This window comes from Camellia sinensis, chromosome 12, assembly GCF_055761805.1.
Source record: "Camellia sinensis isolate YWXY chromosome 12, ASM5576180v1, whole genome shotgun sequence".
NCBI lineage: Eukaryota > Viridiplantae > Streptophyta > Magnoliopsida > Ericales > Theaceae > Camellia > Camellia sinensis.
In genome coordinates, this window is record NC_138972.1 from 151,229,591 (window position 1) to 151,301,679 (window position 72,089).

Consider the following 72,089-nt stretch of genomic DNA (forward strand, 5'->3'; position numbering starts at 1 on the left):
TTTATAGCATTTTGAGAAATGCCACTAAGTCAAAAACTTTCCAAGCTTATAATGGCATTTTTGAAAAAACAAAAAATGCCAATATATTTTTAAAAGTTTTAGAATGCAGTAAATGATTAAAAATAAATAAATTAAACTCAATATACACTACAGGAAAAAGCATATTCGGCGACTAAATTTCCTGACCAAAAAAAATTTGGTCGCTGAAAGTATAGTTTTCAGCAACCAAAACAGTATTAGTAGCCAAAACTAAAGCTTTTTGGCGACTAAACAATTTTAGTAGCCAAAGGTCTACAATTGGCGCCAAAACTAAGTTTGGTCGCTGATTATATGGGTTTTAGTGACAAAAAAATTTTTAGTAGCCTAAAGTAAAGCTTTTTGGTGACTAAAAAAATTTAGTAGCCAAAAGTCTACAATTGGCAACTAAAAATAAGTTTGGTCATTGATTATATGGATTTTACTGACTAAAAAAATTTTAGTAGCCAAAAGTAAAGCTTTTTGGTGACTAAAAAAATTTTAGTAGCCAAAAGTCTACAATTGGCGACTAAAAAATAGGTTTAGTCGCCAAAAGTGGTTATTTTTAGCGCGGGAGAACTAAAATCCTAAGGCGGGAATTAAATTTTTTGGCGACCAAAATTTTGGTAGTTGAAAGTGCATCTTCGGTGACCAAATCCGATTTTGGTCGGCAAAAGTTAAGTTTTTTAGCAACTAAAAAACAATTAGTAGCCAAAAGTATAGAATAGGCGACTAAAAAATATTTTTAGTCGCCAAAAGTGGTCCTTTTTTATTGTACTAGTAAATAGTTTATTTTACATAAATTATGTTCAATAAAATAATTATGTTTATACATATACTTTTATATTAATATAGATGTATGTACTATATAAATAATATATGTTGCATATATAATCATATGGTGCTATAGAGGTGTAGTGGGAACAGTGTGGTGTATAAGGTTTATGGTGCGGGAGGTTGGCGGTTCGAGTCTCTGCATGAGCGGATCAAAGTGTTCTACAATGAATTATCGTCACGAATGGCACTTGATAGCGTCACGAATAGTGCCTACCATGACATTAAAGTGTCACTGAAAGGTTTTAGTCTTGATGGTGTAATGACACTTATAAGTGTCACTAACTTTTTTTTTAATGGCGCTTGACAGTGCCACAAATAATATCTACCATGACATTAAAATGTCATTGAAAGTTTTTAGCCATGATGGTGCAGTGGCACCTGCAAGTATCTACCGTGGCACTTGTTCAAAATGCCACAAGACCAAAAAATGTTATTAGAAGAATAGTTTTGCGGCACTTTCAAATGTCACTAAACTAAGAAATGTTGTAGTGAGGTACCTTGGAAAGCTAAGTTTTTGATGAATTTCGGACTGCTGAAAACAGAGCATGCGAAGCATGCGACCGCACGTACGGGGCCCATGGCTGCACGTGTAGAAGGCACAGCCTCATGTGCGGGGATCACAGTCGCACGTTCAGAAAACAGGAGGGACCAAGATTGCATTCTGAAATAAATGCACGTGCGGAGCCGCACGTGCGACCCACCTTTCCGCACTTGCGGCCAAAGATGGAAAATCCTGTTACTTTCTTTTGCTCTTTTCAACCCTCTGAACGTGTTAATATGCCTATTTGATGTTTCTGTAATGCGTTTAATTGCATGGGATTTAGCGAATCGGACATAGAAGAAAAAGGAGAAAACTAAAGAAAAGTGATGTACTTACGAGTTGTGTGTTCTGTATAGGGCACGTGCAGGAGGGGACCATCGTTCAACCGTATCACTGTGAGTAATAATAGTGTAACGATATATGTATACATTTATTCTTATATTTTTTGTTTATGAATTACGCACCTTGGCTGTACTTAGCATGTTCAAGATTATGGTTTATACATTATGATGGTGAACGACATATGTGGAATAAATGGTGTTGTAATCCATGTATTCCTACTGGTGAGTGTAGCATTGTACATATATGTTCATTTATATTTATTTGGATACATAACTATTGTGATGACCTGGAAATTACGTTATATGTGAATGAATGGGTTGCAAGATCTGTAATATGGAATATAGATATGAAATGTGAGATGTTTATAATATGATATGGTGGGCATAAGGCCGTTCCGTTTATACTATGACGTGATATGAACCGTTCGGTCTTTAAGACTCATGAGTTTTGGGTATGGAACAAAGTGTTGTACGAAACTAAGTGCTACAATGGGAGTTACCTCTAGGGTCCGTACGAGTCACCTCTTGGGTCCATACATACATGCATTGGGCCTAAGGAGAGGCGAAGACATGTCGATGTTCTGTCTGCCCCATGATAAGATACAGTGACACGATAAGATAAGGTTAGGCCCGAGGCCGTTTTGTATTATGTTGGGCCCGTGGCCGTTTTGTAGTATGACGAAGGAGACCGTAAATGTTAAATAAACATTCTCCAAGACACATGCCTAACTACTCGATTCGCTTTACATTATTATTATTCATTGAGCCTTGCTCACTTTGTTTTTATATCGAGGAGCCTTCTTGACCCTGTTATATCGAGCCTCCCCAAGTGGAAGCCTTTTGCCTTTTGTGGAATTTCTCTGATATCACACATTGTTGGGTCATCGGTTTGGTTGATTATTTGTTTAATATGTATAACTTTCAAATTATTAACTTTTGTACATAACTGAACTAGTAAATTGTGGACTGTATATGACGTATATATCTATACATGATGTCATATGTTTTGAATCCTGGCATTTACGCACTACTCAGTGGATGTGTTGTTATCATTAGCTTCTGCTTTAGGCCCCATTTTTGTACAAATATTTTGTCAGACTTTTGTTTTGAGGCCAAGTATTGGCCGGTCATGACCTAAACTTTTAGGGGCGGGTTCGGGTCGTGACATGACCCGCCAAAATTCACGCGATTTCGAGTTGGCTCATTTTTGGCTTTTGCATTATCTATCCATTTGATCCAAGAATCATATGGTCATGCATGCTACATCAACATGGATCTTTCCTAGAATCACATTTTCTATTGACTTGCCAAATTTCACGCGATTCTGAGCCCGACCCATGCAACATCATCACAAATCCTTCTTAAAATAAAGTTTTCCACTGGCCAGCTAAATTTCATGCGATTTCGAGCCGAGCCCATTTTTGGCTTTTGCATTGCCTGTCCATTTGATCCAAGAATCTTATGGTCGTGCATGCTACATCATCATGGATCTTTACCTAAATCACATTTTCTACTAACTTGCCAAATTTCACACGATTATGAGCCCGACCCGTTTTTGGCTTTCGCATTGTCTGTCCATTTGATCTAAGAATCGCATGGCCATGCATGCTACATTATCATGGATCTTTCCTAAAATCACGTTTTCTACTTACCCGCCAAATTTCCTGCGATTCCAACATCACTAAGTGATCGGCCATGCTCCTGGAGATTCCCATGGTGGAGCAAAAGCTATCTGGTGCTTTGTACAGTGTTCTGAGAACAATTGAAAATAGAGGCAAGTTGGGGCATCGCAATGGATTTCCGAACGAGGCGACCGAGCATGCATACACTCTTCTCCCTCCAAGGACATCTCTTTACTGCTTTACTTAGCTTCTTAGCTTAGCTAGCTATTTGGTTTTGTACTTAAATCAGTTAATGCGCTTAGCTATTCAATTTGTCTTGTAATAACTAGTTAGTTAACTTGTTAGTTAATTAGCTTGTCTTGTAATAATTAGTTAACTAGGATTAGTTAATTAGTTGGCTTGTAATAATTAGTTTAATTAGCTTAGATTAGCTAGTTAGCTTATTATTCAGACCCTCCGTCGAGAGGGCAAAACTGTTGTAATAAGCATGCGTGTGTGTGATGCATGTCTTCCAACACCCATTTCTTTCTCCCTTTTACTTACCTGCTTTCGATGGTTAGTTTTAGGGCACATTTCAATTAGCATCCTTATGCTTCGCATGCGTGCATCCATTCATCTGTTTTGCATGCACCGGGCTCGGCGCATCATACTAACTGCATTGTATTTCAATACATTTACTTGAATACGTGTTCAACAGCATGTTATCAAGTTGCATTCACATGACATTTTAGAATAAGCCGAGCCTATCTTAGTTACATGTGTTGCATTAGCCATCCTAACCTGAACTAGGATCTTGCATGATTTCTAACTAGTTCTCTGTTTTGACTCGGAGTACACTGTGAGTGTTTATACTTTAGCATACTGCATGAGATGTGTATGCTGCCATGTTAGCATGCTTGCCATGAGGCTAATTGCTTAAGTGATTAACTGCTTGAATGCCTGTGGGTGAAGGTTGGATTACTTGAATTGGAACAATTCATCGAAATGTGAGTTTTAAGCCCATTTGAGAGTGGCAAATCCACGACTTAGCCTACTTGCGAGTAGCACCTCTAAATCGTTTTCAAACAAATGAACATGAAATGTTTTGTTCCAACTTAGGCGATCTAGTCTATATTTGTATGTTGTGCGCATCACATAGTAATTCTAGGTTAATAACCAGGATAAGAACACATGTGTTTTCAAAAACAACATATCATGTTAGTAAAGGCTGATCTTTGATCGGGCGAACGGGAGTGCTCATTGCATGATCTTCCCTTCTCGTACCCAAGTTCCTGAGCCGAGGCAACTTTGGTGATGACGGACACGTGGCCTTAGGCACGAGTCAGGGTTTCCTAAATTTCTCAAAATAAAACATTTAGGTGGCGACTCTGTATCTGGCAAAAAAGTCCATGTTTGGCACTTCTTTATTAAAATCAATTTTCCAAAATGATTTGCCGGACTTGGACTCTTTGGTGATTTGTCAGTCTTACATTGCACTTTGTGAGATTAGATTCAGAACCGTGACAGGAGTCCGAACTGCAGTAGCTAGAACCACAATTCGTGCCCTTACGCACGGAGCCGGGAGTTCTCGGGCGGTCTACACATAACCCCCTAACTTAATCGCAATATCCCTTCTTTGTCCATTAATGGTTGTATTTCCTTCTGCTATTAATCTTCAAATTTCCTTTTGTATTGCTTACTGATCTAGTGCTGGGCTCTTTATCATGGGCTTCAGACATGCTTGAATTTCTAATACCAAGCCCTACTGCCCCATTCCTTACAGTTGTGTTAGTAACTTGTACTGTAGGCCCATTTTGAACATGTTATAGCCCATGTACTTGACCTGATAATTGATTGTGGCCCAATACCACTTCAATATTCACTCCAGGTCTAAACAGACTTGACCCACTCAAACTTCTAATATAACCAGGCATGAGTAGTTGGCCAGCAATTCTCTGACACCCACCCACTTTATCTATAGAGCCGTTTATTTGGTTTCTCGCCTCCATCATTGTGTTACAACCCTTTGTATTGGCCACTTTTCCCACGCCACTTCTTGACTCTGCAATTTCAGTCTCACTCTTCCATCTCACCTCCTTCTCTATCTTCTCACTCCTACTCTACCCACCTGGCTCATGATCTTGTGCCACATTAGACATATGTTCCAGTTCATGGGCTAACTCATCCTCCATGTCATCATCACCTTCCTCTTCACTGCTACCTCCATCCATGACATCATCATCTTCCTCTTCATTGTTCTCTTCCATAACTTGAGGCTTATTACACCCACACTTCCTTTTCACTATTTTCACCATTACCAGTTGCTCCTCACATACTCTCACTGGATGCAGTGCACTTCTGCTTTTCAGATAAACAACCTTATTAATTGGCTCCATAAAGCTGGTTGAGATCTTCTTCTTAGCACACAGAAATGCCTCTGGCTAGTTTATATCACTATCGAAGTGTATAACTTGTCCCCACAATCCACCAATCCTTTGTAGGTTAGTACTGTTCCATAGATTTAGTGGAATGCCATAGCAACTAATCCAGACATTTCTCTCTTGCTCCAGCACTAATCCTGGTTTCCCTTCATAAATATGATCACACCAGTCCAATATTAACTCCTTTATTGGCTTTAGTTTTAGTTCCATATCTTCCTTTGATTTGAATGTTATAACTACATCTCGTCCTCTACTTTTTCTTACCAGAATATCCTCAATACCAACTGATTCAAGCTCCTTTTTCAAGCTAATATTAGCATATTTAGCCTTCAGACACACAGCTATACTTTCATACAGTCACCTATTTCCAAATTCCTCTGCCTTTAAAGTAATGTTTCCACCATCAACACTCTTCTTGCCTGTTATAACCTCTGCATATGATCTCTGATCTGTGAAGGGTGTTACTTCACTTCTTCCTATCCCACCTTGGACCTTTTGATTCTTAGTTTGGGTACATACTGGACCTCTTACAACTTTATCATTTACTTTTTCCTTGCCAAAATTTGCAAACTCTACCTCTAAAGCTTTATCATCCACCCAAAGACCGTTTGCCTTTTGAACTGCTAGCCACAATGCAATCAAACCTCACAAATCCGAATCTTGTATTCGTAGCCCTTCTTCGCTTATGTGGAATAAAAACATCCTTTACACCCAAAACTTTGTAAAAAGATTGGAGAGACCCTTTGAATTCACTGAATTTGGTAAGTTGACCACGAACACAGTGAAGATATCTGTGCTGCCTTTCTGTTTCTATGTTCATTGTCTTCCACTTTGCCTCACCACAGGTATCCATTCTCCTTGTTGGGTGCCTTGTGACCTCTATCCTTCTTGTTGGGCGCCAGACGACCTCCATCCTCCTTGTTTAGTCATTCCAATGTATATGAAGAAACTTAACTGGGAATTGTGTTGAAGCAATTCTTACCACATAACTGAAAAAAATTACCATTATCTAAAAATTAAATGTCATATCAATAATTTGAAAATTTTTAAATGAATTAATACAAATATTGAAGATTGTAATTTTTTTTTAACACTATTGAAGGAGGAATCAGTGTGTTTGGTTTCAGTTTTCTAAAAACTGAGTTTTTTGTTTTTCGTGTTTTTTTTGTTTTTAGTGAATATTTTTAAAATTTTAAGTAATTTTTTTTTTACTTTTTTAGATGCACCTTACTTAGATGTATCTAAAATAGTAAAATACTTGTGAAAAAATATTTTAAAAAATTAATAAATATACAAAAATATGAAAATGTATTGAATTTTTGTATTTTTTTTTAAATATTTTTTGGTATTTAGTGTATTTTTTAAAGATTTTTTTCATAAATATTATAATTTTTAAGTGTATTTATGTTAGGTGTGTCTAACAATTAAAACAAAATGCTTAAAATATTAAAAAAATTCATTGAAAACATCAAAATACGAAAAATAAAAAAGTAAATTTTTTTGAAAACTAGAACCAAACAAGCTGAATGATTCTGTATTTCAAGAATTCTAATTAAATTATGTATCCACATGATAATAGTGATTACTTTTTGTAATATACAGAAAAAAAAAGTAACGGATATATAACTAATAAAATTGTAATAACATATATGACTCAGAATATGAGTGGACACAAGGGCGGAGGCAGCATAGGCCGAGGGGGTCACGTCCCCCCCTCAGTTTTGTATTTTTTTTTTTTTGTTATTGTCATGAATAAAATGTATTTTTTTTCTTAACATGTTCTTTGCCTAATGATTTATTATATTGTTCAGAACAAGTAGTTATTTGATACTTTGAAAACACTATGTGGTATTATTTGTGTAGTAGTTTAAATCAATAGTGTAGTAAAAAATATTATAGATTAGATATAATGAACTCATTATTTTCAAGTAGTTGACATACTACTTAGTATGATTTGTGATTTTCTATGCTTTGTGCATCACGTTGGTAACGTCATATGGAACTCTAAGACTGTTTAATAATTTTCATTCAAAACACATCATTTATAAGCAATGTCATCTCTTTAGTATTTGTCTGTCAAATAAAAATTAAATAGATTCTATAATAATTTGTGCAATAAATGATGTGTTTTTATTTTTTAAAATTAAGAATTTTGATCCATAATTTTTTGTGGTAAAATTGCAAACTTACATCATCATGTCACACTGAGCTATTCCACACTATTATAGAATTTTGATTTATTCTTATAAATAATGAATATGTAATATTTTATGTTTAAATTTATCTCATAAAATGATTATTATTTTAATGGTGCTTATGAATTTTTTTTAAATAAAAAATTATAATTAATAAGTGCTTCTCTAACTTAAATTTCTGACTCCGTTACTGAGTGGACGGACGGGTGATAATTTTTCTTATGACTTGTGTGAAAAAATTTGTATATAATTTTTGTGAAGGGAGAGTGGAGCAACAAAAGATGATGGGAAAGCAAGTGGGAGTGGTTGAGAGGTGGCATGGGATTTGATTGATGACGATCATCATCACTACTACCTTTCAGACGTGACAACACAACACATGTTCCTATCATCCACAAGACAAGAGAACTTATAGATATATGGTGGCCCAGCCCAGGCCATAGTCTCTATCCAATTTTTTTCCCTTTTCAGATCCTATGGGGAACTTTAAATCTCAACCGTTCCTCCACTGTAAAATAGAGGCAATCCAGCGGCGGACAAGCAGCCACGTCCGCACGAGAAATAGTTTCGTAAAGATGCCATTTAAAATCAACGAACCAAACAAAACAGAAATTAATCCCTCTTCTCCTCCGTCGGTATCTCTTTCTTTCTTTCTTTACTGTCTTTCTTTCTTTCTTCTGGGTTTGAGAAAGCAATATATTATAATTGACATGGGTAAATCCATAAAGGATATGACTCACCACCTAAGGTCCAATCCATGATTCAAATACTAAAGCCCAACACTCGTGAAACCCAGCGTTGCACCAAACACTAATGACATCTAAACACTTGGAAAGTAGAGAACAACCCACATCAGCTGACAAAGATCCTGCAAAGTTATTGCACCACACATCAGCCATTAATGAGTTTTCCTGCAGCATTTATTGCGATAACCCTTCCCCGTCGGGACAGAACAGCCTCACCATGAACAAGGTAAGCTAGAGCATAGACTTTCGGCCAAGGCGACAGGTCGGAAGGGACAACGAAATGATTAGCAGAGGATATAAGCAGGCATCGAAGAAAAGGAAAGGCTTAAGCTTTTCTATCACTAATCTATCTCTACATTCCATCTCTTTTTCTAATTTGCTCGTCGAAGGGTTCGTTGGGGGACTCCCCGTTCCCCGTTGAACTCTTGTGCAGGTCTCTCTGTGGGCTTGGTACTTTGGGCACCGGTTTGGGAAGCGTGGATCAATCCGACCCGTTCCATCTAGAACACGCTGTATCATCAATAATTATATTATATAGCTGCCTGCCTCCACCTCCATCTTTTCTCTTTGTATTATGGATATACTATTTAGGAAGTTTTCTAGTTTACAAATTTTAAACTCTTTATAGCATTCTTGATCATAAAAAAAAAGAAGATGCTAGAATCAGTTGATCATTACAACATGAATGATTAGATTAGATTAGATTAGATATTGTTCGTTAACAAATGTCTCTCTGCGTGAGAATGGTAAGGGGTTCGCCATGATCATTCATGTTGTTGGATAAAACTCTTCTTCTTCTTCGAGATATTTCTACTCACTCAAAAAAACTCTGTGCTGTGAATCTGGTGATGTGCCTCCATATGTGTAGAGAGGAGAGGAGGATGACTATCAAAAATACCTAAAAATTCTATCAAAATTTTTATTAAATATGATATGGAATTCACATAAAATTATATGGAGTAAATTTCATATTTATATAAAATATTTGATAAAAATTATAATAAAAATTTTGACATCTGTAACATTAGTCTGACGACTACTGTCTGTAGAGGAGTTTTGTTTTTTAATCCGTTTGTTGCTCCAAGGAATGTTCAAATGGGCCCAATGGCTTTCTTGGGCTTTACGAGGCTCCCGCTCGACATAAAATAAAATAAAATAAACAATCCCGCTACAGACCCCCAGCGACTTCCGATCCCCAGTGACATGGTGATGAGGTGGCAGCTGATGTGTAAACACAACTGGAAAAAAGAAAAAGAAAAAGAAAAAAAGATATGGAAAAAGCGGGAACCAAACCTGTAGCTCGTCTATCCTCACCTCTCGCCACCATCCTCGTCTATCCTCGTCTTCCCTCGCCTATCCTCACATCTCTCCGCCATCCTCCTTCTCCGCCATAGCTCGTCGGGAATTTCTGCAAAAGTGTATTTTGGACAACGGCCATAGTTTTGAGCAATATTAGATTACTCGCTCTCATCTATCCTCAGATTACAGAGGTCGTCACAGGTGGCCCATGGTTTTGAGCAAAAGTTTTGAGCAATATCAGATTACACTTTTGAATGGTAATATCTCCATAGCTCGCTCTCATTTATCCTCAATCTTCGTCGCTCTCATCAATCTGTTGTCATCTGTCCATCAATCTGGTTGTGCTCTGTCCGTCTCCCTCTTCTGTTGTGTCTCTGTCTCGCATGTAATCTGGATCGGTGGTTTATGAGGTAAAAAATCAATTTCATATGACTAATCCAGCTTGAGTTCTCTTCCAATTACATGCTAATTCTAAAATCAATTTGGGCAGTGTTATATAATCAATTTGTCAATTATATGCTAATTCTGAAAGAGGTATATGCTAATTATTTTATGACTAATCAATTTGTCATTTTGGACCTATGAAATTTGAAATATGAAATATGAAGTCTGAAATATGAAATTTGGGTAGTGTTATATAATCTGTAATTTGAAATATGAGTAATTTGTAGCTATTTGGGCAGTGTTATATAATTTGTAATCTATCATTTTGTAATCTATAATCTGTAACGTGAAAGTATGAGTAATTTGTCATTTTGTGAAGTTTAGTTCCATACATATATATAAGTAACGTGAAATATGAATTTTGGTTCACAGTGATCATTATGAATGGAGTTTATATAAAATCTGAAATATGAAGTTTAGTTCCATAATCTGTAAACAGTATTTTTGTTTGGGCATTGTTAGGGAACTGATATTTGTTTAATTGCTATTTCAGTACGCAAAGTGGAAGAATGTAGGTTGATTCAAATGTTGGTGAGAATCCTTTAATAAAGGAGGGCGAAGACGTTGAAGAACCTAAAAAGGGTATGCGTTTTAGCTCAAGGGAAGAGGTGTACACATTTTATGGCAAATATTCTAAGCATGTTGGATTTTCTATAGCTCATAGAGCACAACATTTTGGAGATGATGGGCAATTGCTAAACTTTGCAATTGAATGTTCTCGAGCGGGGCAGAGAAAAAAGAAATTAGAAGTCAACCCTCTGAAGCCATGTTTGTCCACAAAAATTGGTTGCACAGCAAGGGTACGAGGTAGTGTACAAAAGGATGGGAGATATAAACTAACCACAGTTAACCTTGAGCATAATCATGATTTGACTTCCACCGACTCACGTCATTTTGCAATGAATAAGAAAATTCTTACTCCTGTGAAGAGAAGATTAGAAATTAATGATCAAGCAGCGATTGGGGTGTCTAGGAACTTTCATTCAATGGTTGTTGAAATGGGGGGATACGAGTCATTGACATTTGACGAGCGAGAAGCAAGAAATTACATTGAGAGAGCTAGAAGGTTGAGGCTTGGGGAAGGTGATGCCAAATCACTTCAAAGTTATTTTATGAGGATGCAAGCACATAGTGAGAGATTCTTTTATGTGATTGATGTTGATGAGGAGTTTTGCATTAGAAACTTGTTTTGGGCTGATGCAAGGAGTCGGGCGACTTATGAAGCATTTGGAGATGTCGTTTCATTTGACACAACTTATTTGACGAACAAATATGACATGCCATTTGCTCCATTTGTCGGAGTTAATCACCGTGGACAGTCCATTTTGCTTGGTTGTGGATTGTTGTCTAGTGAAAACACTAACACATTTGTTTGGCTATTCAAGTCATGGTTAAGTTGCATGTCAAATCATCCGCCAAAAGCTATCATAACTGATCAGTGTAGAGCTATGCAAAATGCTATAGAAATTGTGTTTCCACAAGTTCGACATCTGTGGTGTTTATGGCATATCATGAAGAAAATTCCGGAGAAGTTGAAAGGATATGCTCAGTATAAAGCCATAAAGTTGGCTATGCAAAATGCAGTTTATGACTGTTTGACAAGAGCTGAATTTGAGAGCTAATGGGAAGAGATGCTTGCAACATTCAATCTTTATGATAATGACTGGTTGGAGGTACTATATGATGAGTGGAATCGATGGGTACCTGTCTACGTTAAAGACATTTTTTGGGCTGGCATGTCAACTACACAATGAAGTGAAAGTATGAATGTGTTTTTTGATGGATATGTAAATCCAAAAACTACATTGAAGCAATTCGTTGAACAATATGACAATGTCTTGAGAAATTAGGTAGAGAAAGAGAAGAAAGCAGACTTCAAGTCTCGACACAAATTGTTTGATTGCCTAACTATATATGGTTTTGAGAAGCAATTTCAACAAGCCTACACCAATGCGAAATTCAAAGAAGTTCAAGGAGAGTTGAAGAAATTAGTTTACTGTCAGGCGATGATTGTGAAAGAGAAGGGATCAATTTGTACATATAATGTCCAAGAAGCGATGGTAGTTTGTGAGAAGATGAAGCATGTGGACTTTGTTGTCTATTTTAATTCAATTGAATGTGAAATTCAATGCACGTGTCGGTTGTTTGAGTTTAGAGGCATTATGTGTGCTCATTCACTCGCTGTGCTTGTCAGAAGATGCATAAATGAGGTGCCAAGTAAATACATTTTGCCCCGATGGAGAAAAGATGTGGATAGAGAATACGCATGCATTAAAACCACATACACCGACTTTGGGAATGATTTCAATGCAAGTACCTATGAGAGGATGAACCAAAAATTGATTGTCATTGTACAACTTGCTGGTAACTCTGAAGGCAAAACTAGAATTGTAGATCTTGGGTTGGATGAAATCAAGGAGAGAGTCATGAAAGAAGAATCCGGTGATGGGAGTAATTTACCATGTTCAACAAAAAATCCGATTCAGATCGGTTCTACACAAGGAGGTACTTGTAGGAAGGTGATTAGTCCTTTGGTTGCTCGGCGAAGAGGTCATCCAGTTACGAAACAGAAGGTTGCCAAAGTAGATCAAATTGTTAATCGGTTCAAGGCAACGGAAAAAAAAACAAACAAAAGCAAAGGTAAAATGTGTATTCAAAATTTTTTTTTTTTACAAAGTCTATTCAAGTATGTAAAAGCAATTCATAAATTTCAATCTTTAATTATTCTTCAAAACATACAGGCTGCTAAGTTGCTTCGATTTGAAGCTCAAGCTTAAGCTCAGGCTCAAGCTCACGCTCAAGCTAACGCTACTGCATATACACCGTATTATCCTTATATGGTTGGCACAGAAAATAGTATGTATGGACCGGTACGTGTTCGAAAGAGGCCTTCATGTACTTTTACAAAGTGTATTCCAAAGAGGACTTCATTTACTTTTCAAAGTGTATTATTCTAACATGTACTTTTTGCAATAAATTGTCACAGGTGGCCCATGGTATTGGAGGCTGTAACAGCGCCCGCGGAGGGGGCCTCGTGCTACAGTTCGGACTCGATTTTGTTGTCGCGGTTCTTAATCTGAACCAAAGAGTCCAAATCTGGCAAATCGTTTTGAGAAACAGATTTTTGAAAAAGTAGTGCCAAACATGGACTGCTTTGCCAGATACAGAGTCGCCACCTAAATATTTTAAAATGGGAGAATTTAGGAAACCCTGACTCGGTGCCGAAGGCCACATGTCCGTCATCACCGGAGTTGTCTCGGCTCGGGAGCTTGGGTACGATCGGGGAAGGTCAGCTATGAGCACCCCCTTTCGCCCGGTCCGAAGACCGGCCTCTACTAACCGTGATATCCGTTTTTGAAAACTTTACGTGTTCTTATTCCATTTATTAGCCTAGAATTACTATGTTATGCGCACAGCAAACAAGTATAGACTAGATTGCCTAATTTGGAAATAAACATTGCATATCCGTTTGGTTTGAAAATGCTTTGGAATTTGCTACTCGCAAGTAGGCTAAAATACGGATTTCAACGAGTTTTTCCAACTCAAACAATCTGGCCTTCACCCACAGGCATTCAAAACAGTTTAACACATAAGCATCTAGCCACATGTTAAGCATGCTGTCATGGTAACATTCACACTCATGCGATATGCTAAAGCGGAAATACTTACATAGTACTCCGTGCCAAAACAAAGAACTTGTTAGCAAACATGCATGATCCAAGTCCATGTTAAGTGCCTAATGCATCGCATACAAAGCATTGCTAGAATAGGCTCGGCTATCCTAAACATGTCATGTGAAAATGCACAATTATCACATATTCAGTTCGGAATTGAAGTACTGATGCAGTTAGCGTGATGTACCGAGCCTAATGCATGTAATACGAATGTATGGATGCACGCATGCATAGCATAAGGTATGCTAAATTAAACGTGCCCTAATCTACCATCATAAGCAGGTAAGTAAAAGGGAAGAAAGAAGTGAGGTTGGAAGACATACACACCACCCACACGCACTTATTACAGATTTGCCCTCGCTCGGAGGGACCGAATAATTATTACAAATTAATTAACTACGCAAGCTAATTAAATATTACAAATTAATTAATTAACAAATTAACTAATTTAGGAAAACAGTAAAACGTCTCGAGAAGCGCGCCGCCATGCGCAAGCTGCCTCTGTTTTCCTCCCTTTCCTCCTCTGGAGGTTGTCAAAACCTCAGGACTACATCCTTGGACAGAGGGGATCATCACCGGCTAGATGAAATTTCCACCGGCAGTGTTGTATGGCCATCGGTACAAAGTTAAAGCTGTCGGCAGAGAAAATAGTGCCGGTCGGCACATTACACTGCCGGTCGGCAGAGTATTCCTGCAGAACCTGCAACTCACAGCAACAGAGGGCAAAACAAGGCATGGCAGCACAATTCAAAGCATGTATGCACCAACCATGTCTCTTATCATTGTAATGACTCAAAGGGACATGTGCCTCGGTTCTCGGACCACCAATCACGCATTTCCATGCATGATGGCCCAAGGAACCAAGTATGCAACTTTGATTTCAAATGCATGCAAACCAATCAAACAAATTAGGCCCTATTCCTATCACCAATTCAAGGAACAAGGCATGCATGCAAAATGCAATGCAACCTAGGCATACAAGCTAGGAATGCAACATGGCATGGCAATTAACTCATGCAAGCATACAAGCATGCATATGGCAATGCAAATAAATGGAAAGATGGACTTATACATGAATTAGGCAGCTCTAATAAGGCCTAAAACAGTGGCCATAATGACCAAAACAAGAAGCCAAAACACATGTACACATATACACATGATGGAAGGCCTACACTTGGGCACAAATCAAGCAACAATCAAGCACACTTGAAAGGGATGAACAAGAGCAATTAGCATGCATTATAAGCTCTAAAATCATGCTAATACATGGTGCCAAACCAAGCAACAAATCAAGCCAAGCATGCACCAAATGGCCTAAGTGTTCAAAGCAAATCAATGAGGCATTGAACTACACTTAACAAGACCAAACAAGGCATGCAAAGGAGGACCAAAATCAGAGGTTTAGCATGTTAAAACAAGGCTAAAGGACTCTTTAGATGGCATCTAACTGGCCCAAATACAAAGACGTACACCATGGCCAAAACATGGAGCATTGCAACACATGCTTTCAAAGCATTCAAGAGACATGCGAGGCAATCCAACGAGCATGGGAATGGGACTGAAATGGCATGTAGGATGATTCCAAATCATCAAAACAATGCAAAGATTGCATGCTACACATGCACATATTCAAGGCCAACAAGCCTAAATACAAAGGAGCTATATAATGCATGCAATGATCAACCCAAACGATTATGGACAGAGCTAAAACATGGCAAAATAAGCACATAATCTTCACAAATGCACGCCTAAAACATGCTCCAACAAAGGCTAACAACCTAGAACATGTTAAGGCACAAATAAGGCATTACATGGCAACTATGCTAAACATGCATGAAGTTCCAAAACCAACTTGAAATCATGTTATATTATAGATATATAAGCATGAAAAACAAACCAAACATGCTCAACACACACTCAAGCATAGGCCTCCTTAAGAGGTCAAAATATGCCATTTTCAAGGACAACAAGGAGAGGGGGTGGCCCTCTCCTTCTTGGGACTTCAAAGCATCATCTTCACCACTGAAATCCCTCAAGATTTCAGTGGTGAAGAGACCTCAACACCAAAATCCCGGAGCTAGCACAAAATGGCTCAAAATGAGGCCTTTTGAGGCCTAAGGGTGGTCAACACCCCTCAAACAACAAAACACTCTTAATAAACAATAAAGAGGGCTTAAAAATAGAACTTTTTTATGTTATACAATAATCACAAAAACAGCTCTAAGACTAGTAGAAAATCGATGCAAGAATGGGGAAAGAAAAGGACTAGTTTCTCACCCTTGTAGTCCTCTTCAACAATGGTGCTCCAATGGCCTCCTTGAGCTTGAATCCAACACCAAAACTTCAAAACACACTCTTTAGAACCTCAGCTCCAAGAGGAAGGTGAAACACTAGGTGTTTGTGTGCAATAGTGAGACACAAAACACCTAGTGTACAAAATGAGAGGAAAAGAGAGATAGGTGAGTGTATCTAACCCTAACCCTAGGAAAAACCAGAGCTCTCCTCTGTCTTCTCTCCTCAAAAATGTCTAAAAGCTCTTTTTTTTCCTTAGAGAGAGTTCCTCTCTATATGCCTCTTGTAAAGCTTACAAGACAAGCTTTTCAAGAGGGAGATCCCTCCATACACGTGTATGGAGGGGAGCAAAAACAATACAGCTGTCCAAAAATATCTGCAAAAGCAGATGAACAGCAATCGGCCGGCAAAAAATGCCATCTTGGCCAAACAAAGTGCCGACCGGCACAAAATAGTGCTGACCGGCAACAAAGAGTGCCGGCCGGCAAACTATATTGCCGGTGGCAGCAAAAACCAGCCGGTGGCATCTAGCCACTGCCGGTGATGGGTGGGGATGGTCTACAAGCCCCACCTTGCCTCTCAAGGGCAAGATGCAAGTGTTTGGTGCAAAACCAGACACTAAACGGTCGAGTTCGGGGATCCTGAGGCAAGGCGCACGAGCCGAGGCCTCCGGGAACTCCAAACGAACACAAACATGGAAGATCACCGTGTGTTCAAACAGTGACGTCCAAGTCTTAAGGACGGTCAAAAATGGGGTGTCTACAATTGCCCCTCTTTGACAGAACTCGAAAGTCATAACAATGACGGGAGTGAATGTCAAAGCCCAGAGACGACCCATTTTTGACAAGGCCGAAGACTTAAACAAACATGCAAGACAAAATAAGATATGCGCCCGAAGGCAGGGGCAAAATGCAAGACAATGCAGGAAGCCGAGCATAACTTATGATCATGCAAAGAAAGCTGTAATGAAGCAAACATGCGACAATTTTAAGCTAGCATACCAAACTACACTACAATGCAGAAAGGATGTAAGAGAATTATGGAATTCTCAATACGTCTCACTCGGGAGATACAATACTTGTGCGGCTCGTCTGGTTGCACCAGCTGCAAATGAACCGTACATACAATATCGTGCCTGAAAAGAAAACAAACTTAACAGGTGCAATATTGTTAGCAACATGCATGACAATGCAAAATGGATGCAAAACGAAATGCAATATATACAAAACAATGTATAAACAATGCAAATGAAGATGCAATGTATTTGAAACAATGCAAGCTACATGCAAAGCATTTGAATCGTGATCCAATCACGAACGGTTCGAAACCACACCTGTGTCAAATAGATTGATGGAGGTAACAAGTCTGTCTACCATAGAACGGTCAACTGAACTATGAGTATTGTAGACAGACGCAATAACAAGTATTGGGTGGAATCGACATAAGTGGGGAAACAACCCGCTGGAGAAAGGACTACGATCCTAATGCCGGATGCAAAAATTACACTACAATGTAATGGATGAATATGACACACAGGCCAAACCAAATCTTGCCTAGGAAAGGCATGCATACATACAAGCCATGTGTAACACAGAAAAGGTGCCGCAACCATCAACCAACATATCAACGTGGAATCGGCGCGATACACATACAGAACTGTGTTTTAACATGAAAAGCAAGGGCACATACCGGACCAAGCTCAACCTGGAAAGGCGCAAGCCGAAGGCGGAAGGTGATGCAATGAATGCATGCAAACTACAATGCAATATCTACAAATATGCAATGGAATGGATATGGATACAATGGATATGGCACGCAAGCCAAACCAAATCTTGCCTAGGAAAGGCATGCACACGTACGAGCCATGTGTAACACAGAAAAGGTGCCGCAACCCTCAACCAACATATCAACGTGGAATCGGCGCGATACACATACAGAACTGTGTTTTAACATGAAAAGTAAGGACACATACCAGACCAAGCTCAACCTGGAAAGGCGCAAGCCATAGGCGGAAGGTGATGCAATGAATGCATGCAAACTACAATGCAAATGCATGACAATGCACTATGATTGCAACTTTCCCTATCTTACCAACAGGGTGATATACTAGGTTGGTTCAGTATCCAGAACTGAGGCGTAGACATGCCGCCTCAACCTATGGGGGTTCCATACAGATTTCAAGCCGAGGGTAAACCTCTGGGTATTTAAACCAGACTTTAGTCTCGGAACTCCCGAACCTTTGCGTTCTAGGCATAAGCCGTTCGAACTCTAGTTTCCACCGTCCCAGTTGGTCTTCTAGGAACTCATCGCAAGCACAGACAGGTGGCTTTACCAGACCACCGAAAAGTCGTTCGGGCACGACAAACACCGAAGGAATTGCACCTTCAGAGGATTTAAGGTCTCCTAGACCGGAATGCAAAATGTATGCATGATTATGCACGTTTTTTTTTGTTTTTTTTTTTTTGAAATACAAATGATGCAAGTGATGCATGTTGCATGAAATGCGCGACAACACGCGGCTCTCGAAGTGTACGACAATGCGAACACTAAAGGTCTTACACCTTCCAAGGATTTAAGGTCTCCTAGACCGTACGTGTTTAAGGTCTCGCCAGACCATGCGTGTTTAAGGTCTCGCCAGACCGGCGGTATTGCACGACGGTATGATGCGCAAAATAGCGCAATGCGTTAGGCAACGTGAGTGCACAGGACAGTGCGATGGAATGCATGCAAAATGCAATGAGATGCGCAAAACAGCGCGAAATTGAAATGCACAAAACAGTGCAATGCGCAGAACAGCGCGAGGTTTGAAATGCACAAAACAGTGCAATGCGCAGAACAGCGCGAACAATTTTGAAATGCACAAAACAGTGCAACGCGCAGAACAGCGCGAACAATTTTGAAATGCACAAAACAGTGCAATGCGCAGAACAGCGTGAACAATACAATGCACAAAACAGTGCGATGCGCAGAACAGCGCGAACAATACAATGCACAAAACAGTGCCATGCGCAGAACAGCGCGAACAATACAATGCACAAAACAGTGCAATGCGCAGAACAGCGCGAATAATACAATGCACAAAACAGTGCGATGCGCAGAACAGCGCGAACAATACAATGCACAAAACAGTGCGATGCCAAGTGTGACATGCATGCCACACGGAGTGTAAATGGGCTTGAATGCGCAACAACGCACGTATTCCGGAATGCATGACAATGCAAGGAATGGAAATGCAATGATGATGCATGAGAAATGTGCACGACAATGCAAAGGGATGCGTGTTGCAACGCATGTAACACGTGCATAACAATGCAAATGTGCGGCGCACGACAGTGCGATGTAATGCACAGAAGTAGTGTGATGAACTTGTGCAACACACATGGGGTAGCTTTTGAATTCAAAAGGATACAAAAAGGATACACCTTGCATGAATTCGAGTGCCACGCACTGGAGACACGGCCCGAAGTCAAAACGGAGGCCGGTTGAGCGTCGAAGATGCACTTTCTTGCACTTTCTTGAGCTATAAAGACCCAAAACAGCTCAAATGGCCTAAACAAGGCTGTGGGAACCCAACCGGCCGAAAGATGAGGCCACCGGCTGGCCATCGGCACAAAAACAATTCCATCGGCACAAAAAAGTGCCGGCCGGCACAAAACATTGCCGACCGGCAAACAGTTGCTGGTGCGGGGCAGTTTTGTCTTTTCACCTTGGGTGTTATAAAATAGGGCTTCATGCCCTATTTTCTCACTTCTCCACCGCCGAAATCCCTTCCTCTCTCTCTCTAGGGTATTTCTCTCTCATTTTTCGCCCGTTTCTTCGCGTTCTATGCCCGTTTCGTCGTCGGATTCGCGATCCTCTTCGCGTTTCGGACATTTTCCACCGATCACATTCTCGTTTCGGTGCCTCGTTCGGCGTTCTCGCCTTCTCGGGGTTTGTTCCCCTCACTTTCCTCTTCATTTCCGTGCCTCTTCACATTCCGGCCTCCCCGACCATTTCCGACCCTCTCGGGAGTTGACTTTTCAGTTGACTCTTCGTATTCCGACCCGGTTTTCCTTTTCCGGGCCATTTTCACACCACTCTCTACATGGCGGACGACATTCCACGTGGCGGGACTCCCCCGGACCACGAGATGGATCCCGGGGTCGAGCTCTTACCACTGAGCGAGCGCCCGTTCGACCCGGCGACCTACCGGCCGGCGATCCACGTTCTGCCCCCAGACGGCCTGCGTCAGTTCCGGAGCTTTGAGAGGTACGCGGCGCCTGAGCTACTGCTGCGTGAGCCTACCTCCCACCTTTCATTCGGCACTTCCGAGGTAACTCTTCATCTTCTGCTTTACTTTCTGCAATGTAGGATACAAAACTGCCATAGTTAGCTGTATTCTCTAATTGCTGAAATCTGATATGCCGTAGACCGTAGTTGACTGTAAACATACATACAACTGATATCTGCTTGAGACTGACACATGCACACACACTGCACTAGCCCTGAATCACCCAAACACACGGCACCCACTGTATTTCACTGCATACACACTGGCACCTAGTATTTGTCTGAACCTGACAAACTTGCATACATGCCACATCTGTTCTGAAACACCTAAACACGATGACACAGCACACGTATTTCACTGTAAGCACACCGGCACCCGGTATTTGCCTGAATCTGACAAACTTGCATACATGCCATATCTGTCCTTTCAAAACTGCATGTTGAATATTGTCTTGCAATTGTTGTTTTCTGTTTGCAGGAGGGTTCCCATACCATTCGCGGGTATGGGAATACTGGTGCACGAGAGTGGTATGATGAGCTCCCTGATGCGGTCCAGCGCATCGTGGACCGAGCGGGCTTCGGTACCTTCTGCCGAGGGCTCTCCAGGCTCTCCACATGCAGACCTCTCCTCGCTGCTTTGGCGGAGAGGTGGTGGGACACCACCGATTCTTTCCATTTTTCTGCTGCAGGGGACATGACGATGACCCCTTATGACTTCTCGATGCTCACAGGCATCGGGGTAGGGGGGGATCCGATCCCTTTCGATACCGATATGGATGAGTGGACCGCCGCTCAGGTCCATTTACTGGGGGAGGCCCCACCACTAGCTCGTCCAGGCTTCGTCCGGTACTCCTGGTTCGAGACACAGTTTCGGGTCCAGCCCGCATTGGGGGAGGAGGTGCAGATGACCCCGGAGGACGAGGAGAGGTATGCTCGTGGCTTCCTCATGTTCCTGTTCGGGACTACTATCTTCGCCGACCGGGCGAACACCGTGCCTCTCTACCTTCTCAGCGCACTGGTGGACGTCCGAGATATCTTGCACTATGACTGGGGCGGCGCTGCTCTGGCCACCCTGTACGGCTATATGAGCTCGGCTTCTCGCGGCAGCGGCCAGCTGCTTGGAGGCTACTGGCGGGCTTGGGAGGTACATTTCTTCTCCACTTTTTTCATTCCTGTCTCGTACTTTCTGTACTCTGTACACTGCACACACTGCGGTCTGCTTTACACTCACTGTATACTGTACACACGGCACACACATACATTCTGCTTTACACTTACTGTACACTGCTCACACTGTGCACTGCACACAATACACGGCTCAACACACGGCTCTGCCATTTCTGCTTTATTCTGTATATCCTGCTTTATCTGATGGTCATACTGACATCTGTTTTGCAGTTGTGGGTTTACGCCTACTTTCCTAGGCTTGCACCCGTGCCAGTCGCGGAGCCTCCTCCGGCTGTCCCGTTCTCGAGTCGCTTTGACGGGAGATGCACCCGGCGACCACGGGAGACATTCGGCTTCTTCCGCCGATATTTCGACACCATCACCCCCACAGAGGTATGCTTTACTTTCAGTTCGTTTAGCTTCGCTTTCCCACTGCATGTTTCAATAACAGTAGATAACAAACTGTCTGTTACTTTCAGATCACATGGCGGCCATGGGCTTCGCTGCCGTCGGCGATGCGGGGTCGGTTCCCTGGTGCTGAGGAGACCTCGCGTTTCCGGATTTTGCTTGAGGGCCCGGTCTGTCGGGCTTGGTACCTGGGGGAGCGTTTTCTACGCCAGACCCGCGGGTTACCTGAGCAGATAGTCCCGGTTCACCCTCCTGCAGAGATGAGGGAGACCGAGGGGCTGACCCCTGAGCAGCTGGATGATTACTCCATCGGCTGGGAGGAGGCCGGCTTCCGAGGCACCGGCGACTATCAGGAGTACGTGCGGACGTACTTGATGCGTCCCTTGAGCGGTCGTCGAGCAGGGGGGGCCAGGCCTGTAGCATCGGCGGCTGGGGCCGGAGCGGGAGCAGAGGCTGGATCTTCGAGGAGGGCGCGGGTCCGTGGCAGGGGCGGAGTGCGGGGAGGACGAGGAGCTGGCTGGCCTGCCCTGCCCGCTGTACTGACTTTCCAGGGGCAGGGTGGGTCGACCTATCAGATCCCCTTCGCCCCTCCACCGGCTGGGCACGAGTTCGTTGACGTCCCCGACTTACCTCCGGTATGTACTACTGCACTTTTGTATAGTTATTTCATTTCAGTTTACTTGATATTCCACAGAATACTAATGCATCTGATACCTTTGCAGGCTTCTTCTGAGTACACCCGTTAGTCGTTGGCGATGAATGCCTCGATGATGGGGATGCTCCAGCGGACATTTGACCTCCTAGCCGTCTACAGCATACCGGTATGTCCTTCTGACACTGGCCTCAAACCATTCATACACTGCTTTGCATAATCTGATGCACGGCACAACACCTGATACACTGATCTCACAGTATCTGAACACTGCATTCTGCACTAAACTCTGTACTGATAAACTGCTCACGGCATTCTTACCCTGTACTCATATACTGCATTCTGCACTGATAAACTGTCTACAGTACACTGATGCATTTCACTTTTTGTGAACTTTTCAGCCTCCTTTTCAGATTCCCATGGCGGGAGGTGCTCCAGCTAGACCTTCTATCCCTGCTCGGGGGAGAGATGAGGAGGGCAGGATATTTCCCCGTACTAGGGGAGGGCGTACTCACGTCGGGAGTAGCTCGCGAGCTCCAGTCCCGGACGATGACGACGACGAGGAGTCAGAGGCGGAGGCAGGGTCATCGGAGGAGGAGACCGGAGGCGATTCTAGCTCGGGCTCTAACGACGACGCTGATGATGCCCCTGGACCTTCGTCCAGGAAGAGGACCAGGACGGACTGACGGCCCTTGGAGTGATCGACACAGATGCAGATTTTTGCTGTCTCTTCTTTCTTTCCTTGTACTTTTCTTTTTGTTTGGTAGATAGATTACCTTGTACTGCCGCAGGCAGATTTTTGTTTCCAAAACTTGTACGTTTGAAAAGATAATGAAATGAGACGGACTTTTTATCTGAAAAAGTGTTTACATTTACACATTTCATGCATTGCATCGCATCTCATCATGTTACACCTCAATGTAAACGAAATTGATTGGTTGTCTGGAAATTGAACACTTGCACTGTAATAATCAGATAACTAGACAGCCAACAGCCAAAATAACCCAAGCAACCCACTGCCTGATTCTGGACACACAGCCCTTACTCTATTGGGGATTAACCTGCATATAGCCCATAACACAGCATTCGATTCATTCGGCACACGGCAATTCTAAACAAAACAGCCCAATCTGACAAGACGGACCTCAAAGATGGAACTGGTTGGAGTCGAAACATGTTCAAATGTAGAGAATGGCACAGCATTCTGAGCATAAGCGATTTTTGAAATCGAATAAGGGTTTTTCAGACCGGGATGTCGAGCCTACAACTGAACACAGCGGGGAGGACTCAAACAAAGAGGTACACGACCTAAACACAACGAGACACGCTCGGAAAAGACCAAAGACAAAGGTTGAGGTAAACAAAACCAAAGACACGACATACAGACGCATTAGAGAAGATGGGAGACCTCGGACCACGAGGAGCCAGTTCAATCTGGGTATTGTTTCCCACCCTTTCTGATTTGTGATCCTCACATCACTCGACTCTCAAGCTCGGATTTTCTCTCAAAATCCTTTTCCTCACTTTTCTCTCAACTTACACCTCTCTATTCTTCAATCTCTCATTTTCCATCCCTCCCCGGGGTGATTAATGGATGAATAGGAAGTTGCGGGTTCACGCCTGATGCCGTTAGCTCACAGCTATTTCTTCTGGCGGGCAGAGCGATCTTCTGGCAAGTACGTCGGTGACGGGGGAAAGATAGAACGCCTGGCTCAACTGTGCCCCTAGTTCATCATTTTAACCATTCTTTCGTTTTTGCTTTCTACTAAAACAGTTTTGATCAAAATGAGAGTCGGATTAACGTACTTGTTCAATTTTTGATTTGAAAAGCGTGCGAGTCAGGCCGCAAGCACTGAAAGTTTTCCTTTTGGGGTCCAAGACAATGGTCCAGTTTTGGAAAATAAAACAGTTTTCGAGAAAATAGTCAACCTCAGTAAAAATTTTCAAAAACTATTTTTCAAACAGCTGATGCTCAACAAGCATGGAGCTTACCCTTTGAGATGCGCAACCTTGGATCGGAGGCAATGGAAAATTGCCCCTGGTTTAAAGGGGGTGGGAGGCAACGGAAAGTTGCCCCTAGTTTGAATGGCGGCTCACGGCGGCTCGCGGCAACGGAAAGTTGCCCCTTGTTTGGGATGGTGCCGCAGCAGTCCGCAGACAGTCTTCATTGGCGGTGGTCGAACTCTCAGACACAGAGATGACGAAGACGATCATAACACATATATGGACACAGTCGCCTTGGGAGCGTTGGCGACTGGACTTTGGAATGAAATTGAAACCATTGCATGGACTGAGGCGCTTATGAAAGCGTTGGGGGCTGGACTTCATGATGAAGTTGCCTACGTATCCCAAACATGGGAATCAAGCCTTACGTAGTTCCGGTTAAGGTCCACTCGGGTATTTTAACCTTCACTCTTTTTAGGCTCTCACTTTTGCCAAGGCGCCCAATGCAGGTTTTCGACCTTGCGAGCTTCTTTTCATTTTCTATTTCTTCTTTTTTTGTTGCATTTTTCTTTTTCTTTTTCTTTCTGTATTTTTTTTTCTTTTCTTTCTTTTGTATTTTTCTCTTGCTCTAACTTTTGCCTGGACCGCCCTTCCGGGTTTTCGGCCCAGCGAGCCTCTCAAAGGGTAAAAGTGTAGCAAGTCCATGCCAAATGGTTTTTTGAAATTGAAGCCTCCCTGTGTCTAGGAGAACGGCTGTTGCGCTGATTTGCGGAGAATCCATCCCGGTTGCTCTACGAGCTTCTTCCGACGAGATCTACTCCTTCTGATTCGGCTTTGGTGCCTCTTGCTCGAGGGCTGTTTCGAAACTGGCCACACGGACCTCCATGGAGTTTGTCCGTTGAACTTTCTGAGGGTTCTGAACGGGTTCAAACTCGGAAAACAAATAGGTTGAATCTTGAGGCTGAGAGGGATCCTAGGCTGCGCAATCTCAAGAGCGATTCCACACAGGTCTTCGCAGGGCCGCGTAAAACATTTACTTTTGAAAGTTTTTAAGAAGGCGACGAATCGCTCGCGCCAAAGATAGTGTGGAACCAATCTGGATCAGGCCAGGATCCTTCCCAGTACTCACGCCGACAAGCATGATTTTATTCATAAAAAGGCTTAGCACACCTCTCTTTCTCTCAAAATGATCAAAATTTTGCAAAACCCGAGGAATTCCTTCCTCTTCGTTTTCATCACCGCAGTGTTCAAAAGTTTGTTTTTTGAAAAACTTAGGTTAATGCAATGAATTTGGGCACACAGGAGAGCAGGCGAGATGTACTGTCAGCCCATTCAAATTCTCTGGTCCTTATGCTGAGAGCAAGCATGAAAGTTGAGATAGCAACAGCTGTTTCAATCGGCTCTGTTGGTGCAACTGGCCCCTCGGCAGAAACATACTCAAGACAAAAACAGATAATAATTACAAAACAAAATGGTGTTCGGGACAACAACCCCAGAATCACCAGGTATTATATACAACGGGGACTGACTCGATACAACAAGACAGACCCTTAAGCAAAAAAAAGACTGACTCAAGACAAAGAGACAGACTCAAAACAAAAGACTGACTCGACATCTAAGCCAAGATTTACGAAACTCGGTTTCACCGATGCTCAAAAATGCGTGCCAGACGCTTCATCAAAAGTGTACCAAATGTTGCCCGCAGGCGGTTCACTTTACATACTCGCAGTATCTGAGCCCTCGAAATCCAACAACTGAGTGGTGACGGGCTTGCCTGAGGTGGGTGGTAGGATAACCTTGTTATCAATCAAATCCTGCACTTCATGACGAAGGCGGGAACATCCATCGGTACTGTGACCGGACTGTTGATGGTACGCGCAGTACAAGGTAGCATCATGAGTGGCGGGGAGATTCTTCGGGAGTGGCCGGGACTCCAAAGGCTTAAGATGCCCATTCTTCGCCAATATCAGCAATGCCCTAGACAAAGGCATGTGGAGGTCGTGAAAGACCCTGCGCCCTCGGGGCAGGTACTTTGCAGTTTGAGGATTCTTGCCAGATGCGCTGGCGAAAGGATCAGCTGGCGCTGCCTTGGCTTTTTGAACCTTTCCCGGTGTAGGGGTGGGAGCTACTGGAATTGTCTGGGCATGACGGGGCCCATCCCGGTTTTCTGTCTGGCTTGAACTGCCCTTGGTTGGAGCGGGGAAAGCATCATCTACAGCTTTGGTCACTATTGCAGATGTTTGTTGCTTGTTCATCCCTCTGGCCTTCAAAGCCTCGACTGCCCACAGCAGTTGCTTAATGGGGTCGGCGTCTACCTTTGCCTTGTCCTTTCCCTTGGCCTCAGCCTGATCGAGGGCCTGGGTTGGTGCTGGCATGTCGTGGCTATAGCCGGAAGCCACCTCTGGCTGGCTGAGCTCTATCACAATCCGCCCCAGTAGCGGGGGCTCCTGTGGTACAAAATTCCCGGCATACGGTGCCGCTGGCGGTGAAGCCGACATTCCATAGGCGAGGTCTGCCACAGACCTTTGGAGATCGCCTATCATCCCCATCAATTCGAAGGTGGTGGGCTCACGAGCCTGGTATAACTGGGGAGCCCAAACCGGGTGCACAACGGGCGACCTGGGCGGGTATGACATACTGATGTTGGCCTCACTCTGCGGAGCGGTCCCCTGCTCCAATGCAGCCGTCATAACCACAATTTCTTCTGAACTTTGTGTCGCCATAAATCTTGCCTCAGCAAAAGGGAGACACTGGCTGTTCTGTATCAACTCTGCAACTCCCTGAACTGAAAGAAAAACAGACAGTGTTTCAGCCCAAACTGATCGAATACGGGTGTAGCCAAACAACTGTACCCTACTGCTGATCACTGTTCCCAGATTTCTGTTCCCAAAAACTGAACCCGATACCCGCAGATAACTGATTCCTGATAACTGATTCTCAGCAATACTGATTATGGTGCCCTCGGGCCTGATACTCAAACTCGCAAACTGGCATGTGCGTTTCCTGTAGAAACAAATTCTAGAAGCACATAGCAAGTAAAGAGAGCTCAATCACCCCTATGTTGGGGTAGGGTCTCCCTGTCCTATTTTGTCAGGAGCTAGGGTTTCACTACGCACACAGCGGTTCTCAAACAACTTAGCATCGGGTAAGCAACCTGTCCTAGCTTGGAATGGTCACTATGGTTCTGAATATGCACTAGGTCGAATGGTCAAAAAGGGTGCCTCGGTAAAACCGGGGTTTGTGTTCCCATACTGTCAGAGCCCATAGCCGGTCAGCCTTATGGACATGCCTTGACAAGACAAGCCTCCGGCAAACCGTTCAGGAATGGCAGATGGCAAACACTGTGTTCCTAGGCGCACCAATGGACATGCAATGCAAAGAAACACATAAATGAAGTCAAAACAGGATATCACGAGTTCGAGTCAAACTCTCTAAATTTCCCCAGCAGAGTCGCCAGAAACTGTAACAGCGCCCGCGGAGGGGGCCTCGTGCTACAGTTCGGACTCGATTTTGTTGTCGCGGTTCTTAATCTGAACCAAAGAGTCCAAATCTGGCAAATCGTTTTGAGAAACAGATTTTTGAAAAAGTAGTGCCAAACATGGACTGCTTTGCCAGATACAGAGTCGCCACCTAAATATTTTAAAATGGGAGAATTTAGGAAACCCTGACTCGGTGCCGAAGGCCACATGTCCGTCATCACCGGAGTTGTCTCGGCTCGGTAGCTTGGGTACGATCGGGGAAGGTCAGCTATGAGCACCCCCTTTCGCCCGGTCCGAAGACCGGCCTCTACTAACCGTGATATCCGTTTTTGAAAACTTTACGTGTTCTTATTCCATTTATTAGCCTAGAATTACTATGTTATGCGCACAGCAAACAAGTATAGACTAGATTGCCTAATTTGGAAATAAACATTGCATATCCGTTTGGTTTGAAAATGCTTTGGAATTTGCTACTCGCAAGTAGGCTAAAATACGGATTTCAACGAGTTTTTCCAACTCAAACAATCTGGCCTTCACCCACAGGCATTCAAAACAGTTTAACACATAAGCATCTAGCCACATGTTAAGCATGCTGTCATGGTAACATTCACACTCATGCGATATGCTAAAGCGGAAATACTTACATAGTACTCCGTGCCAAAACAAAGAACTTGTTAGCAAACATGCATGATCCAAGTCCATGTTAAGTGCCTAATGCATCGCATACAAAGCATTGCTAGAATAGGCTCGGCTATCCTAAACATGTCATGTGAAAATGCACAATTATCACATATTCAGTTCGGAATTGAAGTACTGATGCAGTTAGCGTGATGTACCGAGCCTAATGCATGTAATACGAATGCATGGATGCACGCATGCATAGCATAAGGTATGCTAAATTAAACGTGCCCTAATCTACCATCATAAGCAGGTAAGTAAAAGGGAAGAAAGAAGTGAGGTTGGAAGACATACACACCACCCACACGCACTTATTACAGATTTGCCCTCGCTCGGAGGGACCGAATAATTATTACAAATTAATTAACTACGCAAGCTAATTAAATATTACAAATTAATTAATTAACAAATTAACTAATTTAGGAAAACAGTAAAACGTCTCGAGAAGCGCGCCGCCATGCGCAAGCTGCCTCTGTTTTCCTCCCTTTCCTCCTCTGGAGGTTGTCAAAACCTCAGGACTACATCCTTGGACAGAGGGGATCATCACCGGCTAGATGAAATTTCCACCGGCAGTGTTGTATGGCCATCGGCACAAAGTTGAAGCTGTCGGCAGAGAAAATAGTGCCGGTCGGCACATTACACTGTCGGTCGGCAGAGTATTCCTGCAGAACCTGCAACTCACAGCAACAGAGGGCAAAACAAGGCATGGCAGCACAATTCAAAGCATGTATGCACCAACCATGTCTCTTATCATTGTAATGACTCAAAGGGACATGTGCCTCGGTTCTCGGACCACCAATCACGCATTTCCATGCATGATGGCCCAAGGAACCAAGTATGCAACTTTGATTTCAAATGCATGCAAACCAATCAAACAAATTAGGCCCTATTCCTATCACCAATTCAAGGAACAAGGCATCCATGCAAAATGCAATGCAACCTAGGCATACATGCTAGGAATGCAACATGGCATGGCAATTAACTCATGCAAGCATACAAGCATGCATATGGCAATGCAAATAAATGGAAAGTTGGACTTATACATGAATTAGGCAGCTCTAATAAGGCCTAAAACAGTGGCCATAATGACCAAAACAAGAAGCCAAAACACATGTACACATATACACATGATGGAAGGCCTACACTTGGGCACAAATCAAGCAACAATCAAGCACACTTGAAAGGGATGAACAAGAGCAATTAGCATGCATTATAAGCTCTAAAATCATGCTAATACATGGTGCCAAACCAAGCAACAAATCAAGCCAAGCATGCACCAAATGGCCTAAGTGTTCAAAGCAAATCAATGAGGCATTGAACTACACTTAACAAGACCAAACAAGGCATGCAAAGGAGGACCAAAATCAGAGGTTTAGCATGTTAAAACAAGGCTAAAGGACTCTTTAGATGGCATCTAACTGGCCCAAATACAAAGACGTACACCATGGCCAAAACATGGAGCATTGCAACACATGCTTTCAAAGCATTCAAGAGACATGCGAGGCAATCCAACGAGCATGGGAATGGGACTGAAATGGCATGTAGGATGATTCCAAATCATCAAAACAATGCAAAGATTGCATGCTACACATGCACATATTCAAGGCCAACAAGCCTAAATACAAAGGAGCTATATAATGCATGCAATGATCAACCCAAACGATTATGGACAGAGCTAAAACATGGCAAAATAAGCACATAATCTTCACAAATGCACGCCTAAAACATGCTCCAACAAAGGCTAACAACCTAGAACATGTTAAGGCACAAATAAGGCATTACATGGCAACTATGCTAAACATGCATGAAGTTCCAAAACCAACTTGAAATCATGTTATATTATAGATATATAAGCATGAAAAACAAACCAAACATGCTCAACACACACTCAAGCATAGGCCTCCTTAAGAGGTCAAAATATGCCATTTTCAAGGACAACAAGGAGAGGGGGTGGCCCTCTCCTTCTTGGGACTTCAAAGCATCATCTTCACCACTGAAATCCCTCAAGATTTCAGTGGTGAAGAGACCTCAACACCAAAATCCCGGAGCTAGCACAAAATGGCTCAAAATGAGGCCTTTTGAGGCCTAAGGGTGGTCAACACCCCTCAAACAACAAAACACTCTTAATAAACAATAAAGAGGGCTTAAAAATAAAACTTTTTTATGTTATACAATAATCACAAAAACATCTCTAAGACTAGTAGAAAATCGATGCAAGAATGGGGAAAAAAAAGGACTAGTTTCTCACCCTTGTAGTCCTCTTCAACAATGGTGCTCCAATGGCCTCCTTGAGCTTGAATCCAACACCAAAACTTCAAAACACACTCTTTAGAACCTCAGCTCCAAGAGGAAGGTGAAACACTAGGTGTTTGTGTGCAATAGTGAGACACAAAACACCTAGTGTACAAAATGAGAGGAAAAGAGAGATAGGTGAGTGTATCTAACCCTAGCCCTAGGAAAAACCAGAGCTCTCCTCTGTCTTCTCTCCTCAAAAATGTCTAAAAGCTCTTTTTTTTCCTTAGAGAGAGTTCCTCTCTATATGCCTCTTGTAAAGCTTACAAGACAAGCTTTTCAAGAGGGAGATCCCTCCATACACGTGTATGGAGGGGAGCAAAAACAATACAGCTGTCCAAAAATATCTGCAAAAGCAGATGAACAGCAATCGGCCGGCAAAAAATGCCATCTTGGCCAAACAAAGTGCCGACCGGCACAAAATAGTGCTGACCGGCAACAAAGAGTGCCGGCCGGCAAACTATATTGCCGGTGGCAGCAAAAACCAGCCGGTGGCATCTAGCCACTGCCGGTGATGGGTGGGGATGGTCTACAAGCCCCACCTTGCCTCTCAAGGGCAAGATGCAAGTGTTTGGTGCAAAACCAGACACTAAACAGTCGAGTTCGGGGATCCTGAGGCAAGGCGCGCGAGCCGAGGCCTCTGGGAACTCCAAACGAACACAAACATGGAAGATCACCGTGTGTTCAAACAGTGACGTCCAAGTCTTGAGGACGGTCAAAAATGGGGTGTCTACAGAGGCACGTCTCTTACTCCATCGGACTTCATAAGTGGCACACAGGGAAGTTTGATGAGTGCTCCAACTCAGATTTATGGTTCTGCATCTCTAACCCCATCAGCTTCTCATGCATGCACACTGGAAAGCTTGGATATTACAGACTTGTTTGACTAGTTTCTATGTATTCCAACTATTTGTTTTTTAGATTGGAAATTATGTAGTTTATTAATCTGAGTTTCAAACTTTGTTTTTGAGATTGTAGCTTATGTTACAACTTTGTTATTGAGATTCAGCATGTGGATTTGTAAAACATGTGGTGTACTAATTATTAATGAAGTTATGTTATTATTATTATTATTATTTGTTATGTAATGAAGATGTTGCAATATTTAGTAATGAATAATGTTTATTTAGCAGTTCTTTGTATTCAACAATGTTTATTGAACAGTTTTCATGTATTCAACCATATGTATTCAATAGTTTCCCTGTGATGAACAATGTATATTCAGTAATTTCCCTGTATTGAACAATGTATATTCAATGGTTTCCCTGCATTCAACAATGTATACTAAATAGTTTCGCTGTATTCAACCATGTATATTCAATAGTTTACCTGTATTCAACAATAGTTACCTTGTATTCAACAATTTCCTATATTTAACAATGTCGATTCAATGAGTATTGAAGAAAGTATACAAGTTTGAACAAGTCATTTTCCATTCCACTCACCACAAAAGAGGTACAATAATTAGGTTTCAATATACAACAAAACATAACTTCCTCAAAAACATCACAAAAGTATTTAGTCTACTTGAACTTGTACATGGACATCTACTTCTACTTCTAACTTACATATATGTATATATATGTTATTACATATACATAAGTTTAAAGGCACCAATTACAAGCAACACGGACAATATATATATCAACTTTTGCATCTTCGCGTTCTGAATTCGAAGTTGTTCCGTCATCTCTATTTGTTGTTCGGTCATAGCTCGAAGTTGTTCAGTCATAACTTCTTCGCCGACAGTTGACACTTCGTCTCTTGGAATTTGATGACCTCTATATTCTGGATTCGTAGGTAAACACCATCCGATAAAACCACAATTATTACAAGAGTAGAATAACTTGTTTTTGTTTCGATCGGTTTGTGATATTAAAATGGTGGCCTTTTTATTACATGTACGATAATTTCTGTTGACGTATGTCAACTAATCTGAGCTACTGCCACTGACACTTGAACTTGACATCTACAAAAAGGGACAAATAGCAAGTTATGAAGGGTAATAAACTATTGTAGTAAGTTAAGTAAAGTTAATAAGCTAAGTTAAGGGAGAAATAGCAACACTGGTTATGAACTATTTTAGTGTAAGTTAATAAGTTAAGTTAAGTTAAGTAAACTATTGCAATACTCTTGTTGGTTGCATTTATTTGAAAAGGGAGAAATAGCAACACTGGTTTGATGTTAAGTTAATAAGCAACACTAGTTTGATGTTAAGTTATTTACAATCTCATCAGTTGGAAGCTTTCTGGACTGCAATTTCATAAACCAGGTAGCTTTATGCTCTCAAGCAATGTGTTTGTGAATGAACTTCTAACACCCAACTCTTCTTAGTCATCATGTAGCAGAAATATCCTTTAATTGAATGTAGTTTGGTCTTGTTGTACAATGCTGGAATTATTGCCTTAAAAGTATTTCTGATGAAAAATAATTTGGTAAAAAAGAGATCTTGAAATTAGAAAAATGGTATGAAGTCGACAAATCGGTGGTTCTTTTATGAAAATGAATGAATCCTTTCAATGTGATCCTTTGTTTCAGCTTCACAAGGCTGAAAGTGATAGAGGAGTCCTGTAGCTGATCCATTATCCAAGTAGAAGAAGTTCTTATACAATGCCCTCTGCTCAATTAAGTTTGAAAGTGTTTGATTTATCAAAAAAAAAAAAAGAAGTTTAAAAGTGTTTGCTTTTTCAAAAAAAGTAAAGGGGGAGAAACAAGAAATTGATGCCTTCCAAGCAACTGCTTTGCATGACACTAGCCCCTCAAGCAGTGACTTAGTTGAGGATGGGGATTTCAGCCAACAAGGGATGGATGTTGTGTCACATATAGTGAACAGTTCTGATTTAACTCAAAAGTTGGGGGCTATGAAGCACGGACACCTCTCCGAGGGCTCCGTACCAGTGTCGGACACATATCGGACACGGACACGCGTTGGACACGCGGTGGACACGTTTCCGACACGCACTAGAGAGTATCCAATTTTTTTTTATTTTTTCTGAAGCCGGACACGTCCAGGACACGTTATGGACACTTTCGGACACGCACGGGGCCAATTTCAGAATTTACAAAACATTTTTAGGGTCAATTTCAGAATTTACAAAATATTTTTGGGAGTGAGAGTGGGAGTGGAAGTGCGCCTGGGAGTGGGAGTGCTATTGAGAAAGCATTCAACATGAAGGATAGAGAGCAATTACATTTTGAAATTGCTAGGATGTTCTACTCAGGGGGGGTACCATTTAATCTTGCAAGAAATCCTTACTATGTTAGCTCTTACACATTTGCTACAAACCATAATATTCCTGGATATTTGCCTCCCGGTTATAATTTGTTACGAACCACATTACATCAAAAGGAGAGGGCAAATATTGATAGATTGTTACAACCAATTAGGGGTACATGGAAGGAAAAAGGGGTGAGCATTGTTAGTGATGGTTGGAGTGATTCTCAAAGGAGGCCTTTGATTAATTTTATGGCGGTGAGTGAAAGTGGGCCTATGTTTATTAAGGCAGTTGATTGTTCTGGAGAAACTAAAGACAAATATTTTATTGCAAATTTGATGAAAGAAGTGATTAATGAGGTTGGGGCTAGTAATGTTGTTCAAGTCATCACGGATAATACTCCTAATTGTAAGGTAGCTGGACAACTCATTGAAGCTCAATTCTCTCATATTCTGTGGACTCCTTGTGTAGTGCACACATTAAATCTAGCTTTGAAAAATATTTGTGCGGCAAAGAATATTGAGAGGAATGAGGTCACATATGAAGAGTGTAGTTGGATTAGTGATATTGCTGGAGATGGTTTGATGATTAAAAATTTTATCTCTAATCACTCAATGCGATTGGCTATGTACAATGAATTTGTGTCATTGAAGTTGCTATCGGTTGCCGAAACACGATTTGCCTCCACAATTGTGATGCTCAAGAGGTTGAAGCTTATAAAACATGGGCTTCAAGCAATGGTAATTAGTGACAAGTGGAATTGCTATAGAGAGGATGATGTTGGGAAGGCCAAATTTGTAAAAGAAAAGATTTTGGATGATGTGTGGTGGGACTACATTGATTATATTCTTTCCTTCACGGGTCCTATATATGACATGCTTAGGGCTTGTGATACGGACAAACCTTGCCTTCACTTAGTGTATGATGTGTGGGACACAATGATAGAGAAAGTGAAGATGACAATATATAGGCATGAAGGGAAAAGAATAGATGAGGAATCTACATTTTACAATGTGGTACATCAAATTCTCGTGGATCGTTGGAATAAAAACAATACTCCTCTCCATTGTATGGCACATTCATTGAATCCAAAGTAAGTATCACATTTAAATTTGTTGTAGATATTTCATTTTAATGGACTTATCTAGTCTTTCTTGAAATAATTATTTTTTCCTATTTTGTATTGTAGATATTATAGTGATGAGTGGCTCCATGAGGATCAAAATAGAGTTCCTCCACATAGGGATGAAGAGGTGACACGTGAGAGGAACAAGTGTTTTAAGAGGTATTTTGAAGATATCACAGAGCGAACCAAGGTGATAACTGAGTTTGGAAAATTTTCGGGTTATGTTGAAGCATTCTCGGAGTATGATTCTATTCATAATAGGTGGCACATGGACCCTTATACTTGGTGGTGTGCATATGGTGCATATGCACCATCTCTTCAAAAACTAGCTTTGAGATTACTTGTGCAACCCGCCTCTTCATCTTGTTGTGAGAGAAATTGGAGTACTTACTCCTTTATTCACTCAGTGAGAAGGAACAAAATGGTCCCTCAAAGAGCGGAGGACTTGGTGTTCATTCATAGCAATCTTCGTCTTTTATCAAGGAGGAGCTCCCAATACTTGCAAGGATAGACAAAAATGTGGGACATTGTTGGAGATAACTTTGACTCACTTGATGATATTGAAATGCTTGGGATAGCTAACCTCTCACTTGATGAACCGGCTATGGAGGCGGTCCTATTTACAGATGAAGGAGAAGATGGAGGTGGTGGTGAAGATGTTGTAATAGTTTCCTCTACTTAAATTCACATTTTCTGATATTTATGGATTTTGTAATAGATGATAGTTATTGGTACATTGGATAATTTTATATTTTATGGTTTGATTTTCATGCATTTTGTAACAAATGATGGTTGGTAGCTTCAAATGACATGTTATGTATTGATGGAATGCAATTTTATGTTATTTCAATGTTTTTTTAATTATTTTTTAATAATTTTATGACATATAATAAATAAAATTAATTATATATATTGAACGTGTCCCCAGCGTGTCGTGTCCCCCATTTTTTGAAAATTTGCGTGTCGGCGTGTCCGTGTCGTGTCGCGTGTCCGTGTCCGTGCTTCATAGGTTGGGGGCAATTTCTGAAATTTCTAAGAGAGTTAAAGTGAAGCTGATGGATTTTCAGGCTCCAGAAGTTGATGGTTTCATCCTTGATTCAACAAGTTATTGTTCTGACATGCCACAGTCTTTGTCAGAAGGTGTGTCTTGTTTGTGATTTATGTTTCATTATTTAATATCATGACATATGGTTTTGAATTTTCCTACATTAGCAGGAGTTGTGTTTTTTAAGTAAATTACTGATCAGGTCCAGTTGCAGCATGCATACACAGGTCCAGCTGCAAGTATACACAGGCATGCATCTCCAAATAGATGTGCCAAAGAATAAATGCATCTCCAAATAACAACCACAAATGAAAGAAACAGAATCAATGGGAAAAAAATTATCAAAAAAAAGTCTTTTGATATACAAACAACTTACCAATGTTGCACATTCATGCTGCAGTTGATGAATGTGTTTTTTAAGAAAAATCTGAAAAATTAATGATTTTTCAGGTAAATTACCTGTTAATAGATACATAGATACTTTTTTGGTTCCTTGCTTTTTCAGGTTTTTAGGTTTGATAGATAGATAGATAGATAGATAGATACAGGTTAACAGGTTTTTGATAGATTTCGGGTTAATAGATTGATACAGGTAAATTGCTTGATTTCGGGTTAACAGGTTTTCATATACAAGTTAACAGGCAAATTTTCAGGTTTTCATAATTGCTTATTCTAGCTTTTTCAGGTTTTCAAATCAAGGATAGATAGATAGATACAGGTTTATGAAACATTTCGTTGGAATATGTTTTTCAGGTTTATGAACAGGTTTTCATAATTTCAAATCAAGGATAGTAGCTTTTTCAGGTCTTCATAATTTAAACATTTCGTTGAGGAATTTCATCGAACAGGTTTATGGCAATGTAAGACTCCAAATGAAAAGGCCGCAATTCCTAAATTAAAAGGCCACAATTCCCAAATGAAAAGGAAATTTATGAAAAGGAATTTCAAATCAAGGTTTTCATCAAACAGGAAATTTACGCAGACGTAGATATACACAGATAGATAGATAGATAGATATATATATATATATATACGCAGATATACATAGAGACAGTCGGGTTTTCACAGATAGATATATATACAGAAAGGGAAAGAGAGAGTGAAATTTACGTAGATATACCTGTTATATATACGCAGATAAATTATAACATTCAGTTTCGACTGAGTTTACCTCTTAATCTCGTCCTTCGTCGGATAAGAGGGAAAGAGAGACAGAGAGATTCGCGAGTGAAGGGAACGAGCTGTCTGTGTCGTAGTAAAAGGAATGAGTGGTTGCCGGCGTCGGAATGGGGGGTCAGTAGCTGTTACCGTTGGAGCGAAGACATACGCGTTTGAGGGGGGAAAATTTCAAAATGAAATGTTAAGCTGTGTTTGGGTCTTACAATCACATGACAATCACGTGAGTGCCACCTCAGCTGGGGGTCACTGGGGGTCGGCAAAACTGGGGGTGCGAATCATTTTTCTAAAATAAAACAATGACAATGTTTCTTTTTAGAAGCTCCTACTTCTTAAGCAAATGTGATCATTTATGATTTACTACTTATTATTAAGTTATTATATAAGTTATACAATTTAAAAGTTCTTTAATTTTTGTTCATTCTCCAACACTTACGCTGTGTTTAGTTACGAAATTGGAAAAAGAATTTGAAGAGAAAAATGAAAAATGAAGGTAAAATGTAAATAAAATATATTTATATTTCACTTATTTTCACACATGTTTTCTCTTTTTTTTTTCAAATCTCTTCCCAAATTCTCTAACCAAATACAACATTAGGTCATCTCAAACATTAAAAAACATGTATTTAAGAATTTTAATTTTTTTAGGTGATTATGTATTTTTTTAATTAAATTTTTATCTAAAAATATATTCTCTAACTTTTTAAAAGAATCTATTATACTTGGATCTCTAAAAAAAAGATTGAATAAAAGAATTCTATTATTTTAATATTTTTATACTTTATGTTTTTAGTTTAAAAAAGGGTAAATTACTAATACCTCTCGTGATTTGACTAAAATATGGATTTCTCTTGAGATTTGAGAAATTATCTGCCGCCTCATGAGGTTTATATTTTCATAACAAATTATCTCCTCATTTGTTAAGTAAATATAAACCTTAAAGGGAAATTTGTAATTTTCTAAACTTTAGGGGGAATCCGTATTTTACTCAAACCTCGAGGGGACTGTTGGTAATTTGTCCTTTAAAAAATGATTATAATTTTTTTTTTTATATTGAAATTCGGAAAAAAAAAATTATTTGATATGAACCACTCCAATATACAAACCCAAATTTAAGTATAAATTTGAATAAAAACTTTATTATGAAAGGAGTAAATTTGAGAGTCATCAAATAATTTTAAAAAATTTGAGTAAGAATTTGAGTCTCACTTAATTTGGATAAATATCTGAATAAAATTTAATTTATTATAAATTTGAGTCAAGGAGTGAAACATATTTTGAATATTTTTACTCAACTTTTTTAATGGGACCTAAATTTAAATTTAATATGAGTTTGAATCAGTAATTGAAGATGCCTAATGAGATATAATGAAAATGACTTAAAAGTAAACAAGCACGAGTAAAATAAAATAAAAAATTGTAAAGATTATTCACTTACTACAATATTTTAGGATTAGTTTAGTGACCTAAGTCTAATTTCATAGAGATCCTTTAGAATTTAATAATATTTTGTTTTACAGTAATAAACTTTTTTGAAATTAGATTCTTAAAAATATATTTCCTTTAACGTTATTTGAAAATTGAATAGATTTTTATTTATGTAATTAGTGGTCAATCATTTATTGTCATATCCAGTAGGATATAAGAACCCTTACTAGTACAGGTTCTGGGCTAAGGTCACTGAAGTCTGTGCCTTAGGCTCTAAAAGTTTGGCCCAAAATAGGAGCTCCAAATTTAGTAAGGTATTATAATACAGGGTAAATTACAAATACACTTCTTGAAGTTTGCTTAAAATACAAATTGCCCTTTGTAGTTTGTAAAATTATAAAACATTTTCCATAAAGAAAAGATATAAAACGTGTACCATAAGATGAGAACTTTTCCAAGAATTTATTACGTTTGTCACAAAAAAAAATGAGCAGTCTGTGTCTTCTATTTTTTTAAAGAAAAATATAATAAATTGAATATGTTACGATTATCAGATTAATTAATTTATTTATTTTTTGTAAATAATATATACGAATGATATTAAAAAATGAATGATTCGAACCATTAAAATGATATTCGTAATATGCTTCACAGGCCATATAGCATCCTCTAGACCCATTTGAATTTTCGATTTGAAAAGAAAGAAAAATGAAATGAAAATGGAACTACTGATATTTATTCATTTTGCATGAGTAAATAAACGAAAATTGGACTCTTTAGGAAAAAATATATAGCAATCTCTCCTCATGATGAGATTTTACAACAATAAAGTTTCGCAGACTAGTTTGGATCCAGAATACCCCCAATTGTTAGCACTGTTATGTTATTTTCGAATAATTTGAAAATTTAAAAAATCAATAATTTTGATTTAAATTTCTATCTTTTTATAAAAATAAAATTTGTGTTTTGGAATCCTCTCATTAAATAAAAACTATCAAATGAGAATTATAATGAATATGAAGTTTTGAATGGAAAAAAAATAAAAATAAAAAATCATTATATTTATTGTTATCACTTAGTGAAATTTTATCTTACCTCATCTAATTTAAAATTTTAAAAATGTTTATATGGAAAGTCCAAATATAATTGTAATTATTATATCTAAATCATATTAAATTTGAAATTTAAAAATCTTTAAGTGGTAAGTCTAACATAAAATTTAAATTAAAATATATATATTAAAAACTATTTAATATATATATTAACACAATTCAAAGTACTAATTTAAATTTATTTATAAAAATTAGTATATTGGCTCATGAATCATATCAAATTTAAAATATTTTAAAAATTTACAAGAAAAGTTCAATCACCGGACCCCCCCCCCCTCCCTTTTTTTCCTTGACACATTTTTTTCCTTGACACAGTGCAGTGTTGACACTCCTCAATCTAGTCCAACTTATGCTAACACAACGAAGTAACATGACAAAAAATTGTCTCTGGGACATCTGTTTTCAGGTTGTAAGAAATAGATAAGATGAAAAGGAATTGAAGAAGAAATATATCACCCAACATGAATTGGAATTGCATACACCATACTAAGCTCTCTTACGTTGTGTTTTGTTGGGAGATTTGGGAAGATAGAGGAAAAAGATAAGTAAAATGTGAATAAAATATATCTACATTTCACCTAATTTTAGATACCTTTTATTTTTTTATTTTTTTAATTCCTTTCCAAATCCTCTAACCAAACCCAACGTTAAGGATTTGGATAATGTGAATGGTACAATGAATAGGACATGAAATTCATCCATGAGTCTTTTATGTTAGTCTGTCAGACAGGAGGCTATGGAAATACTTTTATCCTCATATGAGGCATTATCTTTTTACCTAAAATGCATTACAGAGACAACAACAATTCCAGTGGCATTTAAGGAGAGGAAGAAAGTGTATAAACCTTAAGAATTGAAAACCAGATTGATGTTGATGACCAAAAAAGAAGAATGTCTCTGTGGAAGAAAGGGCTAAAACTCAAGATTTTTCTGATAAAACCAAATGCTAATTATATATATAGTTTTTAGTAGAAGCCTTTCAAAGAAAGTGTAACAGATTATAAAAATTCATTATAGAACTGCAAATGGACTTTCATCTCTGCGAACATGAAAATGTACAACTTAGAGTACATGTCACCAAGCCAATCAAGCGGACACTACTACTAAAATCAAACAAGGATACAAACCAAGCTTTTTAATTGAAAGCTGTAGTTACCCATTTAAAAATCACCACTTGGAAATTTTCCTCACAAAAATGCCAATGATGATTTCAGTGTTTTTTTTGTTTTTTTCAAACGAACAGAGAAGCACATCAAATGTTCCCCTAGTCTGTCATACTCTGTGACTGATGTACTACTTGAAAATCTAAATCTAAATGAAGAATAAATAAAGAAAGAGAGTATAGAAAAATTATAATAATGAGAATAATTGGTATCTTCATATCTTCCAGTTGACCAATCTGAAGAAGAACTAAGAGTCCTAGGAGGTATTGAAGGAAAGAATTTGAAGAATGGTTGCCCAAAACTGTGCAGCAACTATTAAAAGTCCAGCAACTATGGCAAAAAGAGAAATCAATTGTAGATATATGTATACACTTTTCAAAGATTTGTATTTATTCAATTTCAATGTACAGACAAAATCATTATGCATAAAGTTTGTCAGTTTGACAATTTTGAGTGATAAGGGAAGAAAAACAAAAATCGATATCACTATCATGAGCTCTCCTGCTTCATGCATATCCAAAAATATGAACAGGCTTCTGTATTTTCTTCTTGCAAGCAATATGACATTCAAAAAATAAAACGTCTTCTGATGTAATAGGAAGTTTTTACATGCTTCTCTTAAGCAAGAGGTACGTCCATGGGACCGAAGTCTGATTTCATTATCAACAAATGAGTTTAAAGAGACAGAGAGGTCTTACTCACAAGCACCCTTAGGTGAATTTCAAACAAACCACAACAAGAAGAGGAAAGACCTTACCATATGGCAGCAAAGAATGACTCGAAAGCCTGTTGAGATAGGCACCAAAATGATACGAATCAGCTACCAAATAATAGGATAAGTTCCTGAAATTAGCTGCTAAATTATATAGCAAAAATGATCTTCAACTAAAGGCAGAGGAGAGGGTTGGAACATGTGCCAAAGCGAGCTGGCACATTGAGATCTTTTAGAATTTTGGTGGCTGATTTGTACATAATCTTCTTCGCTAATGTGCAGCAGTGGTGGGTAAGGTAGATGGCGGTTTCTGTGGTATTGCCTTGACAGGTTTGGGTTGATGATTTGCAATAAAATATTCGATCGTCATTTGCTTCAAGCCTGCAACTGAACTTGGCATCATCCGTTTCCTCCTTTTGTGATCTTGTGTCGTTGTCTCATCATCCATAGCCAGACTCACAGGTCTCTTTTTATGATCTTCAGCTTCAGGCACAGAACTTGACTCATCTGACCAGGACTCATCTGACAAGCACAATCCTGAGTTGACCTCCTTTGGATCAAAACTCCCCCATTTTAATACTTCAGCTTTTGCATCCTCATCTACATCCTCTAGTGCTTCAGATGAAGGACTAATTGAGTGATCCTCATCCTCTTCTTCCTCTATGGTTTCATCTTCATCGCTATCATTATCAGTATCTGACATTGAGCTGGCCCCCTGAGTATCCGAACTCTTTTTTAATGATGCTTCAACTTCTTCATGTTCATCATCAGCGTCTACACCCTCAAGTGCTTCTGCTTCTGATGAAGGACAAATGGAGGGCTCTTCTTCGTCTTCAGGTATAATACCTGGCTCATCCATCAAACAGTCATTGTCGTACTCGCAACAAATGGAGGGCTCTTCTTTTTCTTCTTCTTCAGATATAATCCTCGGCTCATCAACTAATGAAGAAGAGTCATTATTGTCTTCAGACATCATAGTTGGCTCAACTAACCAAGAGTCATCCTCATCATCAGTCTCGGAAAGTGACAGCATTGTGCTGACCCCTTGTGCATCCAAACTCTCCTTCAAATTCAGATTCAGTACTTTGACTTTTTGTGCATCTTCTTCATCGTCATCTTCTTCTGCTTGTGAGACAAATGGAAGTTTCAATAACATATCAGCAGTCAATCTATCAGCAGGCTTCCTCACAAAGCACCCCTTCAAGAAATCTTTTCCCTCTTCTGATATGGAACTTGGAATTTCAGGTAAATCGGACCCATAGCCAATGTTGTAGAGGAGTTTCTCGGTGTTCCCATGAACTTTCCTGTCCCAAACCCTCTTCCCGGTAAGCATCTCAAGAACCACGCAGCCAATAGCCCAAATGTCAGAGGGAGCCTCTTGTATGCCATCAGCCACAGCTTCAGGGGACATGTACAAAGCAGTCCCTCTCAGGTAATAATAGCTCGACTCACTCTTCTTCTTCTTCTTGCTATTCTTCTTATTGATTTGTTGTTTCACCATTTTTGCCAACCCAAAATCACAGACTTTTGCCATAAACTTCTTGTTCTTATTATTGGCAGCTTTAACTTCAGTAGTAGCAGGGGTAGAAGTAGTAGTTTTACCTTGACTTTTTGTAGGCACAAGTAAGATGTTGTCAGGCTTGAGATCAAGGTGGACATAGCCAGAGTCATGAACATGTTTAATGGCACGAAGAATGGACCTGGCATAACGCCTGACATCCGAATCCTGCAATCCAAACCCATTTGATTTCTCGATCAGATCACGTAGGGAACCTCCAGAAGCATATTCCAGCAACAAATTATAAACAGTCTCGCCTGTTTGGCTGGTAGTAGTCTCTTCTCCAAAGCACTGAATGATATAAGGGCAGCCTTGAAGATTGTTGAAAACCTTTCTCTCTTCTTGAAGTGATTTCGAAACAGACAACTCCGCAGATTTCACAGCCATCAGCAGCTGCGACTTGTTGGGGGGTGGTTTCTTCAAAGTAGCCAAATACACCGACCCAAAACTTCCTTTGCCGATCATCTTCCCTCTCCTCCATGTCACTCCATCTTCAACATTTTCTTTCACTGTCTTCTTCTTCTTCATCTGCTCCTCCTCCTCCTCCTCTTCCTCAATCCCTTTCATCTTCCTTGTCACTGCCATCATCTTTTTCTTCATTCCAAATCAATTTACACGAATATCTGTATGACGTTTCTTTGAATTAGGGTTCTTTAATTAGGGTTTTTAAGATTAAATACTAATTGATTCTGTGAAGAAACTTCTCATTCAAGCAACCCAATACATTACAAACACCTTGTCCTGTTCCTCATAGAATTCCTTCTTAGACAAAATTAGTTAGTTGGATTTTTATACAACCGTTAGGATTTTTATATATTTACTTTGGATAAATTGCACTTTGCCTTTATGTTTGGCCATTTTTCTTATTTTGCCCCTTTAAATTTATTCTTTTCTCCACTTTAACCATTCACATTTCAAGTTTTTCTCTATTTACTCTAGTGCTCAAAATTAGATAAAAAAATGGCACATTAACACTTATGTTGCATAAAAACATTTTATTATAAAAAATTCACACCTGTTACACAAATCAAAATTTTAATGAATATATATATTTTTATGTTATGTGATAGTTAATGTAATATTTTTTTTATCTAATTTTGAACAAAAGTTAGCTTTAGGAGTAAACTGAAAAAAAAAAAAAAAAAATATTGAAACATGAAAGATCAAATTGAAAAAAAAAAAACTTCAAGAATTAAAGTGAAAAAATGACCAAATATAATGGGGAAAGCATAAATTACCATATATTTTTTACTTTACTAGTTTTTCAACTTTTAACAAAAGTAAAAAAAAAAAAAAAAAGGAAGACTTATTTATAAGTCATTTTTCAGACACTTATGGTAGGCTAAGTCCTGTGTAATTTCTTATAGAGTCTCAAGTCCTATTTAGATAGGAATGTATTCCACAAGATCCTACATAAACATAACGTGACGTGACACTTACATAAACGTAACGTAACGTGACACCTACATAAACGTAACGTAACGTAACGTAACGTGTCACGTTACGTTTCGCAAACTTAATGAGTTTTTATTTTTTTAAATTGAATGTGAAAATGTTGCTAGTTTATGTTGATGTCACGTCACGTTTCATATAAATATGATCTACGGTAACATTCAATTTCCTATATAGAAAATTGAAAGTTGCCATAGATCATAGGTGTCACGTTACGTTTATGTAGGTGTCACGTTACGTTACGTTTATGTAGATATGATCTATGGTAACATGCAATTTCCTATATAGGTAATTGCATGTTACCATAGATCATAGGTGTCGCGTTATGTTTATGAAGGTGTCACGTTATGTTTATGTAGGTGTCATATAGTGGTGGGTGCGGGTCGGTTGCGGCCATGAAATCTCAAATCCGCCATCCGTCCGCCAATCCGGTGAATGTGGATTGAGCGAATTGGCGGTTTAAAATTTTATAAATTTTCAACATAATTCAACTTGTGCACTTCCTCAAAAAAAAAAAAAAAAAAAAAGAAGAAGAAAGTATTACAATCAATGACTTAAAAAAATATTACAATCATTGCATGCCTCATCCAAAGCAAGAAAGTTTGAAACTTTAGAATATCACAATCACAACATGCCTCATCCACAAAGTATTACAATCTATGGTTCTTAAAATATAAAAACAATTCAAACCACCAAACCATAAACAGAGCAATAGTAGAGATTGTATGTCTCTGTATTGTTACATCTATATCTGTTTTTGAAAACAAAAACCAATCAGCATATATCATATTTTCTATTTATTATTTTTAGAGATAGATTTAAAAACCAAAAAAATAGATAAATAATACGTTTATTTTTTTTCAATTTAAAAAAGATATTCAAGTTGAAAACTTTTTTTCAGCAGAGTATTTAAACTTTTATTTAATTGAAAACACAAATAGAATATTTAAACAAACTGAAAACATAAAGTCTTATAAATTATTAAGGGTGCTCGCGGTTTGACAGTTCGGTTACGGCCAAAGGAATCTCAAATCCGCCATCCGTCTGCCAGATTGGCGGATTGCAGAAAATCAATCTGCAACCGCCCGCTCCTTATCACGCATCCGTCCAAAATGCAGCGGATCGGATCGGTTCGGTTCGGTCGGTTTTGACGGATCAGTATATCCGCTGCTCACCACTAGTGTCACGTTATGTTACGTTTATATAGATATGATCTATGGTAACATTCAATTTCCTATATATGGTTTTACTATTATTTATGATATTAACAACTAATATTTAGGGAAAATGTGTCAATAAACTTCCCACAGGACTTATGGGAACATAAGTTTTTTAGTAGGATCATATGTAGCATAAGTCTCCCTCATAGGACTTATAAATAATTTTTCCTAAAAAGAAGCAAACAAATAACAATAAATTAAAAAAAGAAAATATCAAGTTAGTGTAATTTTGTAAAAATAATTATAAATTAGTGATTTTTTTTTATAAATATTAATAAGTGAAATTATAATTTTTTTTTTATGAATTTATAATTTTTTTTCTTCAGAATCTTATTACGATGCAATTATCCTCCCCCCTCCCTCCAAAAAAAATCCATTGCAAAATAATAATAATAATAATAAGTGCTCGTTTGACCTATCACATTTGAGCTAAAATAGTCATAAAAAGACAAAATAGATTAAAAAGTTAATAAGACAAAATGTTACATTTAAACTATAATCATTTCAATTTTTCTCATAAAAGTCAAAAAGGCCCATCCTAAATGAGATTTTTTTAATCTAAACTAAAATAGCTAAAAAGTCAAAAAGTTAAAAAATCAATTCACATCTCAAATGAACCCTAATAATAATCACGGTATGTCAACGACAATACTTGGGTTTGATAACAGAAAGGAGTAGTGTTTTGGCGTCTCTGGCGGAATTTCGGCCAGTATGTGCATTGGGATTGGAGATTTCAGTGGGTATGATGAACCGTCGGAAGGGCACGCTTCACCAAAATAAGAGTTCTTAGTTAAAATTTTGAGATATATATATAAGAAAGAAAAATAAATAAATAAATAAAATTCAGTGCACTTATTTAAAAGATGTCAAACAAGCTTTAAGTGGCAATTAAGACCGGGCAAACATCCGTCCGATATATTGGGTGGACAGATGCAAGTCTATAAATTTTTTTTTTAAAAAAGTCAAATTTTAGTTGGGCAATAAATATATAAGTTTCAATCCACGAAACCTGACTAAATCTCATAAAATTAGGAATTCTTCATACATATTTTTGTTGGCCAATAAGTATACAAGTTTCAATCGACGAAACTCACCCAATCTCATGAAATTGGAAATTCTTCATACATATTATATACTATTTATTTAATAAATGACGTATTGAAATTTAAAGTGAACGTTAAAAGTAGATTCCTCCCTCTTCTCTCATATGGAATTGGGGTGGGTGTTGTACCGTGCGTAATAGTCACTGTTATTAGACTCATTTTGAAATTTATTTTAATAATTTAAAACATTTACTTTTTAAAATATATTGACTAGGACATATTTATAAAAAAAAATTAATTGGATATCAATAATTTTTTCATTAAGTTGTATTTATATTTAAAATAATAATAATAATAATAATAACAATAATGTATTGGGAAGATGACAGCCCTATTAACATAAACCGTCACAGTTGGTTGTTATTGAAGCATTATTATTACTGTTATTAGTATTATTATTCAAAGTAATTAGAGATTGAGTATTGATGTACATCTACTCTCGTATCGAGTCCGGATTATCTGCGGTGTTTTGTTGCGGTGGTATCTACGGTGTCCCAAAACGACAAAATTTAAAAAAAAAAAAAAGAACCAGAGAAAGAGAAACAAAAGAAGAAAGAACAGAACGAGAAAAAGAGAAACAAGGAAGAAGAAAGAGGGCATCCCCAATCTTCAATATCTTAACATCTCAAGAGGCAAAATCGAAGGAAATTCAAAACCCATTTTGATTCTTCATTCATTGAATCACATTGATTTGTCAAACAATAAAATGACTTTTTATTTTTTATTTTTTTTATTTTTAATAAACCTCTCACTCAACAGCTTCAATGGTCAAGAGATTTGGAAACTTTGCTTTTCTTCATGCTCATAATTTCAATTTCAACATTTCAAACACCAAAAATTTCATAAATTCATCTCACAAATCACCCAAAATTATATAAAATCAAAGAAATCTGAAAGATTATAAAACCAAAGAAATCAAATATATATATATACATAAAATATAAAGAAGCAGAACTTATTCCAGTCGTCATTCGTCCATCATCGGTTGTCACCGGTTGAATATCAATCAAGAAAGGAAAATAAACCCAAAACTGAGATTGAAAAAATATGAGCAAAACATGATAAACAATAACAAATAATCGAAAGAGTGTTTGGGTAAACATGATAAACAACAAATAATCAAATAGATAGGTACATTTATGATGAATATCATTGAAAAAAAAGAAAAGAAAACCAAAAACTAAAAACCCAAATTGTCCCCATGAGGGTTCAAGAGAGAGAAAGCCGAAACAATTCTGAAAAGAATGGTATTTATAGAGAGAGAAGCAGAGAGGCTTGTAGAGAGAGAACATGAGGAAGAAAAACAGAGGAAGATGAGAGGGTTAGTTCGGATCATCTTCCGTCGCTGTCGTTTGGCCTTGCTACCGCCGTCGCCTAGTTTCGCCTCGCTACCGTCTTTGTGGCCTCACTTCATCGTCGTTTGTGGTGTATAGGTTAGGTTCTCAACTCTCAATGAAAATGACAACCAAAAAAAAAGAAAAACAAACTCAAAATGATGTCGTTTTGAACCATGGCAGAAAACGCCGCAGGAAAACACAGCGGGGGATTTGAACTTGTATCCTCGCGTATCAGTCCAAAACCTTCCAACATTCATCTACATTTTTTTTTAATGCATAATTTTAATTTTCTAAGTCATAAAAAAAAAAAATATATCATAACTAAATATAACATAAGGTATAAAGAATTTATGAGTCATAATTAAAATAATATCATAACTAAAAAAAAAAAAATCATAACTAAAGTGCATGTGGTACATCTTTTTAAAATGGTGTATATTAAAATTTCCCTAGATATATATATAGGGTAAATTATATTGACACCCCCTGAAGTTTATCTTTATTACAATTCCTCCCTCACCTTTTGAAAATTGTATCCTTCTTCCTAAGGTTTAAAGTTTCATTACAGATTGCTCCCTCAGTTAGTTGACTGTTAAGTCAACTAACAGATATTGCTGATGTCAGCAATTTAATTTTTTAAAATACCAATTTTTCCCTCACTGGGTAAATTACATTGACATCCCTCACATTTTAGAAATTACAATTCCCTTCCCAAGGTTTAAAGTAGCATTACCAATTGCCCCTCAGTTAGTATTAGTTGAAAAAAAAATTAATTGGAAAAAAAATTAATTAAAAAAAATTTGTTAGTCAAAATTTTAAATTTCTGTTTAAAAACCAAGGTAAACTCATTTTTTGAATTTAAGTTTTTTCCCAAATTTACAAACTGAGATAACCATTTATAAACCAAAAAATTATCAATCAAGTTTTTATGATGGTTTTTAAATTTTTTGTAAATATAAATTGAAAACTGAAAACGAAATAGTTACTAAATAGGCCTTAGATGGTAAAAATATCATAAAATTAATAAATAATTAAATAAGTTACCAACGTAAGAAATGACTTATCAAAAGATTCTTAGGTTATGTATGGTTTGATTTTTAGATTTTTTTTTAAAAAAAATTAAAAATTAATTTGGTTAAGAAATAAAAAATAAAAAATAATTATCATTTTTATATAATTTTTATCTTTCGAGTGGTTAGAAATAATTTTTTACAAATTAAATATATTTCTTCATATTTATTTTTATTAAATTAGTTTTTTTTTTTAAATGTCAAGGAAGATCTGTATTAAATTAAAATCTCAGGAGGTGTCAGTGTAATTTACCCTTTAAAGTATATGTAAAGGTTAAAGGTAAATATGTCATTTTAACTTAAAAGTTAACACTGTCAAATAATTACACTGACAAAGGGGGGTCAGTGTAATTTCTCAAATGTGAAGAGAAACTATAATAAATATAAACCTCAAGAAATGCCAGTGTAATTGTGACGCCCTCAAAATAAAAACATTAACCCATCAATATAAACATGCATTTATATATAAAGAAAATCCACATTCTTCAATTCATCAGAGTATTTCATTACAAAAGTATTATATGTTAATAACAAGAGCAAGTGCCCTACGGGCTTACAGCTTTCCAAGTTAACACTTGGTTACAAAAGGGAGTACTAACTCAATTACACATTAAGCCCTTGGCTTGAATCTATGTGTAATACAATCAAGAAAGAATAAGACAACAAAAGTATGTCTTCCTCTAGCCTCCCAAGCTATGTCCTCAGAGGTGGCATGCTACCTGTACCTGAAAATGATGTTCCCATATAGGGTGAGCCACAGCCCAGTAGAAATATACTAAACCGACTATGAACAATGCCTAAAAGATTAGCAACTAATAGATGGTCAATACTTACACTTCCATTTACATCTTATTACAATTCCATGACAGCCAAGTCTATGTTACAATTCACTTTCCATTTCTTATTCAACTTTGAGTTCGAAAATAAGGCTCAGTACTCTAGCCAAAACATTTGATGAGATTATAGTTCATCACTAGAACACTTTCAAAATCCAAGGTGGATACACATTTTGGTGTTGTATCAATAACACATAAACTACTTCCATACTTCGCAAACGATGATGATATACATTTTAGTGCTATATCAAATCAACAAACTTTTCAATAGATAAGCATATGAGCTATATCACTACTACAACAGATAAGCATATGAGCTATATCAAAACTTCAATAGATAAGCATAAGAGCTATATCAATACTACAACAGATAAGCATATAAGCTGTATCCACACTTCACTAGACAAGCATATGAGCTGTATCTACACTTCTCAAAGATAAGCCTATGAGCTGTATCTTCACTTCTCTAGACAAGCATATGAGCTGTGTCTACGGAGTTCATCCCCTATCTCCTCCAATCCTATCCGGTTTAGAGATACATCCCCAATCTTCCCCTAAACCGCGGAGTACATCCCCCATCTCCTCCTCTACACACAATGCATATAAACACAAGGGTTCTATACACAATCAATCAATACATAGAATTAATGTATTCAATCAACTGTCTACACATAATGCATATAAACACATTGGCCATATGCACAATCAACCAACACGTAAAGTTAATGTATTCTATCAACCGTCATACTCTATGACACATCCAATTGATTAGTTTTAGTTTGCCTAATCATCATGCATTGTCTACAACAATCAACACTAACCTCCACCGTTAGCCCAAAGCAATTATTTCTAAGCAGGAAATAAATGCACAAATGGATAATATATCAACATTTCAACTAGATGTGCAATAAAAGATTCGACTACACTCTTTAGTCCTATACATTCCCAATTTCAACATTCTCAATTCAATTCCTCGTTTTCTTCAATTAATTATGTGTTAATTAATTAAACTAATTAGGGCAAATTACCATAATTCACAAAACAATCCTAAGGTCCCATTTCCATCAATGCCCCAACATTAATCTCATTTCGAATGATGGGGCTCAACGAAGGAGATGAAGAAACGGAAATGCTCCAAATCCCAAAATTTTCAGATTAAAAGATAGCCCTCGACGATCAACACAACTTTTGTAAAGGCCCAAGGTGAGAAAACAACTCCTACTAGATCAATCCTAAGAGAGAAGTTAGGGTTTTAGTGAGAGGAACTCTCAAAATAGCTTTTTGGAAAAGTAAGAGAGAGAAAGGATGTTGAAAGATGAACAAAAGGATCGGATCTCGACTTTATATAAAAGTCGCCCCGCTCGAGCGTCCAACGCCCCGCTCGAGCGTCACTCACAGACTCCCGCTCGAGCATCAACAATCCCACTCGAGCGGAGGATACACACTTCCAGAACTTTTACAGAACCAGGTCTCCGCTCGAGCGTCAACTCTCCCGCTCGAGCGTCACACACAACATCCCGCTCGAGCGTCAAAATCCCGCTCGAGTGTACAACACTGCAGAGGAGATACTGGAAGATGGAAAACTACGCTCGAGCGTCAAAAACCCCGCTCGAGCGGACAGACAACAACGAAGGGCTCGCTGCGTCAAAATCTCCGCTCGAGCGTGAAGGCCAAAATCTGGGCAACTACTCTTGGTTTCCAAGTTCAACCATCCTGTTTCAAACCTGCCCAACACAACCCAAGACTCAAACACAAGTAGTAAAGGGATAGAAAGAGGATAAGACAACAGCACCCTTACGAAACCGAATCCGGATTATAGTTAAACACGAAAGGGAAAACCGGGATCGCTATAGTAATTTACTCATATATATATATATATATATTCCCTGTATATGTATTCCCTTTTTTTATATTGAGATGGTTTGAAAAGTTAGCTATTATAATTAATTTTTTAATTTTTTGACTATTTTAGTATGACTAAAAAATTATGTTGAGATGATGTATTGTTTGATTTTTAATTTTTTATAATTGATTTAATGATTGTGTAAAAAAAAATAGTATAATTATAATTTAAATATAATATTTCATCTTATAGACTATTTTACCTTATTTTATTTTATTAGTTATTTGAACCTAAATCTACCTATCTAAAAAAGAGCCCGTGAAAAATAGTTGATTGGAAAGCATTAAATAAGTATATTTTTAAACTTTTTTAAAAAGTTTATAAAAAGAAGTAAAAAAATAATATAATTTAAAAAAATAATAAATAAAAAGATAAAAAAAAAAAATTCAAACGGTAGCACCTTCTAAACAAGCCCTAAGTGGGCGAACACCCCATTATTCCATTCATTGATCTTTTCCAAATTCTGTCTGTCCTTTAATTTCTGTGTGTCTGCCGAAGTTGGTTGGCTTGGCTGGTTGTTTTGAGTGAGAAAGAAAGAAGCAAAATTGTAATTGTAGTAGTTGTTGTTGTTGGAGAAGTTTGGAAGTGAAGAAGAAGAAGAAGAGATGTTTAAACTGAGCAACAACCTGATTGGGATTCTGAATTTTCTGACATTCCTCTTCTCCATACCAATCCTGTGGACAGGGATATGGCTGAGCCGACAGAGGTCAACAGACTGCGAGAAGTTCCTGGAGAAGCCCCTCATCGCTATTGGGATAGTCCTGATGGTGGTCTCTCTCGCCGGTCTCATTGGCGCTTGCTGTCGGGTCTCATGGCTTCTCTGGTTCTACCTCCTCGTCATGTTCCTCCTAATCCTCCTCATTTTCTGCTTCACCATCTTGGCCTTTGTCGTCACCAACAAGGGAGCCGGAGAGGCTTTGTCAGGGAAGGGCTACAAGGAGTATAGACTCGGGGACTACTCCAATTGGTTGCAGAAGAGGGTTAATAGTACCAAGAATTGGACCAAGATCAAGAGTTGCTTGCAGGACGGTAAGGTTTGCCAAAGCTTGATTGATGCTGCCTCTAACACCACGGTTACCCAGTTCTATCTCGAGAACTTGTCCTCTGTTCAGGTATATGTATATATATATATATCTATATAATAAAGGAGAAGGGTTTTTGAAAATGTATAAAATGTATGAGAGACATATTTCCTTTACATGACTCAGATCAATTCTAATATCTACCCATGCCTCAAATCAATTCTTCAGATGATGTTCCCGCCCAACACTCTACCGTCTGTTTCTCCACTCTTCTCCCTCAGTTTCTAACCTTTGTCTCCCCATCTACCCTCTGTCTACCCACCTTCCCTCTCTATTTGTCTGCCTACCCTCTCTATCTCTCTCTTCCTCTCTGTTCTTCTTCTTGATTTTTTTTTGAAAATCTCAGCTTTTGTTTTCATCAGAGCTTACACCGTTCTCACTCTGGCACTCCGGCACTTTAGCACCGTTGTTCACTCCGGCACTTTGGCACTGGGTTAGTTTTTTTTTTGCTTTGGTAACTGAAGAATAAGAATAAAATTGACTCAATCATCAATCTGTTTTTTATTAGTCATCAGTGCTTCTACGTTTTTTATTAGTCATCTACGTTTTTTATTAGTCATCAATCTGTTTTTTATTAGTCTGAATTCAGAATTTGGAGCTGATTTTTATTAGTCACCAATCTATTTTTTTATTAGTCATTCTAATTGCCTAAGCCATGGTCCTTGCTCTTCAGAGCCGTAAACAATGCCGAAATAGCTCCAGTCGCCATTTTCACAAACAATAGATAAAATTTGGAGTTCCTCATTTTCTCTAATACATGTTTTCTGGGTTTGTTTTCTCGGTCTTCGAGGTTAGATCTACCATCATTTCCATTTGTTCATCGTGAATCTGATTTATCAAATCGATTTACCCATGTCAGAATGATAATATGCTTAATATTTGGAAAATTTGAAGCTTTTGATATTTTTTTAGTTGTGTTTCATTAAGTTCTGATTTGTGATTCTCATTTTTGTTTCTTTCAAAGCAAATAGCGCTCCAATTAAATTTTCCAGGAATAAAATTTGTTCTTTCATAAGATGATATTGGATTTGAATATATTTCTTTCTCTGTCTGGGATTCAATGTATTTTGATTTATCAATTTATGTTTAAATCTCGCTGTCTATCAATCAGCACTTTCATTTTCTGATGTTGTTGTTTTAGCTTCTAATCATTTGCTTTCCATTTCATTAAACCATAAGATTCTAATTGAATTTAGTTGTGTTTGATTTTATTCTGATTTGTAATTCTCATTTGATGACTTTAGATCTCATGTGTTTGTTCTTTACATTTCGAGCAATTTTAGTGTCATGAGTTCCAAACAGTTCACTTATTTCTCTTGGCCTTATTATTATTGCATCATACCAGAATAGATCTATATTTCATTTGTTTTAGTTTCATTCTTTTTTTTTTTTTTGGTTTGTCTTTCGGGTAAAACAACCAGAACAACTAGAACAACTAAGAACAACCAACAATATGAACAACCAACCAACGAGAAGAACAACTAGAATGGATTGAATACGATTGGACAAAACATAGAAAATCATTAACACAAAATCATCTGCATTTTCAGCTGGAGTGATCCATTCAGCAACATCTTTCATGTCTTTCATGTCTTGGCCTGTAGTGTTGATTTTTTTGATCAATCATCCTCCACAATTAACTAGTTTTGTAATGACCCCAAAGTGCGTATAGGAAGTAATCCTTATTTAATTAGGGGTTAATGTGTTTGCTATCGGAATTGAAGAACGATCCGTTGGGTTATGCCTTTGAAACCGGAATTTGTGACCTTTACCAAAGAATCTGGAACTTTTTCCCTCCGCTCGAGCGGAGCAGTAGGCGCTCGAGCGTACTTTTGGGGTTTCCAGCAAATTGTGCAGACGGCCTGAGATTCTGGGAGTTGTGATTTTCCGCTCGAGCGGGGGAGTTGACGCTCGAGTGGACGTCTTTGTTGATCTTCGCGCTCGAGCGCAAGGTTGGGCGCTCGAGCGGGTCTCCAAGTTGAGTTGTATTTATGAGGCACAGGGGTTCATTTTTGGACATTTTTATTAGTGTTTTGGAACTTTCTATTTTATTTTGGAGTATTGGTTGAGGTGGTAATATGATGGTAAAGTAAGATTGGACCAAAAGCTTGAATAGAATGATTTGTCTGCGACCAGCCATCACTCTTTTGTCCTTTTCTTTTTCCACACTTTGAATCTGGATGTGAGGTTAGAACCATTGGAAAGCTTATTTCCGGGGCTTCAATTTGGACACAAGAACGACCTAAAACGGAGTTCGGATGGGAGAGTTACATCTGTTTGAAGTTTTGGAATCTGTGCTGAGAGCAGGTCCGCTCGAGCGGGAATAGGGACGCTCGAGCGGGATTTTCGGGACAGCAGCTTAAAATCGGGATTTCTAGATCATTCTTGATATTTTATTTTCCCCTCTTCTTTCCTCTCATTCTAGGTCCGAAACCCTAGCCCCAAAACCTTGATTTCCTTTACTTTGATCAACAATCCACCATGATTCTTGCATCAAGGATGGAGAACAAGAGAGGATCAACACTTTTAACCGATTGGAATTCAGGATTGCGAAGGATTCTTCTCAAAGCTTACTTTTCTTGCTTGGTTCTTGAGGTAGGGGTTCTAATCCCCTTCAATACTTATATTGATAGGTAGATTTATGGTATTTTCATTATATAAATGTACAAATTTCCATTTTGAGCATGTAGTGTATGGTATGAGAATTGGGGGTTTTAGGGTTTGTGATGTTGGGAGTTAAATTGGTGGGTTTAAATGATGGATTGGGAATCCTAGATGTAGAATCATTGGGAAAATTGGAATTAAAAGTGATGATTTAAGAAGTTTGATTTTTTTGTTAAAAATCCTCATTTCCTTAAAACCCTAGGTTGACTAATGATGATAACCAATGAATTGGCCCAAATTGAAAGTAGAGTAATGAAATTGAGATATTGAATTAGATGTGTTCAAGTTTAATTGGAATTTGGAAATATTTGGAAATTATGTTTAAAATTTGCGAATGAACTTTGTTATAAATGTTGAAATTCATGCTATCATGGAAAGGAAAAATTAGGGGAATAATTTAGTAAGGATATGGATGACATGAACTCGGTTTTGAAATGTTAAAATGAGATTCAAGGGTTTATTTTGTATTATGTTGAATTGCAAATGGTGTTAATGAACTAAATGATGTTGTACTATGATGAATCATGTTTGAATTACGTGACTTGTGTAGGATTAGCTACAAGGACGGACCACGCACCTGAACACTGTGAGTAGTAGTACGCTTTACCACCGCTAATGCTTGCCATTAGTATTCTGTTAATTCCATTACTTATGTATGTTAATGTTTCAAGGAAGATAAATGTTATATGTATATAAATGATTCAAGGAAGATAAATGTTATGTGTATATAAATGATTCAAGGAAGATGAATGTTATATGTTTATGCAAATGATTCAAGGAAGATAAATGTTATATGTTTATGTAAATGATTCAAGGAAGGTACATAAGTAAGAGAAAGAATGAAACAACCCTCATATGATTCTGGAATTCTGTAAGACTCTGAAGTAAGTTTGCTATGATAATGTTTGGGCTAAATGCCAACAAGTTTAATGCCAATACATGTAAGAGCTAAAGGCCAACAAGTCTAAATAATCAAGAAATGCTCTAGTTATGATATGTTACATTTGAATTAATGAATTCATGATATTCTTAGCACATGGCCCTTACCCGGGGATAATAATACTGTGGATTAAATAATTAAGTTACAAGTGTATGTACGTTACAAGTTCACGTATATTACAAGTATAAGCATGTTACAAGTTTACGTATGTTATAAATTTAAGTATGTTACAAGTTTGAGTACAATGCAAGCTTAAGTATGTTACAAGCTATGTTACAAGTTTACGTATGTACAAGTTCAAGTATGTTCCGAGCATATGTTACAAGGGCTTTATGCCACAAGTTACAAGGGCCTCGTGCCACCATGTTTTAAAGGCTTTATAGCCATTATGTTTATGTTGCAGGATTGGGCCTAAGGCCGTTATGTACTTTGCACAGATTCAGACTAACTATGTGAACTCTGCACCTTTTTATTCATTGATATGAATTATGCTTCAAGTTAAGCATTGGTTTATTTATGTATTACTATTCACTGAGCCCGACTCACCCTCTGTTATGTCTGTTTCTGTAGGTCACCAATCAGGCGGTCAGTCCTAGCCAAGATGCCGCTTCCTTTTGTCAATCTTCATATGTTCAGGCACTGTCCAAGTCATTTAATTTCTTAAGATGTCAAGATGTTGGTTTCCTTATGAATGTCCATCTAAGGTTGTTGTATATACCTTTCATGTTTGTTTTTGTATACGCCCGACTTTAGGGCTGGAACTGTAAATGTGTATGTACATACTCTGGGATATAGTTTGGAACTTTATTTATCCGGTATAATGCATGTGATGAATGAGATCCTGGCATGTAGGAGTAGCTCAATGGAGTTTAATTGTTCATTATTATTTATCTATTTATTTTTGTGCTTCTGATAAGGCCCCGTATGTTATATTACCAGGTTACATGTCCGTCTCTAAAGTGGTCATGCCCAAACTTTTAGGGACGGGTTTGGGGTGTGACAGGTTTTTCCCTTTTTCTACTCTTTTTCTGCTTAATCATCCCTTTTTTCTGCTCCGAAATAGTAGACCTGATTGAACAAAAAGGGCAAGACTTGGTGTATAGCTTAATTCTAAAATAAAGGAAACAGAGTATTGGTGTATAGTCCTTGGATATATGTATTGGAAACATGAGTACTGGATATATGTATTTGAACTGGTTTCTGAATAATGAAACATGAGAAAAAGTACTTTCTAATTCAAAATAAGTCCTAAGGACTTTCTATTTTCTTGGATATATGTATAAAGGAAACATATATTGAAAATCAATATCCTTAATAATATTTTGAATTCTGAATTTCTGTTTCCTTGGACTTTATGTTTGCTTGAATTCTGAATTTTGACTATTTTGAATTCTGAATCCTTCATTCTGAATTTTGAATATTTTGAATTCTGAATCCTTCATTCTAAATTTTGAATTTGTTGTTTAAATTATTTGGATTTGTTGGTGATAGTTGCAGATGAGTTGCTACATCAACTTATCTTAAAGTATTCATATCTAATAAACATATATGTATGGTAAAAGAGGTTTTTTTTTTTTTTTTTTTTCTTTCTTTCTTTTTCTTCTTGATTCCAATGCAATCATATAACAAGATCTAATTATATAACGAAATAGAATCTTTGCAACTATTATATAACGAAGTAGTTGTTTGGATTTGTTGTTTACATTCTCCATGGTTTTGTAGTTTACGGTGGTGGTGTATCATATTGGTTTGGAATTTTTGTCCAATTCTCCATGGTTTTTTAGTTTAGGTGGATGTTCATTGACATCTATTATTTTTGCAGTGGCATTTCATTGACATCTGTGAGTCCTTCATATTGGTTTGGAATTTTATTCTCATTTTATGAAATTATATTTTATTCTCATTAGCCTCATTTCAAAAGCAGCAGTTAATGTGTCTTGGAAAGCTAATCTTTATTCTCAAAATTTAATCAATAAGTAAATTTTTGGTTACAAAATTCTTGATGGTTTACATTTTTCAATTATAAAATCCAAGTAACATCTAACATACTCTCAAAATTATTGATTAGTTGAGAAGAAAATTGTATAGTACATCATATGCCAAATTATGATTTTGTGGTCTTTTGGTTACTTCCTATGTTATGACCTGGTCATGGCTGGTGTTTATGACCTATTGTGATTAGGAAAATGATATAGAAGCTTATTTTTTAGACTTACTTTTTAGATGCAATGATGTGTGGAAGAGATGATTGGAGATGATTAGACACTACTATCAGGATTATTATTTTGTTGGTTATGACCTATGGTGATCTTGGTTATAATTGAAAATGACTTTGGATATATTTTCGTGGTGTTTGGTTATGACACTTTTTTTGAAGTTATGATTGAAAATGATTTAGTTATGACATTTATGTAATTAATATAAAAAATGTACATATGGTAAGGCTCTGTATTCTAGAATGACCCCATTGTAAGTACACTAATATTGTAGATGGTTCAAATGTCAAAGATTGTTGGTTCAGATATTGTGTAATTGTGCGCATAATGTAATTTTAGAGAGGTTCAGTTGTACTGTGATGATGTGCGTGGTCTGGTTTATATGTGTTTTTGGTTAGGGTTTGTTTAGGTTAGAATGTGTGGTGGTTTGGAGGGTTGGTCCCTTGTGGGTAATTGTAATTTAGTCAAATTGTCAATTGTAAACCAGTACAAAGCTCAAGGGTTGGTGGTGGCTGCATGTTGTGGCTTTAAATCTCAGATGTGGGTTCATGGATTTTGTTTCAGTGTTGCAGCAGAGTAAAGATTCTTGATTCCTCTGTGCTAGCTGGAGAGGATGAATTTTAGCGGCCTGATCATTTGAAGGAATAAATTCATGCATTGCAAAAAAGAATTTTTTTTCCGTCATGTTGATGCAGAAGAGAGGAGACAGTACTTTCTTATGTGGTGAACTCATAATTTTTTTCTGCTATTTCTTTGATGCTGCGTATTTTTTTAGCTAATGTGACAGATTTTGAATTGCATTGGTTCTGACTTTGGGTTGAGCATGTCTAATTTAAATCTTGATTCTTCATGTGTAGATTTTGTGGTGTGAACATTATTTTTTTGGCAGAGATGTGGAGTCCTTCATATTGGTTTGGTTTGTAAACTGTGTTCACATACTAATTTTTGGTTTGGAATTGTTTTGCTTCCGCTACTATGAAACATTATTTGGCCATTTTCGCCTTATCTTCTACACTTAAATTAGGGCTTTCTTTTTCTTTGAGAGATTTCTTTTTCTTCTTTTTCTTTTTTCCTAGAGAGATTTCTTTTCTTCTTTTTCTTTTTTCCTTCAATTTGTGTAGTGGATTACAAATATTTACTTTTAGATTTGTGGATTATGCTGATTAAGTTATACAACTATTTCTCTTTTGATCTACAAAACATGCTGATGTACACATTGCTGGATGGATGTTGTTGTGGTCGTTGCTTTATTGTTCCAGTCCCTTGATCCAATTTCACGGTGTGTTCATCTGAGCAAACCAAATGGATAGTTTTATTTGATTTTTTTTTTTAATTTTTTTTTATCAGTTGTTCATAGCATTTTAGTGCACAACGTTAACTCATTAATATTCTTTAATATGATGCTTGGGTTCTATTGGGAATTAAATTGTTTAATCTATTTTTAGTTTACAATTATTTTTTTTTAAAATTTAATATTATCATAACTTAAGGAAACAGAGAGTCTTCATTTGAGAAGAGAGAGGAACAGGGGGATATCAGTCGGTGAGAGAGAAAGAGACAGTTGAGAAGATTAATGTTTTACAGTCTTTGGGGGAGAGAGACTGGGGTAATAGAGAAGAGGAGAGAAAGTGGGTGAGAAAATTGAGAGATTGCAATTTGGGGGAAGTGCAATTTATCTTGGGAAGATTTTTTTTTTATTAAAATATAAAAAATGCTACATATTCTTAAAAAAATACAATTTTATAACTCTCACTCACCTGTGATTGGTTCAGGAAGGAAATAAAACAATAAAAATATATGATTGGTTTACATTATTTTGGGAGTCATGGAGGTTCCTAATTTTAAGGGTTCCGGAAATTTATTTGGATTACTAATAAATTGGTGCTTCATTTGAGTTTCATGTCTTCATTTAGGAATTTTTCTCCTTCCTGTGAATTCATTATCTACTCTTTGAAAAGAAAAGAAAAAAAACAAAAAACAATAAATTTGAATACATTCCTCTCTAATTTTGATTTATATTTTAATCTCATCATTAATTGTACCGTGCCTTCAGGCACGGGCATACGCTAATCTATATAATAAGGTAAGAGGCTTTTTGAAAATGTCTTCAAATGCATGAGAGATACATTTCAATTCAACAGCTGAGATGAGTTGTTTTTAACCATTGAGGGCTGAGATGCTTTGTAATATTTTCAATTCCCGCCCAAAACAATCCCCTCTCTCTCCCTTGTGTTCCACCCACTCTAAACATTATTTGCACACTTCTCTCTCTCTCTCTCTCTCTCTCTCTCTCTCTCTCCAACTTCTCAGGTCTCTTAGAGTTTTTTCACAGAATTGGCATTCTTGACAGTAGTGTTTCGATCCTCTGCCCTTTCTGTAGCTCTGAAACTAAATCTGCTGTTCATGTTTTGCTCCATTACCTTTTCTCTTGGTTGATTTGGTCTACAGTGATTCAAGATTGGGGGTTTCATTGGTGCATTCTAAAATTAGTAGATGTTCTCCTCAATTGGTGGATGGGTGGAAAATTTAAGAACCTTGACAGGTTAATTTGGAAAGCCATCCCCTTAGTTGTTCTTTGGTGTCTTTGGAAGCATAGGAATGAATGTGTATTCTCTGAGGCATAACCCAATTTATCTGATCTGTGTCACGCCCCAATTTTTAATTACTTGGAATCATTACCAAAAGCCTTTAATTTAGGTCCATTTTTTTCCCAAAACAAATATCTATTACTCTTGATTAATAGAAATATAATAACACTTGTTCCCTCTCTCAATGAACACAACAATAATAACAATACATGGCAACTCCCACTGCGGGGTACAATTAAATAATTACAAATATCAATATACAATATTTATTTCCTTCACATCCACAACGAAAGTACACAAAAGAGACTCATTGACTTCTTAACCCTCCAATCAATAAATCCGGATTTGCTTCCTATAAAAAAATAAAAATAAAAATAACAACAAGGGATGAGCACAATTGCCTAGTAGGGATCTCATAGTTCTAAAACAATAACTATTCGATAGATAGAAATGATCATGCATGGAAGGTGATACCATATAGTAAGGCGACATTTTGTAAGTTCAAAATATTATATATAGAGTATCTTTTTCTTAAAATTTATTTGGGCATTTAAGGAAAACCTTCAGCCATAAAAATTATCTTTTATCATCAGAAAGCCATAAATCCTTTTTGAACACAAATATGTTCATGGAACAACATAATTTTAAATTTATTAAACAATTCCAAAATATTCCTCACTTAATTTCCATTTTAATTTTCCTCTTTTTATTTCCATTTTTCTTTTACTAATTCCCATCATTATAACTCCAAATCCCCTTTATATTCAATAACAATTTTCCTACACCCAACTCCTATTTGTCTAACAACTACATTACATCCACATTAGCATTATCAATTATGATTCAACATGACAAAAGAATAATAAACCCATTTAATTCAATTTCTCAATTAATTATGAAACAAAACTCTTAATCTTCCTTTATAATCATGCGCATTCCAGTGAGTTCATCTTCACCAACCCCTAATCCCATTGCAATTTCATTTCCCATTCTTTCAAATAATTTCATATCAATTACCAGATCCATTAGCAAGTCATCTCCATGAGTCACACGCTTTACTAGTCACAAGTCGGAAAGAATGCGTAACCTCATGCTTTGTCACGACCCAAACCCGCCACTAAAAGTTTGGTCCATGACCAACCTGTACTTAGGCCTCAAAACAAAATTTCACGAATATTTATTCAAATACAGGGCCTTAAGTGAAAGCAAATACCAACATAAATATAATGCCCATTGAGCTTGTGCATACATGAAGACTTAGATTAGTTTAAGCATTTAAATACACTTTCCATATATATATATATATAATCACAGAACTTATACAGATCTCACACACATATACATAAGACTTAATAAAATACATAATTCTCTAATACAAAGTTAAAGCCTCGACACAGAGGCATAACCCGGGCGGTTTGATAGAGAGACGGACCTCGATACAACTCTAGTGTTGGTCCGCGATGGCTCACCTACATATATATAAAATAAAAGGGTGAGCTAATGCCCAGTGAGTAATATTAAAGTAAAGAGGTTAATGAATGATGTCCTTAACATTAGGAAAACATATTTCATAATTTTGAAACGTATCTTAAATCATTTCAAAAGAACATTTATCGTATCATAATCCATGCCTTTTCAAATGGAATACATATTTGAAACTATTACAAAACATTTTACGTGGTACATGGTACTCTCACTTATACAAAAGGTTAGAAGCACATTTCAAAATAGAACATCCATTCATGCATATAAAATAACACATCGTAACATGAGTCATATAGCGATGTAAAAACATCTATATTCATATCATATGTTCTGAATGACCTCGGGTCCACATATATCAAAACGGCTTTGGGCCCAAACATATATCAAAACGACCATAGGTCCAAACGTATCATATCATATCGTATCACTATATCTGATCATGGAGCAAATGGAACATTGACATGTCTCCACCTCTCCTTGGGCCCAATTCATGTATGTATGGACCCAAGAGGTGACTCGTATGGATTTTAGAGATGACTCTCACTGTAGCACTTAGTTCCGTACAACACTTTGTTCCATACCAAAGTCAATAGGTCTTAAAGACCGAACAATTCATATCATGCCATAGCATAAGTGGAACGGATAAACGAAATAGCCTTGGGCCTACCATATCATATTATAAAAAATTCACATTTCTTGGAAATTTGTGCATTTAGATAAAATGTAACATTTAGATAATCATGTCATACATAAATCAAGATAAATAATAAGAAACATATCTTTACTATACTATTACTCACAATGATGGGCTTTTGGTAGCAGTTGGACAATGTCCTCGTCTTGACCTGCAATCACAATTACATAACACAATATATGAATATAACCGATCCTTTTCTTTACTCTTTAATCAATTAGTTATATTGGTTCTAAACTCATTAGTCCTCAATAGGTCATAATCTGTGTCTAGGAAAGTAGGAGGAAACGAAAGGAAACTGGGTTAGATGAAAAATTAACATGAAATCGATAGACAGAAAGTGAACAACCTTCGCTAATTTGAGAATATCTATTTGTGTACTTAGAATTTGGATGTGAGACCACCCCCAATGGAAACTAGACTTCCGGGGGTTGAATTTAGGTTCAAGAATCACTTAAAATGGAGTCCGGATGAGAGAGATATGCTTAGTTGAATGTGGGCTAAAATAGAGGTGCCCCGCACCTGCGGGAAACAGGGCTACACGTGCGAGACAACATGCTTTTATTTCAGAATCAATTTAGGTACTGGAAGTGGACTACCGCACGTGCGGGAAGCCATGCCGCACGTGCGGCTCTGAGCAAAATTTGCTGTCCGAAAATCGTTGTTAGCTCTAACACTTGTTTTTCCACTTTCTAAGCTAGGTTTCAACTCTAATCACTCAAAAACATGTAAAATTACCCCACAACATGATAAACTAACATCATTTAAGTGTAATTTCATCTCAAACAAATCAATCTTTGCCTCAAGTTCAAGATTAATGTTTCATCTTTCATAATCTTGAAAGTTTCCAAAACACAACCCACAAACCCACTTGATCCTTGCATAAATCTTGTTCTATGGACAATCTAGAGTTTATTTCACATGTTATTCACAAGATTGAGCTCAAATCATAAACAAAATCAAAGGACCCAAGTTTTAATTTCTTAAATTTGGCTCAATTAAATACATAACACAAAACCCTAACCCAAATGGGTTTCAAATCTTCCAATCTCATTATGATTTCATGAAATTGATGAATTAATCATAAGGATTCAAGATAGATTTCCATACCTTAGTTCAATCTTTGCTTTTCCCCTTAACTCTCTTCAATTTTCCCAAGCTTTCATGGTTGATCTTCTTCCTTCCTCTTAAATCTCTTCAATTTGTCTTCAAATCCCAGGAATGTTGAGCTCTCTCTCTTAGAGAAGCTTTCTCTCTCTTTTTCCCCCTCTCTCTCTCTCTCCCTCTCCCTTAGATATTTTTGGGCTCAAAAGTGATGAGTTCAACTCATATATCATATATATATATATATACATAAGCTTATCACAATTAGGGAGAGCCAAACGCACCCTTACGAATTGAATGAAATCAAATTTCAATTAAACTTCCCAGATGACTCTAAAAATCATACTGATCATAACTATGTACTCCGATCTGGTTTCTGAAGCCTCTAAGGCCTTCAATTCGCAGTGCAAAGTTAACCACCTAAACACACCTTAACAAATCAGACAAAATAAATTTCCAATTAATTTTCCAAAATGGCTCTAAAAATTCCCATTAGTATATCTATGTACTCAATTTTGATTTTTGAACCCATAAAGGTCAGTAATTTTAGTTTCAAGGTCTTAACTCAACAGATAATTCCTCAATTCAAACAGATATACTTAAATTAAAGCACATTAACCCATAATTAAATAAAGATAATTTCTTATACGCATTTTGGGGTCATTATACGCTTTACCTGTGGTCACAAACCGGAAGGAACGCAAAACCTCACACTTTACCGATCACAAGCCGGAAGAAACACGGAACCTTAACATATCCCAACATACCACATGCTTTACCGGGCGCTACTTAGGAAGGAAGGCGGAACCTAATTTAAGCACCACGCTTTGCCGGCTCAAAATACGGCGGGAAATGGACCCCGAAACAACATTACATTCCATAAATTCTCTCGAGTCATCCGTCATTGTGATGAGTGGGCAAAGCCGACACATTATCCATTATTCCCGTAACACATTAGTTCAAACACATCCACCATATGTTAAAATTCCATTTACATAACAAGTACACATTATGTTCTACCCCCTTCTTTGTTATCCATCAAATTATTCATTGTTTTCATTACAAAAATATAACAGCACATCCATAGAGGTATAAGATTCATCTTTAAAAGGTCCACTATTTTTGGGGTCAAACTATTTCTTTACTCTTCCATATTATTATCAAGTCTTCAACTTCAATTTTCACAACACATAGATTATCAATTACTACGCGAGGCTATAAATTAAATCTCCAACGTTAATTTCTTTGATAAAACTCCTTCATATAACACCGTCATATTTCACAATCTCCCATTTATTATCACTCATACTCATCTTAACCCAACCTAGACTTAACACAATTTAACATAACACAATGAAATTCTTAAACCTCCACATCATCATTTCATCACAAAGCTCATATCATCTATACCATTAGTAATTTCTTTCCCGCAAATTTGGTTTCATATTATATCATAATTTAAAACATAAACATTAAGAGTTCAATCACAACTTCTACATAAATTTTCAAACTCTTTAAAATTTCAATTAAACTTGGATATGTGTAATTTAACACCTCAATTTCATGATAGTACTTTCAATTTAAGCAAAATCATCATCTATCTTCATGAATCAAACTAGGGTTTTAAGAGAAATTAAAGCTTTTCACAAAACACCTTTTTATTCTAATTCCCCTATTGATTATACACCCAAATTCATAATCCAAAATCATAACACAACAAGTAAACCTCAATTCTTCAAACCCTAAACCCCCAATCTTCTGATTTATTCATGTTATGCTTAAAAATATAAATTTTGCATTTATATAAAGCAAATACCGCAAATATATCTATAAATGAGGGTATTGAAGGAGAACTAGAAACCCCTACCTCTTGAAGCAAAGAGATGACAACCCAAAAATCACCGGCGATGAAACCACAAAACTCTTGGATCAAAAGGAAGCCCTTGGTAAGATCTACAATCTTTCTCAAAGGACGAAGGTGAAAAGATCACTCTAGGTGAGTAGATCTAGAGATCTAAGTGAAAAAGTTTGAGTTTAGAGAGAGAGAAGAGAACTCACTGCTTATGAGGAGAAAAGAGATGAAAAATAATGAGAGAGAAGTGTTTTGGGTCTATTTATAGTAGTAGAAAAGTAGCCCTAAGGTCAATAAAAAAGAATAAGTCCGAAAACCCCCCAAAGGTAGAGCTCATTCAGACCCAAATTTCTAAAAATAAACACGCAAGGGTCAACTCCTGGTGTGATGGTGTCGACCCTTCAGGAAGAAATGACAATGTTGTCAAGACAAGGTGTTGACCCTGGGACAGGAAGAGTCGACACCAAATTTCAGCACCTAAACTCATATTCTGCAATATACAAGGGTCAACCCTTCCCAAACTGGTGTCGACCCTTGTGGACAGCAACAAGAGACAGGTGTCAACACCACCAAGGCTAGTGTCGACCCTAAATTCTAACAACACTTCAAGAAATTTCATCAACAAGGGTCGACCCTTAGGAAGGCTAGTGTAGACCCCAAAACAGAGATTCTAAGTTCCCAAGGAACTTTTTGACAAGAACAAGCACGAACAAACAAACCCAATAAGTCTAAATCGAATTATACTCCTCCAAACCAAGGTACAACAACCCCAAAGCCTCCTAAAATTAAAATAATGAAATTAAATACACTCTCTAATAATTTAAAGGACATAAGTGTTAAAGTTTAAGTGAACACATCAAAATCAAAACTTCCCTTTGGCTCGAAGCATCCATTAAGGATTTCCCCTGCTCAGTTAATGAGTTGGTCTTCAAGTAGAGACAGATCAAGGGCAATGTTTGATTCTTCAACTGGAATTGTTTCATTGTTTCATTGCTTCTGTTCCCCTTTCTTCTTCTATTCTCTTTGGTTGGTTCCTTATCAACCTTGGAGAGGTTGCATTTGCTTGAGTTTGTGTGTTCTCTCGCTCTTTGCTGCTCCTTTCCTTTATTGATTGTATCTTTGTTCTTTTGTTTCTCCAATCAATAAAGTTTTCTTTGTCAATTAAAAAAAAAAAAGTGCTTGTGCACAATAAAATTATATATATACATATTCTATAGATGTGGCCTACAAACTTTCAATTCATAACAAAATATGTATTAGATAGCATTTAAATATAAAAATATTAATCTTTTTTTAATTTTTTTTCAATAAGCATATTCACACTTTAACATCACACTCTAGTAAAAATTAAGTATTGCATTGTTATCACCTGTCGGGATTATGAACTTATAAAAAAACATTCTATTGCGATAATGAGGATTGAAATAGTAGAAAATAAGGTGTGTCCAACTCAATTTTACTTGTGATTTTTTTATTTACTTTCATTTTTGTCTTTTAACCAACTGACATGTGAGAAGTTAAAAGTGAAGTATTATTATTATTATTTTTTCCCCTAAAGATGATAATGTTTACAAACCTGAATGTTTTACCAAAAAAGTGTCTACATTATTCTACAAATTTTTGTGGACAGTGTAACATTCATTTTGGACGGATTCACACTTTTACAAATTTATGTGGACAATGTTACATTCATTTTTGATAGGTGTAGACTGCGTTACATTAATTTTTCTACAATTTTCTATGGACAACTTTACATTCATTTAGGAAGGATCCATGATGATTTATACGATTCTTGGATCAATTGGACAAGCAATGCAAAAGCCAAAAACTGGCCAGGCTTCGAATCGCTTGAAATTTGGCAGGTCAGTAGAAAATGTGATTTTATGAAGGATCCATGATGATGCAACATATATGGCCATACGATTCTCGAATCAGATGGATAGGCAATGCGAAAGGCAAAAATGGACTGGGCACGGAATCACATGAAATTTGGCGGGTTACTTGAAAATGTGATTTTAGAAAGGACCCATGATGATACTGCATGCATGGTGTAACACGCCCGCGAGGGACCCCGCTACAGTTCGGACTCGATTTGTGTCACGGTTCTTAATCTTGAACCAAAGAGTCCAAATCTGGCAAATCGTTTTGAGAAAACAGATTTTAGGAAAGAAGTGCCAAACATGGACTGCTTTGCCAGATACAGAGTCGCCACCTAAATATTTTTTATGGGGGAATTTAGGAAACCCTGACTCGGTGCCGAAGGCCACATGTCCGTCATCACCGAAGCTGTCTCGCCTCGGGAGCTTGGGTACGATCGGGGAAGGTCAGCTATGAGCACCCCCTTTCGCCCGGTCCGAAAACCGGCCTCTACTAACCATGATATCCGATTTTGAAAACGTTATGTGTTCTTAAACCAATTATTAGCCTAGTGTTACTATGTTATGCGCGCAGCAAACAAGTATAGACTAGATTGCCTAATTTGGAAATAAGCATTGCATATCCGTTTGTCTTAAAAAAAAGTACTTTGGAATTTGCTACTCGCAAGTAGGCTAAAATACGGATTTCAATGAGTTTTTCCAACTCAAACAATCCAACCTTCACCCACAGGCATTCAAACAATTTATACACATAAGCATCTAGCCACATGGTAAGCATGCTTTCATGATAGCATTCACATGCATGCGATATGCTAAAGTATAAATACTTACATCGTACTCCGTGCTAAAAACAGGAACATGTTAGCAATCAATGCATGATCCAAGTCCATGTTAAGTGCCTAATGCATCGCATACAAAATGTTACTAGATTGGGCTCGGCTAACCTAAGCATGGCATGTGAAATGCAATCAATTTGATTCACGTATTCAATTTGAAATTGAAGTACAAATGCAGTTAGCGTGATGCGCCGAGCCCGGTGCATGCAAAGCAAATGTATGAATGCACGCATGCATTGCATAAGGTATGCTGATTTAAACGTGCCCTAATACTAACCATCAAAGCAGGTAAATAAAAGGAAAGAAAGAAGTGGGGATTGGAAGACATACACACCACTCACACACACTTATTACAGATTTGCCCTCGCCCGGAGGGACCAAATAAATAATACAAATTAATTAACTACGCAAGCTAATTAAATATTACAAATTGCCTAATCAGCTAACAAACTAACTAAGCTAGGAAAAGCAGTAAACCGCCTCGGGAGGAGAGCCAGATGCAGCGTGTGCTCGGGTCTTGCTCGGAAGTGCACGGCCATGCATAGTCTGCCTCTGTTTTCCCTGCTCTGCCTCTCTGAAGATTGCCAAAGTCTCAAGGATGCCTCTCTGGATACTGGGAATCACCACCGACTGAGTAGAATTACCACCGGCAGTGGTATGTGGTCACCGGCACAAAATGAATCCATCGGCTGGTGATTTACTGCCGGTCGGCAATTTATACTGTCGGTCGGCAAAGAATGCCTGCAGAACCTGCAACTCACAGTAGCAGAGGACAGAACTTGCATGGCAATACAATTCAAGCAATGTATGCACCAATCATGTCCCCTATCATGTTTGTGACTCAAAAGGACATGTGTCTCGATTCTCGGACTGCCAATCACGCATTTCCATGCATGACGGCCCAAAGAATCAAGTGTGCAACTTTCATGTCAAATGAAATGCAAACCAAACAAACAAACCAAGGCCCAATTCCTATCACCAAGTCAAGGAATAAGGCATGCATGCAAGATGCAATGAAACCTAGGCATGCGAGCTAAGGATGCAACATGGCATGGCAAGACACTTATGCAAGCATACAAGCAAACATGAGGCAATGCAAATTGATGGAAAGGTGGACTTATACATGATTTAGGCAACTCTAAATAGGCCTAAAACAGTGGCCAAAGTGACCAAAATAAAGGACTAGACACATACACACACGCACATGTTAAATGAGCCAACACTTAGGCACAAATGGGACAACTCTCAAACACATTTGAAAGAAGGTAATCATGGTCATATGGCATGCAAGGTAAGCATTGAAAATCATGTTAAAACATGGTGCCAAACCAAGTAACAAGTCAAGCTAAACATGCAACAAATGGCCCAAGTGCTTGAAGCAAATCAAAGGGGCTTGAACCATGACCAAGCCAACCAAGCCTAACAAGGCTAAGAGGACTTAAAATAGGTTCAAGGCAGACCTAGACCATGCAAAGGGGACCCTAGATGGCATCTAAATGGCTCAAAATCAAAAGCATGCACAATGACCAAAACATGGAACATGCTACACAAGCTTTCAAAGCATTAAGGAGACATCCAAGGCAAACATATAGGCATGCAAAGGGGACTGAAATGACATGGTGGATAGTTCCAAACCACTAAATCAATGCAAGAATGTCATGCTATACATTCATACACTTAAGGCCAACAAGCCGGAATGCAAAGGAGCTATACTAAGCATGCCAAATCCGACCCAAACAACCTAGGACAGACCTTAAACATGGAAAAATGAGCACAAAACCTTCACAAGGCTAAGCCTAAAACATGCCAGAACAAAGGCTAACAACCTAAGGCATATTAAGGCAATAACATGGCATTACATGGTAGGTATGCTAAGCATGCATGGTGTACCAAAACCAACACACAACAAGGTTATATCATGGCATAATAAGCATGGAAAACAGCCAAGACATTATCAATACACACTCTAACATGATGCTC

General features: G+C 37.9%; 4 protein-coding genes and 1 pseudogene across 4 annotated transcripts; 4 read left to right on the plus strand and 1 right to left on the minus strand.

Annotated features, from left to right (window-relative positions):
• The first annotated feature begins 11,044 nt into the window (after positions 1-11,044).
• LOC145803979 (protein FAR1-RELATED SEQUENCE 5-like) lies at positions 11,045-12,082 on the plus strand. The gene has a single exon (XM_082897382.1). It carries the CDS (start codon positions 11,045-11,047, stop codon positions 12,080-12,082), a length of 1,038 nt encoding a protein of 345 aa, XP_082753508.1.
• Positions 12,083-12,119: 37 nt separating this feature from the next.
• Positions 12,120-13,472, plus strand: LOC114298948 (protein FAR1-RELATED SEQUENCE 9-like). Its single transcript, XM_082897383.1, has 3 exons — positions 12,120-12,221; positions 12,311-13,100; positions 13,447-13,472. Exons 1-3 carry the CDS (start codon positions 12,120-12,122, stop codon positions 13,470-13,472), a joined length of 918 nt encoding a protein of 305 aa, XP_082753509.1.
• A 21,231-nt stretch (positions 13,473-34,703) lies between these two features.
• On the plus strand, positions 34,704-36,201 carry LOC145804868 (uncharacterized). Its single transcript, XM_082900185.1, has 2 exons — positions 34,704-35,623; positions 35,720-36,201. Exons 1-2 carry the CDS (start codon positions 34,782-34,784, stop codon positions 36,165-36,167), a joined length of 1,290 nt encoding a protein of 429 aa, XP_082756311.1. The 5' UTR covers positions 34,704-34,781; the 3' UTR covers positions 36,168-36,201.
• A 6,029-nt stretch (positions 36,202-42,230) lies between these two features.
• On the minus strand, positions 42,231-44,461 carry LOC114287302 (uncharacterized). The gene has a single exon (XM_028230613.2). The coding sequence runs from the start codon at positions 44,448-44,450 to the stop codon at positions 42,564-42,566; it is 1,887 nt and encodes a 628-aa protein (XP_028086414.2). The 5' UTR covers positions 44,451-44,461; the 3' UTR covers positions 42,231-42,563.
• Positions 44,462-53,201: 8,740 nt separating this feature from the next.
• On the plus strand, positions 53,202-54,778 carry LOC145804303 (tetraspanin-8 pseudogene; annotated as a pseudogene).
• The last annotated feature ends 17,311 nt before the right edge of the window (positions 54,779-72,089 follow it).

What these genes read in the sequence shown, in the direction of transcription:
- LOC145803979 (XM_082897382.1), top strand. Translation starts at nt 11,045, where the DNA reads ATGCGTTTTAGCTCAAGGGAAGAGGTGTACACATTTTATGGCAAATAT.
- LOC114298948 (XM_082897383.1), top strand. Translation starts at nt 12,120, where the DNA reads ATGACTGGTTGGAGGTACTATATGATGAGTGGAATCGATGGGTACCTG. An exon ending in AACTACACAATGAAGTGAAA is followed by an intron (nt 12,222 to 12,310) that starts GTATGAATGTGT and finishes TTGAGAAATTAG; the next exon opens with GTAGAGAAAGAGAAGAAAGC. An exon ending in AAAAACAAACAAAAGCAAAG is followed by an intron (nt 13,101 to 13,446) that starts GTAAAATGTGTA and finishes AAATTGTCACAG; the next exon opens with GTGGCCCATGGTATTGGAGG.
- LOC145804868 (XM_082900185.1), top strand. Translation starts at nt 34,782, where the DNA reads ATGGCGGTGAGTGAAAGTGGGCCTATGTTTATTAAGGCAGTTGATTGT. An exon ending in GCACATTCATTGAATCCAAA is followed by an intron (nt 35,624 to 35,719) that starts GTAAGTATCACA and finishes TTTGTATTGTAG; the next exon opens with ATATTATAGTGATGAGTGGC.
- LOC114287302 (XM_028230613.2), bottom strand. Translation starts at nt 44,450, where the DNA reads ATGAAGAAAAAGATGATGGCAGTGACAAGGAAGATGAAAGGGATTGAG.